General features: G+C 39.4%; 1 protein-coding gene and 1 long non-coding RNA gene across 2 annotated transcripts in view; one reads left to right on the top strand and one right to left on the bottom strand.

Moving 5' to 3' along the window:
• Window positions 1-2,477, bottom strand: part of LOC109199025 (uncharacterized) — a 12,028-nt gene extending 9,551 nt beyond the window's left edge. Inside the window, exon 1 of the long non-coding RNA XR_002059532.2 lies at window positions 2,183-2,477. This is a non-coding gene — a long non-coding RNA (uncharacterized LOC109199025). The remainder of the gene's footprint in view (window positions 1-2,182) is intronic.
• Window positions 2,478-33,547: 31,070 nt separating this feature from the next.
• On the top strand, window positions 33,548-40,416 carry LOC109199014 (sterile alpha motif domain-containing protein 3-like). The gene is made up of 7 exons (XM_019354347.1): window positions 33,548-33,594; window positions 33,763-33,921; window positions 34,080-34,167; window positions 34,982-35,188; window positions 35,452-35,623; window positions 39,932-40,011; window positions 40,120-40,416. Coding segments are annotated over exons 2-7 (846 nt in total). The 5' UTR covers window positions 33,548-33,594; window positions 33,763-33,919.
• The last annotated feature ends 31,673 nt before the right edge of the window (window positions 40,417-72,089 follow it).

Below are 72,089 nucleotides of genomic sequence, written 5' to 3'. Positions count from 1 at the left end.
AATTGTTTGACACCCTAAAGGTAGGATTTTGGGTTCGTCACATTTCATTGAGGGATTTATGATAGGCCGTAAACATGCCTGAAGCACCTAAAGAATGAGGTAGTTCTTCCAGTGTTAAATGCGATTGTTTTGGTTTCCCCAATCACTGATGTGGGCACAGTAAAGATAATTGTAAATGCCTTTGAGAGAGTTTACATTGTTTAAATGGGTCTATTGCCCAACAATAGTAAAGAGTACAGTACACTGCATAGATAGAGAGGAAAGATCTATCAGTGTTAGATTTGTATTGTCTATGGTCATTTATGCTTAGAAATATCTACCCATATATGCTTAGAGGTGTATAATCGATTGTGTAGTGATAGGATGTGTGATCTTTAGTAGGCTGTAAAAGGCTTTGTGTGCATTCCAGAGCTCTCTGACTTTCACACCCACATTTTAGGAGCATGGGAGAGGTCGTACCTCACATGCATACCTATGTAAGATGTCATATGTTAATGAACCTATGCATATTCATGTACCTGTGGAAAAGTAGAGGGATATTTTGCTGCAATTTTTGCTGCTATTTTATAATCATCATTACCATTCCATTAATTATTAATATTGATATTGCATTTAGATGTTTAAACATATTGGCACCCAATTAAGCTTTTATTACAGGTGCAGTTATAACCACTTTAAACTGCTGAGTTGAATTTATAATCTTAAATGTTTATATGCAGACTCCATTGTAAAAGAAAGGCCTAACGCGGAGTATACTCTGTGCCAGAATAAGACAGGAAACTGCAGGTTTGCAGGGCAGGCTTTCTGCAGAAGTGAAACCGAAAGTAGAGTCTGAGTGGAAGTATTTTGAGCAGGTTATGAACAATCAGGTTATTTGTATTATCTTTTATGCATTTATATCTTTTGATTAAGCTTTTAGTAGAGGTTCTTGATTAAAACATTTATTCAGTAGATTACATATACATAGTTTCAGTTCGGTTATTACATATATGAGAGTGGCTTCTGTCTCTCTGTCTGGTGAGAGGTCAGGAGCTAGGCGGCGAGGTGAAATGGGGTTCAACTGTGGTTAGCACCCTATTTGGTTAGCACATACACACACATACAGTTAGAGAGGTTCATTTGTAGGTGAAAGCAACTGGGGTCAAGCGAAGGAACGGCGTTTGTTCAGTTCTCTCCCGTGCACGTGAAACATAAAGAACTTTGCCTACTTCGTGTCTTGCTTGCTGTGTAATTACATTGTCTTCAACGTTCCAGCGAATAGGTTCAAGCTACAAACCTATCAATCAGTCTGTTGTAAAATTTAGCTCAGAAGTGTTTGATATATGTTGGCAGTACATGGCCACGTCTGGGTTTTACCCCAGACTTTGAAAGCACTAATATTGAAGTTAGTTTATGCTTGTGGTATTCATTTACCTATAGGTTCTTATATAGTCACTGTCCTTTATGGTAAACCTCTGGACAGGGCAAAGCAAAAGGCACAAAGGAGTGTGTGTGATGGTTAGAATATCCAGAAACCTAAAGTATGTATCAGCAGCAGAATGGACTTGAAAATAAGTGCCCATGTTTGTTTCAGTTCTATGAAGCTTTGAATATTTTGGATTAGTAGTACTGCTGTGTTTGTTGCATCATATTGCTGTAATTGTTTATATGCTTTATATATTCTGAGGTAAGTTGATCTATAGTGTTACATCATATTCTATAAGGATGTTATGTGTTTGTATACTTTCTGCCCAGTTTGACCCATTTAGCAGAAGTCAGCCTGTTTAGGCTGTGATATCTATTCTGTATGACTTAAAGCAGTTATGACATGGTCTGATTTTCTCACCCAGTAAGCTAATATTTAATATATCAGTCTACTTTTCATTTTATCAGAAACAGTTATCACAGTTCTAACATTTTCTTGATACACATATACATAAGCATTGAGCCAAATTCGGTAATGCCAACAAAATGAAATAACAATATATAATACATCTATATATACACACTGTCAAAGATACTTGTCTTTGAGTGAATATTTAAGGTGATAGGAAATATAAATAAATGCAATCTTTACTGAAGCTCAGTATTTGACAAAGTTCAAGTTCACTGCTGTAATAACTAATAATGACTAATATAAAAATAACTTTAATATTTGCAATATTATAATTATATTACCAAAGTGAGATGACTTTACTCTCACCATAAGAAGAAGTACGCCGCCTTCACGGATTCTTTTTGATGGTAGCGATCAGGCGGAGACTTTTACTTCCAAAATCAGTCTTTATTTGCGCTGGAAGAAAATAAAATACAGATGCATCTGGAGTCCTATTCTAAAGGCTGATTTCCTTCCCCCCGGCTTGTACCTGTGGCTTCCTGTCCTGTCCTGGGGGTTGGCTGTTCTCCTGCCCTGCATCCTTTTGTTTATATTCCAAGACTATTTTTCTATATGTCTCCAAAAGTTGAATCTGTTCATCTGGACGTAGCGTTTTGTGGGAGAAACATTTCGTCACTCATCCAAGTGACTTCTTCAGTCTCTGCTGACTGCAGGTTTCCCCAACCCTTATAAACAGTACATTTGCATAATGACTGAAACCAGCCCACTGAAGGAACAATGGGCTGTGAGGTCAGTTCCTTAATCATAATTATGCAAATTCTCATGACCATTGATCAACAATCAAGGGTTGGGGAAACCTGCAGTCAGCAGAGACTGAAGAAGTCACTTGGATGAGTGACGAAACGTTTCTCCCACAAGTCAAAGGAGTTTGCAAAGAAAAGCGTCTGGACTTGTTTAAGTTGCTTGAAGACGTTTCACCTCTCATCCGAGAAGCTTCTTCAGTTCTAAGGTCAAATGGCCGAGAGTAATAAGATTTAAACCCAGTGGAATCCACAACTTAAAGAAGTCCAGACGCGTTTCTTTGCAAACTCCTTTGACTACGATGACCTGGATGACTGAGAACCTTCACAGACATGTTTCTCCCACAAAACGCTACGTCCAGATGAACAGATTCAACTTTTGGAGATTTACTTTCCTGGATGATTGAGAATGCATCAAGACGATATTTAGTGTGAATGCTTGTAAAAGCATTCACAGTATTGTTGTTGTAATCTTTATTAGTGTGAATGCTTGTAAAAGCATTCACAGTATTGTTGTTGTAATCTTTATTATTAGTGTGAATGCTTGTAAAAGCATTCACAGTATTGTTCTTCTAATCTTTATTAGTGTGAATGCTTGTAAAAGCATTCACAGTATTGTTCTTCTAATCTTTATTCTATTTTATTATAGATTCCGTACGTTTTTTGTACTGTATCTCCTTCAAAACCGTTCAACTTAGAAAAACCATTCAAACACCGTTAGATTCCTCTTCTTTAGGACATGACTGCTTCTACTTTTCTCATTTTTAACATTTATATTTTTAAAATTATTTAACTTTTTTCAACAAAAATTTCCCATGTATTTCAATGGGGAGACCCTTCAAATTCTTCTTCAACTCACTCCTCTTTAAACTGTATCTACTTCCACATACGTTGACATAGGACCACCATTCAAACTTTAAAACGAAGCCAAGACATTCAACTATTCAACTTCTATTCATCTTTTCAATATCTATTATACTTTATCTTCAGTTCCAGTTTAAGTTTCATGATGTTTTTTCACCCGTTTCAGAGTTTATAATGGGTGTGTATGGGACGGAATGTTGGGGCTAGAGTGAGACAGCTCAACTGCCAGAGTGAGAGGAGCAAAAAAATTAATCCTAAAATCTTTTTTAAAACTGCTGCTGTGTCCGCAGCGTTTGCTCTACAGGTCTGATTTTACCCTCAAAACGTAGCCATCGCTGTCCTCTTTCATCCAATGTGTTTACTATTGTACTAGGTGTTATGGTTCTTTCATAAATGTCACCAAAGCACAGCCTCCTCCCTCCAACTCCTCCATAGACTCTAATGTTAAAATGGCTCAGAAGGTTCGTTTGAAAATCAGAAGAGCATGGTGTCTTTACACTGTCACCACGTCCATATAATAAACTCCACAGGCATGAAAACTGAGAATTAGGTAGACTGGACATTGCTGCCGCTCACGGTGAAAGAATTTCGTCAATAGGACCTGTACTTTTAATTTGGGAAGGATTTGTTTCGGCCTGACTTTTCTGTTCATTTTAAGCAGCAAAAGTGAGGTGCATGTCTGTGTGCGTGTGTACTGAGCCATTGGGTGCAGTCACTATAGCAACCAGGCTCACACCTGCCTGCCTAACGAGCTCTGTCTCTCACTGTGCCAAGATTCATCTTAAACACTTCTCTTTCAACTGCTGCTGTGTCCACAGTGTTTGCTCTACAGCCATCATTTTACCCTCAAAACGAAGCCATCGTTGTTCTCTTTCCAACAGCAAGTCTTTCAAAGCTCAGAGATGTAAACCTTTAAAACTGTGTGGATCCAAGTGGAGGGATTACACTTTAGTCATTCAGTGATTCAAAGAATATGACCTTTTAATATTCATTCAGATGTTTTCTGACTCTAAATTTTCTGTTCTCATTTCTTAGGTTTTCGAAATTTTAATTTAAAAACTTTTCAGCTATTTTCCAACTTCTTCTGTGTGAACATCAGCTTTCAAAAGTTCTGCACTTTTGTTTTCAGGTTAAAAACTCTGCATTTTCCAGCTCATTCAACATTATTATTTTTTAACTTAAAATTCAGCAATTAATTCATTTCAGTGCATACATTCAGATTCAAGCATTCACACTGCAGTTTCTTCAGAAAATGCACTTTCTAGTTATTATTAGTGTGAATGCTTGTAAAAGCATTCACAGTATTGTTCTTCTAATCTTTATTCTATTTTATTATAGATTCCGTACGTTTTTTGTACTGTATCTCCTTCAAAACCGTTCAACTTAGAAAAACCATTCAAACACCGTTAGATTCCTCTTCTTTTGGACACGACTGCTTCTATTTTTCTCATTCATAACATTTATATTTTTAAAATTATTCAACTTTTTTCAACAAAAATTTCCCATGTATTTCAATGGGGAGACCCTTCAAATCCTCATTCAACTTACTCATTTTCAAACTGTATCTACTTCAACATACGTTGACATAGAGCTACCATTCAAACTTTAAAACGAAGACAAGACATTCAACTATTCAACTTGTATTTATCTTTTCAATATCTGTTATACTTTTTCTTCAGTTCCAGTTTAAGTTTCATGATGTTTTTTCAGCCGTTTCAGCGTTTATAATGGGTGTGTATGGGACGGAATGTTGGGGCTAGAGTGAGACAGCTCAACTGCTAGAGTGAGAGGAGCGAAAAAATTAATCTTAAAATATTTTTTAAAACTGCTGCTGTGTCCGCAGCGTTTGCTCTACAGGTATGATTTTACCCTCAAAACGTAGCCATCGCTGTCCTCTTTCATCCAATGTGTTTACTATTGTGCTAGGTGTTATGGTTCTTTCATAAATGTCACCAAAGCACAGACTCCTCCCTCCAACTCCTCCATAGACTCCAATGTTAAAGTGGCTCAGAAAGTTCCTTTGAAAATCAGAAGAGCATGGTGTCTTTACACTGTCACCACGTCCATATAATAAACTCCACAGGCATGAAAACTGAGAATTAGGTAGACTGGACATTGCTGTCGCTCACGGTGAAAGAATTTTGTCAATAGGACCTGTACTTTTCATTTGGGAGCAATTTGTTTCGGCCTGACTTTTCTGTTCATTTTAAGCAGCAAAAGTGAGGTGCATGTCTGCGTGTGTATGGGGCCATTGGGTGCAGTCACTATAGCAACCAGGCTCACACCTGCCTGCCTAACGAGCTCTGTCCCTCACTCTGCCAAGATTCATCTTAAACACTTCTCTTTCAACTGCTGCTGTGTCCACAGTGTTTGCCCTACAGCCATCATTTTACCCTCAAAACGTCGCCATCGATGTTCTCTTTCCAACAGCATGTCTTTCAAAGCTCAGAAATATAAACTTTTTAAACTGTGTGGATCCAAGTGGAGGGATCACATTTCAGTCATTCAGTGATTCAAAGAATATGAACTTTTAATATTCATTCAGATGTTTTCTGACTCTAAATAGTCTTTTCTCATTTTTTAGGTTTTTCTAATTTACATTTAAAACATTTTCAGCTGTTTTCTAACTACTTCTCTGTGGATGTCAGCTTTTAGCAGTTCAGCTTTTTTGTTTTCAGGTGCAAATTTCTGTATTTTTCATCTCATTCAACATTTTTAACTTAAAATTCAGCAATTAATTCATTTCAGCGCATATATTCAGATTCAAGCATTCACACTGCAGTTTCTTCAGAAAATGCACTTTCTAGTTAGTGTGAATGCTTGTAAAAGCATTCACAGTATTGTTCTTCTAATCTTTATTATTAGTGTGAATGCTTGTAAAAGCATTCACAGTATTGTTGTTGTAATCTTTATTATTATTATTATTATTATTATTTCCTATTCCGTACGTTTTTCGCCGACTATCTCCTTCAAAACCGTTCAACTTAGAAAAACCATTCAAACACTGTTAGATTCCTCTTCTTTTGGAATGGTGTGCTTCTATTTTTCTCATTTTTAACATTTATATTTTTAATTTTATTCAACTTTTTTCAACAAAAATTTCCCATGTATTTCAATGGGGAGACCCTTCAAATCCTCATTCAACTTACTCATTTTCAAACTGTATCTACTTCAACATACGTTGACATAGAGCCACCATTCAAACTTTAAAACGAAGACAAGACATTCAACTATTCAACTTGTATTTATCTTTTCAATATCTGTTATACTTTTTCTTCAGTTCCAGTTTAAGTTTCATGATGTTTTTTCAGCCGTTTCAGCGTTTATAATGGGTGTGTATGGGACGGAATGTTGGGGCTAGAGTGAGACAGCTCAACTGCTAGAGTGAGAGGAGCAAAAAAATTAATCTTGAAATCTTTTTTAAAACTGCTGCTGTGTCCGCAGCGTTTGCTCTACAGGTATGATTTTACCCTCAAAACGTAGCCATCGCTGTCCTCTTTCACCCAATGTGTTTACTATTGTGCTAGGTGTTATGGTTCTTTCATAAATGTCACCAAATCACAGCCTCCTCCCTCCAACTCCTCCATAGACTCCAATGTTAAAATGGCTCAGAAAGTTCCTTTGAAAATCAGAAGAGCAGGCTGTCTTTACACTGTCACCACGTCCATATAATAAACTCCACAGGCATGAAAACTGAGAATTAGGTAGACTGGACATTGCTGCCGCTCACGGTGAAAGAATTTTGTGAATACGACTTATACTTTTCATTTGGGAGCGATTTGTTTCGGCCTGACTTTTCTGTTCATTTTAAGCAGCAAAAGTGAGGTGCATGTCTGCGTGTGTATGGGGCCATTGGGTGCAGTCACTATAGCAACCAGGCTCACACCTGCCTGCTTAACGAGCGCTCTCTCTCACTGTGCCAAGATTCATTTTAAACACTTCTCTTTCAACTGCTGCTGTGTCCACAGTGTTTGCCCTACAGCCATCATTTTACCCTCAAAACGTCGCCATCGATGTTCTCTTTCCAACAGCATGTCTTTTAAAGCTCAGAAATATAAACTTTTTAAACTGTGTGGATCCAAGTGGAGGGATCACATTTCAGTCATTCAGTGATTCAAAGAATATGAACTTTTAATATTCATTCAGATGTTTTCTGACTCTAAATTTTCTTTTCTCATTACTTAGGTTTTTCTAATTTACATTTAAAACATTGTCAGCTCTTTTCCAACTTCTTCTGTGTGGATTTCAGCTTTTAGCAGTTCAGCACTTTTGTTTTCAGGTGCAAATTTCTGTATTTTTCATCTCATTCAAAATTTCTAACTTAAATTCAGCAATTAATTCATTTCAGTGCATACATTCAGATTCAAGCATTCACACTGCAGTTTCTTCAGAAAATGCACTTTCTAGTTATTATATTTTATTATATATTCCGTACGTTTTTTGTAGTCTATCTCCTTCAAAACCGTTCAACTTAGAAAAACCATTCAAACACCGTTAGATTCCACTTCTTTAGGACATGACTGCTTCTATTTTTCTCATTTATAACATTTATATTTTTAATTTTATTCAACTTTTTTCAACAAAAATTTCCCATGTATTTCAATGGGGAGACCCTTCAAATCCTCATTCAACTCACTCCTCTTTAAACTGTATCTACTTCAACATACGTTGACATAGAGCCACCATTCAAACTTTAAAACGAAGACAAGACATTCAACTATTCAACTTGTATTTATCTTTTCAATATCTGTTATACTTTTTCTTCAGTTCCAGTTTAAGTTTCATGATGTTTTTTCAGCCGTTTCAGAGTTTATAATGGGTGTGTATGGGACGGAATGTTGGGGCTAGAGTGAGAAAGCTGAACTGCTAGAGTGAGAGGAGCGAAAAAATTAATCTTAAAATCTTTTTTAAAACTGCTGCTGTGTCCACAGCGTTTGATCTACAGGTATGATTTTACCCTCAAAACGTAGCCATCGCTGTCCTCTTTCATCCAATGTGTTTACTATTGTACTAGGTGTTATGGTTCTTTCATAAATGTCACCAAAGCACAGCCTCCTCCCTCCAACTCCTCCATAGACTCCAATGTTAAAGTGGCTCAGAAAGTTCCTTTGAAAATCAGAAGAGCAGGCTGTCTTTACACTGTCACCACATCCATATAATAAACTCCACAGGCATGAAAACTGAGAATTAGGTAGACTAGACATTGCTGCCGCTCACGGTGAAAGAATTTTGTCAATACGACATGTACTTTTCATTTGGGAAGGATTTGTTTCGGCCTGACTTTTCTGTTCATTTTAAGCAGCAAAAGTGAGGTGCATGTCTGTGTGCGTGTGTATGGAGCCCCTGGCTCAGTCACTATAGCAACCAGGCTCACACCTGCCTGCCTAACGAGCTCTCTCTCACTCTGCCAAGATTCATCTTGAACACTTCTCTTTCAACAGCTGCTGTGTCCAAAGTGTTTGCTCTACAGCCATCATTTTACCCTCAAAACGAAGCCATCGTTCTTCTCTTTCCAACAGCGTGTCTTTCAAAGCTCAGATATGTAAAGTTTTTAAACTGTGTGGATCCAAGTGGAGGGATCACATTTTAGTCATTCAGTCATTCAAAGAATATGAACTTTTAATATTCATTCAGATGTTTTCTGACTCTAAATAGTCTTTTGTCATTTCTTATGTTTTTCTAATTTACATTTAAAACATTTTCAGCTCTTTTCCAACTTCTTCTCTGTGGTTGTCAGCTTTTAGCAGTTCAGCTTTTTTGTTTTCAGGTACAAATTTCTGTATTTTTCATCTCATTCAACATTTTTAACTTAAAATTCAGCAATTAATTCATTTCAGTGCATACATTCAGATTCAAGCATTCACACTGCAGTTTCTTCAGAAAATGCATTTTCTAGTTATTATTATTATTTCCTATTCCGTACGTTTTTCGCCGACTATCTCCTTCAAAACCGTTCAACTTAGAAAAACCATTCAAACACCGTTAGATTCCTCTTCTTTTGGAATGGTGTGCTTCTATTTTTCTCATTTTTAACATTTATATTTTTAATTTTATTCAACTTTTTTCAACAAAAATTTCCCATGTATTTCAATGGGGAGACCCTTCAAATCCTCATTCAACTTACTCATTTTCAAACTGTATCTACTTCAACATACGTTGACATAGAGCCACCATTCAAACTTTAAAACGAAGACAAGACATTCAACTATTCAACTTGTATTTATCTTTTCAATATCTGTTATACTTTTTCTTCAGTTCCAGTTTAAGTTTCATGATGTTTTTTCAGCCGTTTCAGAGTTTATAATGGGTGTGTATGGGACGGAATGTTGGGGCTAGAGTGAGACAGCTGAACTGCTAGAGTGAGAGGAGCAAAAAAATTAATCTGAAAATCTTTTTTAAAACTGCTGCTGTGTCCACGGTGTTTGCTCTACAGGTATGATTTTACCCTCAAAACGTAGCCATCGCTGTCCTCTTTCATCCAATGTGTTTACTATTGTACTAGGTGTTATGGTTCTTTCATAAATGTCACAAATGCACAGCCTCCTCCCTCCAACTCCTCCATAGACTCTAATGTTAAAATGGATCAGAAGGTTCGTTTGAAAACCAGAAGTACAGGCTGTCTTTCCACTGTCACCACGTCCATATAATAAACTCCACAAGCATGAAAACTGAGAATTCGGTAGACTGGACATTGCTGTCGCTCACGGTGAAAGAATTTTGTCAATAGGACCTGTACTTTTCATTTGGGAGCAATTTGTTTCGACCTGACTTTTCTGTTCATTTTAAGCAGCAAAAGTGAGGTGCATGTCTGTGCGCGTGTGTATGGAGCCAGTGGGTGCAGTCACTATAGCAACCAGGCTCACACCTGCCTGCCTGCCTAACGAGCTCTCTCTCACTCTGCCAATATTCATCTTAAACACTTCTCTTTCAACTGCTGCTGTGTCCACAGTGTTTGCTCTACAGCCATCATTTTACCCTCAAAACGAAGCCATCGTTGTTCTCTTTCCAACAGCATGTCTTTCAAAGCTCAGAGATGTAAACCTTTAAAAGTGTGTGGATCCAAGTGGAGGGATTACACTTTAGTCATTCAGTGATTCAAAGAATATGAACTTTTAATATTCATTCAGATGTTTTCTGACTCTAAATTTTCTGTTCTCATTTCTTAGGTTTCCCAAATTTTAATTTAAAAACTTTTCAGCTATTTTCCAACTTCTTTTGTGTGAACATCAGCTTTCAAAAGTTCTGCACTTTTGTTTTCAGGTTAAAAACTCTGTATTTTCCAGCTCATTCAACATTTTTATTTTTCACTTAAAATTCAGCAATTAATTCATTTCAGTGCATACATTCAGATTCAAGCATTCACACTGCAGTTTCTTCAGAAAATGCACTTTCTAGTTATTATTATATTTTATTATATATTCCGTACGTTTTTTGTACTGTATCTCCTTCAAAACCGTTCAACTTAGAAAAACCATTCAAACACCGTTAGATTCCTCTTCTTTTGGACATGACTGCTTCTATTTTTCTCATTTTTAACATTTATATTTTTAATTTTATTCAACTTTTTTCAACAAAAATTTCCCATGTATTTCAATGGGGAGACCCTTCAAATCCTCATTCAACTTACTCATTTTCAAACTGTATCTACTTCAACATAGGTTGACATAGAGCCACCATTCAAACTTTAAAACGAAGACAAGACATTCAACTATTCAACTTGTATTTATCTTTTCAATATCTGTTATACTTTTTCTTCAGTTCCAGTTTAAGTTTCATGATGTTTTTTCAGCCGTTTCAGAGTTTATAATGGGTGTGTATGGGACGGAATGTTGGGGCTAGAGTGAGAAGGCTCAACTGCTAGAGTGAGAGGAGCGAAAAAATTAATCTGAAAATATTTTTTAAAACTGCTGCTGTGTCCACGGTGTTTGGTCTACAGGTATGATTTTACCCTCAAAACGTAGCCATCGCTGTCCTCTTTCATCCAATGTGTTTACTATTGTACTAGGTGTTATGGTTCTTTCATAAATGTCACCAAAGCACAGCCTCCTCCCTCCAACTCCTCCATAGACTCTAATGTTAAAAAGGCTCAGAAGGTTCGTTTGAAAATCAGAAGAGCATGGTGTTTTTACACTGTCACCACGTCCATATAATAAACTCCACAGGCATGAAAACTGAGAATTAGGTAGACTGGACATTGCTGCCGCTCACGGTGAAGGAATTTCGTCAATAGGACCTGTACTTTTCATTTGGGAGCGATTTGTTTCGGCCTGACTTTTCTGTTCATTTTAAGCAGCAAAAGTGAGGTGCATGTCTGTGTGCGTGTGTATGGAGCCCCTGGCTCAGTCACTATAGCAACCAGGCTCACACCTGCCTGCCTAACGAGCTCTCTCTCACTCTGCCAAGATTCATCTTGAACACTTCTCTTTCAACAGCTGCTGTGTCCACAGTATTTGCCCTACAGCCATCATTTTACCCTCAAAATGAAGCCATCGTTCTTCTCTTTCCAACAGCGTGTCTTTCAAAGCTCAGAGATGTAAACCTTTAAAACTGTGTGGATCCAAGTGGAGTGATCATATTTTAGTCATTCAGTGATTCAAAGAATATGAACTTTTAATATTCATTCAGATGTTTTCTGACTCTAAATAGTCTTTTCTCATTACTCAGGTTTTTCTAATTTACATTTAAAACATTTTTAGCTATTTTCCAACTTCTTCTCTGTGCTTGTCAGCTTTTAGCAGTTCAGCACTTTTGTTTTCAGGTTAAAATTTCTGTATTTTTCATCTCATTCAACATTTTTAACTTAAAATTCAGCAATTAATTCTTTTCAGTGCATATATTCAGATTCAAGCATTCACACTGCAGTTTCTTCAGAAAATGCACTTTCTAGTTATTATATCATATTCCGTACGTTTTTGTCCATCTATCTCCTTCAAAACCGTTCAACTTAGAAAAACCATTCAAACACCGTTAGATTCCTCTTCTTTAGGACATGACTGCTTCTATTTTTCTCATTTATAACATTTATATTTTTAAAATTATTCAACTTTTTTCAACAAAAATTTCCCATGTATTTCAATGGGGAGACCCTTCAAATCCTCATTCAACTTACTCATTTTCAAACTGTATCTACTTCAACATACGTTGACATAGAGCTACCATTCAAACTTTAAAACGAAGACAAGACATTCAACTATTCAACTTGTATTTATCTTTTCAATATCTGTTATACTTTTTCTTCAGTTCCAGTTTAAGTTTCATGATGTTTTTTCAGCCGTTTCAGAGTTTATAATGGGTGTGTATGGGACGGAATGTTGGGGCTAGAGTGAGACAGCTGAACTGCTAGAGTGAGAGGAGCGAAAAAATTAATCTTAAAATATTTTTTAAAACTGCTGCTGTGTCCGCAGCGTTTGCTCTACAGGTATGATTTTACCCTCAAAACGTAGCCATCGCTGTCCTCTTTCATCCAATGTGTTTACTATTGTACTAGGTGTTATGGTTCTTTCATAAATGTCACCAAAGCACAGACTCCTCCCTCCAACTCCTCCATAGACTCCAATGTTAAAGTGGCTCAGAAAGTTCCTTTGAAAATCAGAAGAGCATGGTGTCTTTACACTGTCACCACGTCCATATAATAATCTCCACAGGCATGAAAACTGAGAATTAGGTAGACTGGACATTGCTGTCGCTCACGGTGAAAGAATTTTGTCAATAGGACCTGTACTTTTCATTTGGGAGCGATTTGTTTCGACCTGACTTTTCTGTTCATTTTAAGCAGCAAAAGTGAGGTGCATGTCTGTGTGCGTGTGTATGGAGCCCCTGGCTCAGTCACTATAGCAACCAGGCTCACACCTGCCTGCCTAACGAGCTCTCTCTCACTCTGCCAAGATTCATCTTGAATACTTCTCTTTCAACAGCTACTGTGTCCACAGTATTTGCTCTACAGCCATCATTTTACCCTCAAAGTGAAGCCATCGTTCTTCTCTTTCCAACAGCGTGTCTTTCAAAGCTCAGAGATGTAAACCTTTAAAACTGTGTGGATCCAAGTGGAGGGATCATATTTTAGTCATTCAGTGATTCAAAGAATATGAACTTTTAATATTCATTCAGATGTTTTCTGACTCTGAATTTTCTGTTCTCATTTCTTAGGTTTTCCAAATTTTAATTTAAAAACTTTTCAGCTATTTTCCAACTTCTTCTGTGTGAACATCAACTTTCAAAAGTTCTGCACTTTTGTTTTCAGGTTACAAACTCTGTATTTTCAGGCTCATTCAACATTTTTATTTTTAACTTAAAATTCAGCAATTAATTCATTTCAGTGCATACATTCAGATTCAAGCATTCACACTGCAGTTTCTTCAGAAAATGCACTTTCTAGTTATTGTGTGGATGCCCTAAAGGGCTTCCACACTATTGTGTTCCTGTTTCTCTTTATTCTTTATCTTTATTCTTCTAGTTGCTCCGTTTTTTGGCACTTAACTACTCCTCCAGTTTTCAGCCGATTTTCTCCGTTCAAACTCTAAACTGTTCTGCTCTTTCTGCTAATGACTGCTATGACTTTTGGTGTTTATTAATGTTATACTTTTTAAAATATTACACTTTTTTCCTTTAATTTGTCCCATTGAAATGAATGGGAAACTTCCACAATTCTGTGCAATTAACTCAGAGTGAGCACTGGTCCTTTCTGAAACTTCTCTTCATGTCCGAACAACTTCTTGCTGCTCACTCAATTTTCACTCAACCCCTATAAACTATACATCAAAACGTAGGTATTTTTGCTGGCTTTCAGAAAATGTCACTATCTTTATTGTGAGATTTACCGTTTTTTCGCAATTTGCCTCGAAGTGACACATGGTCTGGATACTCCCCATTCAAAGTCTATGGGGAGGTTTTGAAATTCAGAGCTGAAATTCTGTAACAGGAGGCATTTTTCAAATCGCCATATCTCCTTAACAAAGCAAAGTTAGGACATGAGGCTTGTGCCAATATATCTTCAGACACTGCTGACACTCACAGTGGAAGCAGTTTTTACAATTATCTTACCGTTAAGCAATGAATTACGTTTGTTTGAGGGGTGGAAATCTGTCCTCCTCTCAGTCTTCAAACTCTGGAAATGAAGCCGTTTCTTCTCTCGTCATATCTCCGCGACAGAGGTAGAAAGAGCTATGAAAATCGCAGTGAAAGTACACCAAAGTCCGCTGATTCACCCAGTACAAGAATTATGCTTCTATCCCACCTAGTTTTTGAGTTACACGACGTTTTGTAACTCCAAAAAACGGCGTTTTTCACCTCTCACCGCGATCTATTTTCTGACTGCCCAAGTATCTGTCTTTCAGACCGCCGCCCCCTTTCCAGGTGGCGCAATCAGTAATGACACGGCTCTGCAGCTCAAAGGTCGTGGGTTCAATCCCACCTTGGTCCACGTTTTTTTTTTCACTACAAATTTATACACTATCACAGACCTGTAATTTATATTGCTAATCTATTACAATTCTGCAAAGTTTTATGATTTTAGCAGCTTTTCTAATATGGACCTCAGATTCTTGTTAACGCTCCATGGCAGAAACAAGTACACAGCCTGATGAAGCAGACTGAGGCAGTACCTCTGATTGGTGAATTTGAGCAGAACCAGGTTGTTCTTTCATTTCATTTCTTTATTTATTTCACACATGGTTCAACAGTGTTTCTTTTTCTACATAAAAAAGAAACACTGCCTCTTTTCAGCAGAAATTCTGCTCATTCACCTCATCTCTTGTGTTGGAGTGCCCTCTCGTGGCGCCTTTTGGGTAGTGCCTTAGTAAACGTGAACACTGCAAAGAAGTGGTATCAGACTGGTTTGTAGTGGAGGAATTTGTTGCCAGTTTCTTTCATCTTTAATCCGTATTCATGTTGTAATGTAGTAACTTTTGTGGCACAAATACCACAATATGGCAGAAACACTATGTTTTGGCACAAATAGTTTGATTTGGTATACTTTACCTTCTTCACCCCTTTTCAGCAAAATTTTCATTTTTTTCACCCCTTTTCAGCACAAATTCCATTTTGGGGGGCTGTTTTCAGAAAAAAAAAACTCTTTTCAGCAGAAACTCTGCTGACTCATCTCTTTTCAGCGCACGTTTCTGCTCCTTTGCCTCTTTTCTACAGAAATTCTTCTGATTCACCTCTTTTCTGCAAAATTTTCAGCCTTTTCACCTCTTATCAGCACAATTCTCAGCAGCTTCTGCTCATTTCAGCAGAATTGTCAGTCTGTCCACCTCTTCTCTGTGAGAATGTGTTTGGGTCAGTGAGATGAGTAGCTGCTTTGAGCCTGATAGGGCCAGGTTCGAATCCTGCTCAGGGCAACATTTTGTTTTCACCACCATACAACTTTTTGCAGTACCTCTGATTGGTGAAAATGAGCAGAACCAGGTTGTTCTTTCATTTCATTTCTTTATTTATTTCACACATGGTTCAACAGTGTTTCTTTTTCTACATACAGAACCTTTGCCTCTTTTCAGCAGAAATTCTGCTCATTCACCTCATCTCTTGTGTTGGAGTGCCCTCTTGTGGTGCCTTTTGGGTAGTGCCTTAGTAAACGTGAACACTGCAAAGAAGTGGTATCAGACTGGTTTGTAGTGGAGGAAATTGTTGCCAGTTTCTTTCATCTTTAATCCGTATTCATGTTGTAATGTAGTAACTTTTGTGGCACAAATACCACAATATGGCAGAAACACTATGTTTTGGCACAAATACTTTGATTTGGTATACTTTACCTTCTTCACCCCTTTTTAGCAAAATTTTCATTTTTTTCACCCCTTTTCAGCACAAATTCCATTTTTTGGGGCTGTTTTCAGAAAAAAAAACTCTTTTCAGCAGAAACTCTGCTGATTCATCTCTTTTCAGCTCACGTTTCTGCTCCTTTGCCTCTTTTCTGCAGAAATTCTTTTGATTCACCTGTTTTCTGCAAAATTTTCAGCCTTTTCACCTCTTCTCAGCACAATTCTCAGCAGCTTCTGCTCATTTTAGCAGAATTGTCGGTCTCTCCTCCTCTTTTTTGAGAGAATGAGTTTAGCTCAGTGAGATGAGTAGCTGCCTTGAGACCAGGAGGGCCAGGTTCGAATCCTGCTCAGGGCAATGGTTTTTTTCTTCACCACCATACAACTTTTTGCAACTTTTCATCTTTTTCAGCTTTTCAGCAGACAGCTTCAGCGTTAAGGCATCCACACAGCATTTTCGCAGGAAATGCAAATTTTTCTAGTTATTATTATTATATATTCCGTACGTTTTTGTGCATCTATCTCCTTCAAAACCGTTCAACTTAGAAAAACCATTCAAACACCATTAGATTCCTCTTCTTTTGGACATGACTGCTTCTATTTTTCTCATTTGTAACATTTATATTTTTAAAATTATTCAACTTTTTTCAACAAAATTTTCCCATGTATTTCAATGGGGAGACCCTTCAAATTCTCCTTCAACTTAGTCCTCTTACAACTGTATCTACTTTCATATACATTGACGTAGAGCCACCATTCAAACTTTAAAACGAAGACAAGACATTCAACTATTCAACTTGTATTTATCTTTTCAATATCTATTATACTTTTTCTTCAGTTCCAGTTTAAGTTTCATGATGTTTTTTCAGCCGTTTCAGAGTTTATAATGGGTGTGTATGGGACGGAATGTTGGGGCTAGAGTGAGACAGCTCAACTGCTAGAGTGAGAGGAGCGAAAAAATTAATCTTAAAATCTTTTTTAAAACTGCTGCTGTGTCCACGGTGTTTGGTCTACAGGTATGATTTTACCCTCAAAACGTAGCCATCGCTGTCCTCTTTCATCCAATGTGTTTACTATTGTACTAGGTGTTATGGTTCTTTCATAAATGTCACCAAAGCACAGCCTCCTCCCTCCAACTCCTCCATAGACTCTAATGTTAAAATGGCTCAGAAGGTTCGTTTGAAAACCAGAAGTACAGGCTGTCTTTACACTGTCACCACGTCCATATAATAAACTCCACAACATGAAAACTGAGAATTAGGTAGACTGGACATTGCTGTCGCTCACGGTGAAAGAATTTTGTCAATAGGACCTGTACTTTTCATTTGGGAGCGATTTGTTTCGACCTGACTTTTCTGTTCATTTTAAGCAGCAAAAGTGAGGTGCATGTCTGTGCGCGTGTGTATGGAGCCAGTGGGTGCAGTCACTATAGCAACCAGGCTCACACCTGCCTGCCTGCCTAACGAGCTCTCTCTCACTCTGCCAATATTCATCTTAAACACTTCTCTTTCAACTGCTGCTGTGTCCACAGTGTTTGCTCTACAGCCATCATTTTACCCTCAAAACGAAGCCATCGTTGTTCTCTTTCCAACAGCATGTCTTTCAAAGCTCAGAGATGTAAACCTTTAAAAGTGTGTGGATCCAAGTGGAGGGATTACACTTTAGTCATTCAGTGATTCAAAGAATATGAACTTTTAATATTCATTCAGATGTTTTCTGACTCTAAATTTTCTGTTCTCATTTCTTAGGTTTTCCAAATTTTAATTTAAAAACTTTTCAGCTATTTTCCAACTTCTTTTGTGTGAACATCAGCTTTCAAAAGTTCTGCACTTTTGTTTTCAGGTTAAAAACTCTGTATTTTCCAGCTCATTCAACATTTTTATTTTTCACTTAAAATTCAGCAATTAATTCATTTCAGTGCATACATTCAGATTCAAGCATTCACACTGCAGTTTCTTCAGAAAATGCACTTTCTAGTTTGCTATATGTATTCTTACCCCCTAGCAACCGCCATTTCATAATGTTGCAAGCAATCACGAACTCTACAGTCTGTCTAACTCCAATGTATACCAAGCAATCTATAATTCTCAACAGAGATAAACTCAACATAAACTGAACCCACATTAAAGTTAGCTCGGTGCTTACCTTTAGATGAGCCCACAAACCGAGAGAAACTCCGCGATGAAGCTGGAAGTCTTTCAAAACAGGAAACAGATCAGGGAGCAGAGACTCACGTGGTTCACGCTGATCTCAGCTACAATCCAGGAGACAAGGGTGTACAGATCGATGCAGATATCGATCCAAACGTTGGTAGTGGTATATGCTCCTGTAACTTCACTACTTTACTCCCGTTTCATGAAAAGCAGCTCTCTCTGCTCGACTCCTCTCCTGCACACACACTTTGCTCGACCCCCTTTTCCCGGCTCTGCTGTGATTTGTTGCTGCGCGGTCACGTGACTCAGCGTCACAAGGTAACCACGTGGGTTGTTGAGCGTTTCTCAATATGCGTACTTGTGCTTACTTGCGTTCTCGTGTACTCGTGATACGTCATCAGTCGGAGACCAAGTACTGTTCCAATTCGAAGTTTTTTTTGTTGTTGTTTTTTTGTTTGTTTGTTTTTTACACCAAACCTTTATTTAAACATCAGTACAATACAAAATGTAATTAAACAGTACCACAATAATGGTGTTGTACTTACAAAAGAATTGTATGCATAAATAAACAAATACAAGAACAGTATTCAGATACAACAAATAAATATGCTAGGGGGAAGGTAACTGATCAAGCCAAAGAATAAAGTGATTGAAAGATCTTGATTTTTTCACAAACACCAATAGATTTTTCAGCTTTTGGGTTAGTGGAGTTCTTAATTGAGTTAAGATACTGTACAAGTTCAAAGGAGAATACATAAAAAGAGGGATGTCTTCCTAAACATTTGGACTTGTGAATATGAAATTTAGCCATTAAAATTAACAAATTAGTCATATATCTGTTATCAAAGTTGAATTGTTTTTGGTTTTTGTGCAGACCAAACAAAACATATTTCCAAAACAGTACAAATCCTTTAAATATATTTTCTGAAATAAAAACACATAAACTCTGCCAAAAATCTTGTACAAGGTTACAAAACCAAAAAAGATGTATAGTAGATTCCTTGGAAGTTTTACAAAAGCTACAGCTTGTATCAATGTCTAATTTGAATTTGCTTTGAAGATAATCTTTAGAAGGATAAATTCTGTGTATTAATTTATAAGAAATATCTTTAATTTTGTTGGTAATTAAAAACTGATTAGGGAGTTTCCAAACTTCGTTCCACATAATACCATCTGACAGCCGGTTCCAGAAAAAAATGACATATGGTAGCGTGGTTATGGTACTCTGAAATAAAGCTCTGATCGATTTATTGTTGTTTTTAGATTGCTTACAAAAGCAAATCTTACCAACAAAAGTTTGTATGGGAGATGCCAACGGCCTGTGGAATGAAGTGATACTAGGTTGATTCTTAAACAGCATACAAACCCCTGATGGTATTGAACCAAATACTTTTGTATAATCATGACGATTTATAGCTAAATTGAAATGCAAACAAAATTCTTCACAGGAGAAAAGCGTACCATTTGAATCAAATAACTGATTGACTAAAACAATGTTATTCCTAAACCAACTATCTAAGAAGAGAGATTTTCTTTTAAATAAAACATCCTTGTTATTCCAGATATAATAACTGTGTGGACTAAAGTTATGCTTGTAAATAAGAGTCCATGCTAAAAAAGCTTGACGATGAAAAGCAGAGATTTTTAAAAGGATTTTATCAATATCAAAATTACAAGAAAGGAAAAATTCAGTGCCACCTAACTTAGAAAACATGAACACAGGTATAGTATTCCAAATGGAAGTAGGCTTAGTAATTAGATTCTTTAACCAATTTATTTTGAATGTGTTATTTAAAGTGTTAAAATCTAATACATTAAGTCCTCCATTGACATAGGAGTTCATAAGAACTGTTTTTTAATGTAGTGTGTCCTATTTTTCCCGATAAAGTTGAAAAGTAACTTATCAACCTCTTTTATGAGTTTTTTATCAAGGTGCAATGCCAATGCAGCGTATGTAAGACGAGAGATGCCTTCTGCTTTAGTTATTAATACTCTGCCTTTTAACGACAAATCTCTTAAGAGCCACTGATTAAATCTGTGTTTGAGTTTCTCTAGAATAGGATAGAAATTTTGAGTGATTCTTCTTTCCTGATTTTTGGTTATTATGATACCTAAATAACAAACTTCTTGTTTTATTGGAATGTTACACAAAGCTGTTTTCGAACATTCTTTTATCGCCATAAGTTCACATTTAGGAATATTCAAGTACAATCCAGAAGCTTTGGAAAATGTGGAGATTGTTTCAATAGCAATAGAGATTTGATATTCATCTTTTAGGAATAATGTAGTGTCATCCGCTAACTGTGTTATGAGTAAATCTTTGCCAATTAGCGATATACCTTTTACATTGCTTGATTTCATATGGTTAGACAATAGTTGGGCAATTAACAAAAACAGGTATGGAGAAATGGGACAGCCTTGTCTTATCCCTCTTTGTATGTTAAATCTGGGTGAAGTACCGTTTGTTAATTTAATGCTGCTGTTACTGTTATGGTATAATGTTTTAATCGCTGTAGAGAAGTAAGAGCCAAAACCATACTTATCCAGAACTTGAAATATAAATTCATGCTCCACCGTATCGAAGGCCTTGTAGAAGTCTAAAAATAATATGAAACCATTGCAATTTATGAGGTCAGAATAATCCAGAATGTCTAAAACCAGTCTGATATTGTTAGTTATGTGTCTTTTGGGCATAAAGCCAGATTGCGTTTCATCAATAATAGAGTCAAGAACCATCTTAAGTCTGTTAGCTATAATTAGAGCAAATACTTTATAATCATTATTTAGCAAACTAATTGGTCTCCAATTATCAATCATTAATAGGTCCTTATTAGGCTTCGGAATCAACGTAGTCAAACCTTGATTCATCGTAGTGGGAAGCTGTTGGTTTCCTATACTTTCTGCAAATACCTCAAGAAGAAAGGGAGATAACTCTTCAGAAAGAGTTTTATATAATTCAGCAGTAAGACCATCCGTACCTGGAGATTTATTATTTTTCAATAGCCCAATTGCATCTTTGACTTCTTCTAATGAGATGGGTTGATCACATAATATAGAATCTTCTTGGCTGATAGATTTAACATTCAGCGATTCTAAGAGATGATTTGCAGCTTCCTGAGAAAATGTAGAGCTATAAAGTTCCTTATAGAAATGACTACAATATTTAGAGATTAATCTGTAATCCTCTGTTATAACCCCATTTATCATTAATTTGCTAATATTATTTATGCTTGAGTGTTTCTTTTCTAAGCTGAAGAAATAATGGGAATTACGCTCACCTTCATCAAGCCATTTAGATCTTGATCTGATAAAAGCTCCTTTTGCTTTGTCTGTGTATAAACGATCTAATTTATCTTGTAATTTAGCAAGGTTCAATTTATCCTCTTCAGTTAAAGTATCAATTTGTTTATTAGATAACTGTGTGATTTGAGAGATTATATTTTCTTCCTCTAATCTTTTGGACTTTGCATTAAGGCTGCCAACCTTCCTTAGATATTTGCCAATTTCAAATTTTAATAATTCCCAGTTTTTTCCATACTTTAAATCTTCTTGAGCTATAGACCAAAATTTTGAGATCAGTTCTTTAAGCTCCTTTTTCACCTCGTCTTTTTGTAATAATGAGCTATTGAGTTTCCAGTATGTAAATTTAACAACAGAAGAATTAGATAGAGAAATTAAATTTATTTTAATATATGTGGCTTTATGATCTGTTGCTGGAGAAGGCCAGGCACCTACATCTATGCTATTGCTGTCAAAGCTCTCTGAAACTAACCAAAAGTCTATCCTTGAATGTCTCGAGTTAGAATTGTTGCACCAAGTAAACATTTTGGACTGAGGATATTTGAATCTCCAAATGTCTGTGAGTTTCAGGCGTACCATAACAGCCTTCAATGTGGTATTAATTCTGTTCGAATGTCCTGGAGGAAATTTATCTGATTCAGCATCCATAATACAGTTAAAGTCTCCACCTAGTAATAATATTGCATTTGGAAATCTATTTAACCAGCTAGAATTTTTTTTTCAATTGTCAAAAATAAATGATCATTTTCTAGCTTCGTGTTAAACCCGTATATGTTAGTTACAATTAAGACTAAATCATTATATTTTATGACTTGGCATATGTAATGACCTGCAGAATCAAATTCTGTATGTAAAACATCCCCATTATATCTGTTTTTTAGGATTGATACCCCTGCTGATCGTTCAGTTCCATGAGATAACCATATGGAATTTCCCCATTGAGATCGCCAAAAACCAACATCGTTGATGGTAGAGTGAGATTCTTGTAAAAACACAAAGTCAGATTTAAGTTGCTTTGCATAAAGAAAAGTGGCTTTACGTTTTAAGTTGTTACGAAGACCCCTAGCATTAATAGAAACAAAAAACAAAGAACACAAATTGACAAAGAAAAGATATGTATTAAAATGTAAATCGAAGTTAAACTTTTTAACCTAACACTGAGATCAGCACTAGAATATGAAAATGTTCACAGTATAGAGTATATATATAAATAAACTTTAGACGCCTAATAATAGCGTAACAAAAAAAATGTTTTACTTATTTAACAGTAAGTTTGCTTTTTGCTAACATCAAAGAACAATTTAGACAGCCGAACATTAATATCTACAAATATCAGGCACATCAATATAAAGAACACCTTGTAAACAAACCTGAGAAGAACTGAGGGTCAGGGAGTATCGAATAGATTATGTGTGAATTTCAGCACCATTTACAAAGCCTCGACCTCCAACAAAGTAAGCAGATTTCCCTTCTTCACGCGCCTTCTTTATAATGGGCCACAGCTTCAGTCTGTTTTCTTTGTCCTCTCTCGTCAGGTCTTCAGTGAACCGCAGATGATTATTTTGAAGGAAAGTATTGTTCTTGGCAGCTTTCCACACTGCATCACGAATTCTCCTTGAGATGAACCGGATGATGATCCCTCTGGGTCTCGGGTCATTTTGTTTTGGTTTCCCCACTCAATGAGCGATGTCTAAGACCTCTGGAAGCTTTTCCTTTTCTGCAGGCAGAACCGTTTGGCATATCTCAATCGCCTTTGCACGCACATCTTCTTTCTCCAACTCTGGTACCCCATACAGTCTCAGATTCCAACGGCGGTTGTAGCGTTCAACTTCAGAGATGCGTTCATCACATTTCTGTGTGAGCATTTCATTTTTCTCAACCCTCTTCTCAATGACCATAATCTTATCACTTATGTCCTTTAAAACCGTACGAACTGTTCCTACCATTTCTTCAATGGCGTCACTTCTGGTGTTGATCAGATTAATCAAAGTGTTGACCGCATCAGCTTTCAGGGAGTCACCATCAGAGTGACTGGTAGACAGTGTTGGTTTTTTAGCCACTGGAGGCTTGGAAGGCGTAACTGGTAGAGGTGGGAATTCTTCTTCAACCATCTGCTGACACTCCATTTCTTTCATGTAGCTATGGTCGCTAGCTAGCATGCTAGTTCCATGTGGTTTGCCCGAGTTACTCAGCCTTTTCTGAGCAGATTTCGCCATGTTGTTGTTATAGAATTTGGTTTCAGATTTAGCAGGTTTAGTGCGCTGATCTTCAAAAAAGTCTTGAAAGTTTAAAAGACGTCAAATAGGTGTTGTAAAAATGCTTTATATCTTTCTAGTGCTGAGAGCTGGAAAAAACACTCCTCTTCACGCCGCCATCTTGCTCGGCCCCCTTCCAATTCGAAGTACGCATCAAGCCGAGAACGCGAAAAAGTCCCGGATGTGTTCTCGCTCCGCCCGTTTTATCGAGCATGCATCGGTGTGGACTTGGTACAGCTAAATATCCCAGAATGCATTTCATCCAGAACAGCGGACTCCCGGCACATCGTTTTCAACCCCCCCCCGCCCGCGGTCTTTTCAATACTCAGGTTAAAGAAACCCCAGCAGCTGTCTATCGTATTGTGTGTCCACTAAAATAAAAATAAAAGCGTTCTAACATCTCACCTGCTTGTTTTTATTAAGGTATGTACACGTACACTATTTTTATTATTAGAGGTTTCACTACTGAGGTTAAACATGATATATAAGTCACTTAGATCACTTCCAAATGTTAATGTTAGGTTTATTTGAGTGTTGTATTTGTTCCTGAGTAAACCGGTTTGGCTCTGATTAAAGTTAAGCTTCATAACATGTTGCTCACAGTTACGTTACGAGGGGACGGCAGTAAAAACTCCGGACCTGTGACATCATCACGTACGCTGGTGTTCCAATTGTACAAATCACGAGTCCGTGCTCGCGTTCTCAGCGAGTCCGTACTCCCGTGCGTTCTCGGCCAGTACGTACTCGCCGAGAACGCGAGTACGTACTCGTGTACTTGAGAATTGAGAAACGGCCAAGGACTCAGGAAAAGAGAGGAGCGGGTGCTGAGAATTGAACAGCCTTACACTCGTCTCTCTGTAACAACGTGACACCGGATGTCCGCCTGTTGAAACTACATTGTGCAGAAGATGGACTACAAACATCTCACAATGTGTTCTAACCCTGTTGTTTTAAGGAGGTCATATAAACGAGAACAGCCTGTTAAAAATATCCTTTCATTACAAAGTTTGAATTTTATAGAAGAAGGAACCTTTAGGTCAGATTTACTAACATCTGCAGCAGCTCAAAGACGTCTTTTGATGTTAAAAAGCTGCTGGATTTACTGAAGAGACTCAGTGTCAGTTTGTGACTGAAGTTATGACATATGTGTTTGTAAGAGTTTTACTTCCAGGAGAAGAAATTTAAATGAGTGACACAAATGTAAATTACAAAGTCTGTGACGCACAATTTACTGCAAATTGCACAAAATCTACCACAGAAAAAATCCTGTCTTGTTCCTGCTGTGGTTGTGATAGTGAGGACAGTTTATTGTTTTAGGGGGAGATGTTATCAAAACAAGTTTCTGATCTGCTCAAAGTTGTTATTTCAGTTCCAAAAGTTTGGCTCTGTCCTAAAGTTCTCCAGTCAGTCCTTATACTGATGATTTTGAGGTGAGCCCCACTTATTTTTCCTAATAATACAGTTTATGTGAAACCAAACAGAAATGAATTACGCTTCTTATTTTATTGTAGTGCACACAGCTAACTCTCTCTACTGAATATGTTAAAAATAAAAGTGTGACTGTGTTACATGCCTGAATGTTGCTCATGGTCTGATGGGAAATAATGTTTTCTGTTCTTTAGCACATCAAACAGTCAGCTGTTCACAGAGTTCAGGTTTAATGGATGAAACAGTTTGTACTGATGCATCTCTCCTCTGGATAAATCTGTACCCGAGTCCTGATCCTCAGAACACTTTGCACAGTGCTCAGTGATTTCTATCAGAACAGATATTTCTTGTATTAAAAGCATTTTGATTCTCCTTCATCCTCCTCTTATTTATCCCAATTTAACTGCTGTTTTCAGAGAGAAACACTTGCATGAATCAAGAGCGTACTCTGTATTGTTGAGCCACTAATTGGTGCTGCTCTCAGCAGAAAGCTGATTTTTACTGAAGTGGCTTCTTCATAGAGAGATTAAAGCACACTGTTAGTAGATCATCCTGCAATTGTGACATCACAATAATTTGCCTCGCTTTATAAATCTGTCACTTCTATAACATATAAAATTAAATACATAATACAATAAGGACTTTGTGAATGACTTTGTTGACATCTCAGCTGAATACATGCCAAAATATGATTGTGTTCTTATTGTTGGGGATTTTAATATTCATGTGTGTTGTCCTGATATGCCCATGACAAAGGGCTTTTTTAAGCCTTGTTGATTCTTTTAATCTGGTGCAATGTGTGACTGGTCCTACACATGATCGTGGACACACACTTGACCTTGTTTTATCTCATGTTTTTCTTTTTTTTGATGTAGAGTTTTTATGCAGCCAGTCTGAGGAACTGAGCTCATGGTTTTATTCCACCTGCCAGACATCTTTGGACTGTTTGGGACATGGCTCCATTAAAATCCAGGCAGTGTTTAAACTAAATCTGAGCCCTGGCTGAACGACACAACCCGAGCTGTCAGACACGAATGCCGTCGAGCTGAGCACACGTGGAAAAAGGACAAATATAAGTGTCATTTCAGATACTAAACTAATGATAGCGTCAATATCAAAAACCTGTAAAAGATGCCAAAAGAAAACACTTATCTGACATTATCCTGTCAAACTGTCACAACTCGCATGTTTTATTTAAAACTATTAACTCTGTTCTTAGTGCACCACATACTGACTGTATTGAGCCCTTCTTTGCAACCTGTGAAAGTTTTTTTTTACACTTTTTTAATTGAGAAGGTCTCCTCCTCCAGGGCTCAAATCTCTCCTTGTGCTCAGACCATCGGTCTCTGCTTCCTGCTCTGCTGTCTTTGAGGGGTTTGAGCCATTGACTTTGTCCTCTTTAAAGGAGACTGTTGATCGTTTTAAGCCTTTGGGGTCTCCAAACGATGCTGTCCCTCCTCGACTCTTATAAGAGGTGTTACCTACAGTTGGACCTTTGGTTCCCCAGCTGGTAAACCATAGTTTGATGTCAGGTGTAGTCCCTAAAGATTGTAAACATGCTGTAGTCAAACCCCTGATTAAAAAAAACTGTTCTTGATCCTACGATTCTTGCAAATTACAGGCCTATCTCCAAACTACCTTTTCTTTCCAAAGTTCTTGAAAAGAGAGTTCACAGTCAATGAGTGACCTTCCTGGAAAAGCTAAATGTTTTACAGGTTTTCCAATCTATTTTTAAAACCTTTCATAGCACTTAATAAGCCCTTTTAAAAGTTATTAATGACATATTTTTAGCTACTGACGCTGGGACTGTGTTGTTCCTGTGCTTTTAGATTTGACAGTTGCGTTTGATACTGTGAATCATGCATTTTACTCTCTCGTTTGGAGCACTGGGTGGGCACAGCACTGGAGTGGTTCAGGTCCTACTAGGCGGGACAAACTTTTTGCTTCAGTCTCTGACCGTGTTTCGTCCTCCACTCCTCTCTTGTGTGGTGTCCCACAGAGCTCAGTTCTAGGCTCCCCCCTCTTTTCTTTGTATCTGCTCTCTCTTGGATCTATACTGAGAAAACACAGCTTCTTCTATGCTGATGACTGTCAGATCTATGTCCCTCTAAAGAAAAAAGGCACATATTTCATACAGCCATTACTTCAGTGTCTTGATGACATTAAGGCTTTGATGTCTCTTAACCTTGTAAGATTCAGTGACAAAAAGACTGAGGTGATGGTTTTTGGCAGCCCCACTGAGACATCAAATGTATATTTAGATACCTTGGCCCAGTATGTTAAGCCAACTGTCACAAACCTGCTGGTCAAAGTGGACTGTGATCTGAAACTTGACAGTTAGATCAAAACAGTGGTAAAATCAAGCTTCTTTCAGCTCAGGCAGCGAGCTAAGATAAAGCCAATTCTTTGACAAAGGCACTTTTACACAGTTATCCACGCCTTTGTTAGCACTCGGTTGGATTACTGTAATGCACTTTATATAGGGGTCAGTTCATCTACAGAGCGTCCAATATGCTGCGGCTCGAAAGTTGGAGCACATTTCCCCTATTTTAGCTTCACTTCACCTGCTGCCCATTTCTTTTTAGGATTCCTGCTCTCTGTTATGGATCTCTGTGACTACAATAAAATTCCCTCCTTCCATCAATGAACTGTACTGAAGTAAAACGTCATCCTAAGGACTCCAGTACACCAAAGGACACCACTAATAAACAATGATTACACCCTGTTCTTCTTGCAGCAACAAGCTTTTCTGCAGGTAACAATTTCCCATGTTACCCGCAGCTGCAATTGAGCGGTAAGAATGTATTTGTCTCTATTCAAATGATGATTCAGTGAGTTTGAATTATTCTGCAGCAGGAGAATGACCCCAAGCATACACCCTGGCCCCAAAAACCATACCCAGAAGCCCATCTTTGAAGTGAACGGTGGTCTATTTGTGTCTACACTGAAAAACTTAACTCTGGGATGAACAAAATCCAATGTGAAACAAAAACTAAACAAAAGACACATGCTACACCTAACTCCCTAACTGAATTAAACAGGAGAATATTAAGGCAGCTCACCCCTTCTGCTTCAGTGCCTATTTACAATTTACTATTTACAAGTGAAAATGTGTCTACACACTATGTACAAAGCTCTGTAGGTCTCAAGAATCACACACACGAATATCACAAAGTTTGGAGGCCAAGGATGGCTCTGCTGCTGCTGTCAGTTGCTTCTGCCAACAACTGCTGGTGAGGGATGTTTTAAAAACAGCCACATGATGAGGGGACCAATAACCCACCGCCAGCTCTCCAATCAGGAAGGACCTGTAGATACTTAAAGACATAGCACAGAAACAAACTCTAGATGGCCAGGGCCGTAACAGTTATTGCCAATAACCTTCAACTATTAAAATACATTTTGCTAAAGTGACTTTAATGTCTCCTGTATTAGATCAAAATAAGCGACAACATATAACCACTGTTGTGATACCCTTTCTCTCACCTGGGTTTGTTGGTTTTGTCAAGTCAATTAATACAAAGAAGGACTGGCTTTGTTGAGCTTCCTCAGTTAAAACCCTAACACAAGTACACACTTAGCCTTAAGCTCACCATCTGCAAACTTAACATGTGAAGTTCAAGATTACAGAAAACAAACTGAAGCAGAATTAAGAGAAACTCTATATTTATTTCTTTATCAGTACCTGTGAGAAGACTGTTCATACTGTGTTGTTCTCTCTGCAAATGGTTCTATCAGTAAATCTCAGAGAGAGACACATTTTCCATCAGATCTTCTACTGAGCTACTGCTAAGGATACTGTTACTGTGCCACGTGCATATCTTTGGAAATAATGAATTAGGTGGCAAAATTTGAGAATTAAAATCAGTTATTAAATAAAAAAAGATAGAAAACAAGTTGAAAACCAAATTATGTGTCGGTGTGGCCATATTCATCAGCATGAACAAAAGACCAATTCAGGTTCTGTCACGACCGGGCAGCCAACACAAGGAAGAGGACTCAAATGCAGACACCACACAGAGGCTCGGAGGAACAGTGTAAAACAAGATTTTATTTTGGCAAAATCACTAAATATGAACTAAAGGTGAGAGGCAAATGAATCTATTCTCTGGAATTGCTCAAACCCATACACACTAACACGCGATGCAACAAACTCAGGGGACTAAAAAACTGAAAATTAACCAACACTATGGCAAGCAAGAGACTCATAGTTACAAGATTCAATATCCAAGTGGGACACAAGAGCTGAACTATGAAGTACTAAAATATCCATCCACCTATTCGCTTCACTTATCCTTTTCAGGGTCGTGGAGGGTGCTGGAGCCTATCCCAGCTGTCATAGGGCGAGAGGCGGGGTACACCCTGGACAGGTCACCAGTTAGCAGGGCTAACACACAGAGACAGACAACCATTCACACCTATGGGCAAATTAGATTAATCAATCAACCTTTGGACTGTGGGAGGAAGCCGGATACCCGGAGGGAACCCACGCAAACACAGGTGGAACATGCAAACTCCACACAGAAAGACCTGATGGTGGAATTGAACTCCGGACCTTCTTGCTGTTCGGCAACAGTTCTAACCACCGCGCTGCCCCTAAACTATACTATAGTACTAAACTATATTAGAGCAACCTCAGTAATTCACTAAATAGTCACAAAACATGAAATCATGAGACAACAGTCAGACTACGTGTGTTGTAGCAGAGTAGTTGGGCTCCTCCCTGTTGCTGCGAAGCCAAGGGTGGTCTGCTTGTCTCCACCCCAGGGAAAAGGATAACATCTCCTGGGTCTAGGTGCTGTTTCCCCCTCTGGGGGCGAGGGTACCTGGACCTGGGGTATATAGTATGTTTGGGAAGTGTGACACTGTGTGTAGAGTGTCCATTTGTGTCTGTCTCCACATTGGGTGAGTGCCCAGTATTTGTTTATGTGTGCATGAGGGTGGGAATGCACGTTTGTGTCTGTACGTCTGTGTCTATATGTCAGGTCAGGTCTTAGACTCCACCTCTCTGGGAACATCTCAGGCCCCCCGAGATATGGAGGCCCATCTCCTCTCGCCACACTCCCTGCCGGTGGCTGATTCCCTCAGGCACCGGTGTGTTGGTGGTTCTTGGTGTCTGCGCGATGAATAATGCGATATTGATTCATTAAATCCTGAATCGATTTCTAAATATAAATGTATTTTGACAGAAACGCAGGGCGCTCACAAAACTATTTCAATGACCACCAAACAGCTAAAACAATAAATGAGAGCAGGTGAACCGATTCCACACAAAGACGTTAACACAAAGCGCGGACCCGATGCATCAGTGAGATGACGTCTTTCTCAACTGACAGCACGAACATGGACACGCCGTCGGGACAGAAAGTCAACATCTCACTGATTCTGAGCTGCAGCTTTTGTTCCTCTCCGACCAAAGGAAAGCTTCATTTTTGCTGTTTAATAATTTTTTTTAAATTATGCCAAATTGAAAAACGCTGAGCTTGCTGTTTTTCTGTGTTTTATCCTCAGTTACTTTGAAACAGTTACTGAGTCAAAATTGAATTTAATCAAAGCGATTATAGAAATCAGTGACGATACTCAGCCCTAGTGAGTAGCCTAAGCCCAACAGAAGTGGATGTAGCTGTGGGTAATGAGAAAAGATGAAAAGGTTGATAACACATTATATGCAGTAAATGCACTGCCCAAGTGTCCCCTCTCCCCACTGCCTGTCAATAAAGAACTTTGTGTTGACAAGACTGTTAGGTAATCATTTACAAATCTATAATATCTGTATGGACAGCGTTAACTGATGAGGTTGAAAAATTCAATACTTAGATTTAAAAGTTTACTCTTCGGCCACCACGCTTCTGCCATCTGCTGTTTTATTTTTATTTTTTTCAAAAGAATTAGCCACAGTCAAAGCTGCGCTATGAATTCTGGGATATGTTGGGCCGCGAATGATACACCTGACTCTTCCTTCAAGTCCGGGGAAATGAAGGGTGCATTTGGAATTGGAACAGCCTTCATCACGTCGCTGTGGTGTAATCAGCCTTCAAATGGGGTCTCAAAATTGTACCAAAAAAACTCTGTACCTCCCTCCATCCAACCACACACTTCTTCACGTTTGCCATCAGCCCTGCCTGCCTCAGGGAATCCAGAACCGTGACCAACCACTGCACATTCTCCACCGAGGTATCACTATGAATGACGACATCATCCAGGTAGGAAACAGCAAATGCAGTGTGAGGACGCAGTATCGCCACAGAAGGTGCTGAAAATTGGCCGGGGCTTCAAACAAGCCAAACGGAAGTGTGACGAATTGGTACGAACCATACAGAGTGGAGAAGGCCGTTTTTGTCTTTGGACTCTGCACAGTCAGAAATAGGGGTACGGAAGGGGTACATTACTGTGCCCCAAGGTACAAAAATGACATTAAGACAGTCTAAGGACAAATATTGGACCTCGGGGTAACTGTCTGTACCTTTTTTAGCGTCTGAAAGGTACATACATGTTCCTTAATTGTGAAAAGTACTTATTTGTACCCATTCTTTCAAAAGATAAAGTACAGGTTGATTAAGCTCTTTTTGATTAGAGGTTTTTTTAAAAAAATTCTTTTTGACAGTAATTTATTTGCAACTGTATTGATTTAAGCATATATTTTAGTGTTTTTATTTTATTTTTTATTATTTTCATTGCTGTTGTTGTTTTTGTATTCCCTGAACCCCCCTTATTTTTAAGCTGCTTTAAGAACAATGAATTTATTTGAAAGAAAAAAAGTAAAAATGCATTTAAACATTTTTTTTAAGAGTGATTTTAAGTATAACTATTTGGATGAATTGCAAAAAAGCACCCTTATTGAACTCTGAGTGCGAGTTGAGCCCATCCTCACAACATCAAACAAAAAGTAGAAGAAGAAACTCAACGAATAGCTGGTGGATTCTAGAACTTTCTGTAAATGCAGCAGGTGCCATTTTTGTTTTATCAACGGACGGAGATGGATTACGAACTTGCAAGTCCTGGTGTGCTCTGTTCACTTTCAACCGAGGAACTCTTAACAAAAATACAAGAGTGGGGCTTAGATGTCACCGAAGCTGAAGCTCAGCGTTTCAGAGGTAAGTTTTATTTAAAGAAAAATGTAGCGTAATTACTAATTATTGGTTTAGCCTAGCTTAACGTATATTAGCAATTTAGCTAGTTTCGGCACTCTCTTAGCTCAAATTATGTCTTTTTACAAACGTTTTTACAAACGTTTCATGTGTAAAGTTGAGGTCACAGTTCTGAAAAATGAAAAATGTGTACACATAGTATTTGTATAAGTTTGAACTTATATATGTGGTTCGGCCACAGTCTATGGGTTCGGTAACCCCTGCGCAGCGGAACGGCGCGAAATTTGATTCCCTGGTAGCTGAATGCAGTTTACCGTTAGTGTATTAATGGTTTAATAAAATCACGTTTTTACATCCATTCCAAGGCCATCAACACACATGGGCGGCTGAATATAACGTTTAAAGGAAATATCTTGACGCCGCATTTGTTTAAAATATAACAAGGGTGTCGCAGCTGGGGTTTGATAGTAGCGTTTTAAGCAATGTGGGAACTTTTTCAGCATGTAATCTGAGCTTGTAATACAGTCCTGCGGGTGTTATCGCTATAAGTAATCGGTCTGAAAGAACAGACGGCAGAAACTGTCGGAAATCTGGAGAAAGGAGTCACCTTAGTAGTGAATATTAACAAATTACAGCATTCTAGTCTTTTTTTTTCTTCCAAACTTGAAAGGGCACAAAAGCATGCTCAGACTCTGCTCTCCTGTGTCCAGTAGTCCCAAACAAACATCTAAATTTAAAAATGAAAACTTTGCATATCGAGAGGATTCACTCTAAAAATTTGGTTTATTTTATTTAATTTACTGATTTTTTTAATGAATATTTCTTTGAACTGAAAGAAGTTGTACAAAAGGTTTTAATGTGTGTGATATACGGTTTTTACCCATGTAAAAATGTGGTGATAAATATCCTTACATGGAATTTAGAGTTTGTACTACCATTTATCTTGCAGACAATGAGGTTGATGGTGACACAGTTGACTGCGGTCTTACTGAGACTATGGTTGCATACCTTTTCCAAGGATCCTTCAAAAAGCAGGTTAAATTCAACCAATTTGTGTCAAGGATAAAGGAATCTTCAGTGACGCTGACTCTGTCTCTCCAGAAGACTGGCAACCATCTACTTCGTCAACTTCAATAAGGTATTTTCTTATTTATAATGAAGTTAGTATGTCTGAAGCATACATGTTGGCCGTTATGCACTTTTAGGATTTAGTTAATATGATCATTGTTTCTATCATATGTATTGTTACTGTAGTGTTTTATACTTCAATTCATGCAATAAATCAAACACTTAACTGTTTTCACAGCAATGAAAATACTTTGAGACTGCCAGCCTCTTTTGAAATTCCAAGATTTCCCCAAAATCTGCAACTAAAACTGGACAACAAAGAACCGTGCCATAAAAATCCAAGGGACAGACACACAATAATCAGAGTTCTATATGAAGCTGTGGCACAGTATACTATGTAAGTTAATCAGGGTAATGTTAGCTTGTTGCTTTAGAAAAAGCTGAATCTGTCATATTGAAAATAAACGCTACATTACTAAGAAACAATAACTGACACTTGATAAAGTTTGTTTGTCAGCAGTTGCTCTAACACTTATGTTTCTTCTGATATTACAGGTATCCCACAAATTCTGAATATGTGCAAGCTGTGAAGACGCTGGTAATGAAGTATCCTTTCCTCAAGGATCGTGAGGGAAATGGTTATGTAAGTTAAATTTAAAATTTGCACAAGGTTCCTTCAAGATTACAAAGTAAAAGTGAAGCTTTATTCGATCTTGTTTTGTTAGTAAGACAATCTGTAGCCTCTCAGTAGGTTTGTATGAAGTATGTTTACTGATTCTTTGTTGGGTGTATTTTGTGTAGATTGTTTTTACAGTAACTTATGTTTCTGTTCAACAAGCACACATGGCATATGTCTTTGAGACGTAAATTCAAATCAGAGCGGGCACCACTAGTCGACAGTGAGGCAGTGAGGCGTTGTAAGGAGAAGTTTGGTTCTACGAGGAGAGGGCAGCCTAATAAATGTCAACGAACAAGTCAGAGAAATGTTTGTCAGGTTGGTGTGAGGGACATCTTGAGCTATAAAATGTTCTTGCATCTGTTATTACATCTAAAACTAAGGATTAGGGATGCAACTGTACCCCTTTTTTCAAACTGAAACAATACCAATACTTGGATTAGAGCACTTGCTAATACAAAGTACCAGTGCTAATACTTCTACCTCACAAAAAATTATTAATTGGAAGGCGCTAAAAGAGGGTGAACTAGATTAAAAAAAATAAAAAAATTTTTTTTAAATATGACTCCAAAACTAAAATTTCAAGTTAACAATTAAGATTTTATGTGAAATTATTTCAGAGTTTCCATATTTTAAATATTGGTTCATGGTATCGGTTAACTTTAACCGATACAAGTTCTTTGTGATGCACAGATCGTGTCAGCTCTAATTGTATATTTAGTCTTATGTTGGGTTTCTAATCTGTTTTGACTTTCTCTTCTCACTCTTGCTTTCTTTCAAGGGACCATGCGTCCAAGGAGAGGATTTATTATCCATAGATGCCCACTTAAAGGTCTTACAGTGCCAATATCAGAAGATGCAACCAGATACCATGGTGGTTCATAACCGTATGCAGCAAACGTTTGCTTGGCGGCAAAAAGAAATTGCAGATGGTATGCCTGTGGAGGATGTGTTGAAGAAGTACCCCTTCTTAGGGATGCCTACTGGTGTAAGTCAGAAAGCTGAATTGAACTTGGAAATAGCTGTCACATTTAACATGTTTATAGTAGTAAATTTTATTTGCCCTTGACCTTGCTTTCTTCATCTGTCCCTCTTTCCTTTTTTTGTATGTTCATGTAACTTCTTACAGTATTGTTGTTAAATTCTATAAAAAAATAATTATGCAGCACCATACATAATTAATATCAACTTTAGATTATTTCATTTTCATACACTGTTATTTTGTACTGAAAATGAATTTTTTACTTGTAGCTGTGCAACGAACTCGGGTGGATCCAACCAACAACGGGTAATGTAAGCCAGCAATTTCGTGAAGGGCTCTCATGTGTTGCAGCAAAGGTGATTGACCTTACACGAGGGAAAACCCCACTCTACCAGCTCTACCTTGATGCAAGAGAGGAGGCTCTCACTGATGACCTACCAGGTATTTGCTTTTTTTTTTAACTTCAAGGCTTCCATTTTATATAATTTTTATAGGTAACTGGAAATGCCAGATAAAATACCATTTGATACCATTTCTCACAATATTCTCCTGAACCGGTTAGCTTCCATTGGTATTAGTCACACCCCCCTTGCCTGGTTTACCTCCTATCTCTCAGACCGCACTCAGTTTATCCAATTTAAATCCCATTCTTCTACTCTCTTTCCTGTTTCTGCTGGTGTGCCCCAGGGTTCAGTATTAGGGCCTCTTCTATTCATTATCTATATGCTCCCTCTTGGTTATATATTCCGAAAATATAATATAAATTTTCACTGTTATGCCGATGACACCCAGCTCTACCTTTCTTCTAAACCCAATTCATCCCTCCCACCTATATGGGCAGAAATCTGTGCCATCAGAAACTGAATTTGAATAAGTTAAATTTGAATTTGAATTACTCGGATTGAATCTGAATTGTAACTTGAATGAAAGCTTTTGAAAACTGAATTTGAATTAGTCTAATTTGAAATTGAATTTATGGTTTGAAAATGAATTGATTTGCTTTGAAACTGCATTTTATCCTTTAAAAATTCAGCTCTCGAATAATTTCACATTCACTTCTCACCATTCAGTTTCAGTTCTACAATTCAATTTCAGTTCCAAAATTCAGTTTTTTGGGACTTACATCCGGTTCCGGTTCAAGCGCCGATTAATAGAACTACAGACTGATAGCGTTACTGATGGAATCTACAGCGTCTTGAGCTGAATTAAGACTTCAGAAGTCATTCGTCATGTCGAATGACCAGCGGATAAACTCTCAGGTTGGTAATAAATGTATTACATGTATAAGAACAAGCGTCATGTTAACAATTGATAGCCGTACAGTAACTTTTATGCTTATTGTAGCTGCTAGCTAAAAACGCTAATTTAGCCTAGTTTGCCCTGGATTCAGCTTTGACAAACAAATATGATCGACTGTTTCTAGTAGAATTCCAAAGTTGTCATCTTGTACCCTCTCAGAGCCCTGTATGCTTGCAGAGACCCCTACAGTAAGGAAACATGCAAAACGCTGTCCAAACCTTTGTATTTGAGCTTTATTTATGTCTTACACAGCATCCCAACTCTTCAGCGAACTTAATAACTTTAGCTAAAGTGAATAGTTAGTCTTATTCATTAGTGCAGCGTTACTGGATCACCTCTGTTTGAAATGATATAATATGATATACAACTATCACTGAAACAGCAAACTTTGTAAATAAACAACACTTCTCATTCTCTAAACGTTTGGCCACAGCTGTAAATTACACTATCAGTGCTTGTTCACTCTTGACAATAATTACATTTCTAAATTCTCTTTGTGCATTTACAGGTAAACAATATCTAATATTTTATCTAAATGACTGCTTTGTCTTTGAAAAGGTGAAGAGCCTGAGGCCGGTGACACTCCAGTTCTACTCTAAGTACATCCTTACGGTGGCTCACAGGACAAGGCGACATTCCTGTTCTGCCAGAAGAGAAGAGAAACTTCAGAGTCTTCATGAAGTTCAACCAAAACCTGTCATATGGAATATGACAGGGGTCTCAAACTCCATTCCTCGAAGGCCGGTGTCATGCAACTTTTCCATGCCCTTGATAACTGGAGTTTGAGACCCCTGCCGTATGGTGTTTATGCAGTTTTCTACCCCACAGTTACAGCATGTCTGACTGCCTGTTCAGCATATGCAAAAATATATGATGAGTTTAAGCATGTGATGACTAAGGCCTTCCATTATGGTGTTTGTCATCACATGTCACAGACATCTGGATGATCATTTGGAATAAACAAAAAAACAAAAAACTTGTTACTTCATCTTTTATCTTTATTATTATTATTGTTCTTATTTTACATTTTTCATTGTTAGGCATTAGGTTTATTTGTAGTAGTCCTTTCCAGCTTCTTTCCCTCTTCCATGTTACTGTGTCAGCTTGTCAGCATCTATTTGGGGTTGGGAGTGGAACAGGAAGTAAGGAACAGAAAGTGCCATTTAAACCAGGAGAGGTTCTTATATTTCAGAAGAAGGGATTAATTCAAAAGAAATGACCTCAATGCCATATTTTATTTAGGAACCCTAGAGAGCACTTTGCAAAATAACACATTCTTATAATTTCACCCTCAGATGAGCCAAGCTACGACTGTCAGGGAAGGTGATGTAGGTACAGAGCATGTGAGAGTGGTTAAGTTGATGTCTCTTGTCTAGATGAAGGCACAGGAGGGATCAATGGCATGGCGTAGAGATTCAGTATCTTCAGTCTTCAGTGGACACTCCATTTCTGGCACAAAACACCTGTAAAAGATGGTCGATTTAGGAGGTGACCCGACAACTTCAGCCTGTCAAACATAGCAATGGAGCAGTATGTTTAAAAAAAAAAAAAAAAATCTAATTAAGCATGCACTCAGTACCCTAAGAATTATTATGATAGTTAAACACAGTGATAGTTGTATATCATATTATATCACTTCAAACAGAGGTGATCCAGTAACGCTGCACTAATGAATAAGATTAACTGTTCACTTTAGCTAAAGTTATTAAGTTCGCTAAAGAGTTGGGATGCTGTGTAAGACATAAATAAAGCTCAAATACAAAGGTTTGGACAGCGTTTTGCATGTTTCCTTACTGTAGGGGTCTCTGCAAGCATACAGGGCTCTGAGAGGGTACAAGATGACAACTTTGGAATTCTACTAGAAACAGTCGATCATATTTGTTTGTCAAAGCTGAATCCAGGGCAAACTAGGCTAAATTAGCGTTTTTAGCTAGCAGCTACAATAAGCATAAAAGTTACTGTACGGCTATCAATTGTTAACATGACGCTTGTTCTTATACATGTAATACATTTATTACCAACCTGAGAGTTTATCCGCTGGTCATTCGACATGACGAATGACTTCTGAAGTCTTAATTCAGCTCAAGACGCTGTAGATTCCGTCAGTAACGCTATCAGTCTGTAGTTCTATTAATCTGCGCTTGAACCGGAACCGGATGTAAGTCCCAAAAAACTGAATTTTGGAACTGAAATTGAATTGTAGAACTGAAACTGAATGGTGAGAAGTGAATGTGAAATTATTCGAGAGCTGAATTTTTAAAGGATAAAATGCAGTTTCAAAGCAAATCAATTCATTTTCAAACCATAAATTCAATTTCAAATTAGACTAATTCAAATTCAGTTTTCAAAAGCTTTCATTCAAGTTACAATTCAGATTCAATCCGAGTAATTCAAATTCAAATTTAACTTATTCAAATTCAGTTTCTGATGGCACAGATTTCTGCCCATACACCTACCTCCCTTTCAGACTGTCTTATTGAGATTAGATCCTGGTTCTCCTCCAATTTCCTCAAACTTAACAGTAATAAAACTGAAGTTTTACTTGTTGGTACACCATCTATCTTAACCAAATCCCACAGTTTCTCCATTAACATTGAAAACTCTCCCACCCTTCCCTCCCCTCAGGTTAAGAGTCTGGGTGTCATACTTGATAATACTCTTTCATTCCAGTCTCACATTAATTACATAACCCGGTCTGCTTACTTCCATTTACGTAATATTAACCGACTCCGTCCCTTCCTTACCCCCCATGCTGCTGCCATCCTTGTCCATAGTCTTATTACATCCCGTATTGATTACTGTAATTCCCTCCTATTTGGTCTCCCTAAACGGTCCCTCCATAAACTCCAACTTCTTCAAAATTCTGCAGCTCGGGTCATAACCCGTACTCCGTTAAGTGCTCATATTACCCCAGTTCTTCAGCAGCTTCACTGGTTGCCCATAGAAGCCAGGATAAATTTTAAAATCTTACTTCTTACATACAAGTGTATCCATAAATCTGCTCCTTCATATTTGTGTGACCTGCTCCATATCATCACTGTTTCCCGCTCTCTCAGATCATCATCTGCTATTCAACTTACTGTTCCGTCCTCACACCTTATTACTATGGGGAACAGAGCTTTCAGTCGCTCTGCTCCCCGGCTCTGGAACTCTCTTCCTCCTGCACTAAGAAATATTGACTCCCTCTCCGTATTTAAGTCACAGCTCAAAACACATCTGTTTAAACTGGCTTATTCGCTTTAATGCTGATTTTATCTGTTATCACGCTGTTTTGTCATTTTAACTTATTTTATGTATTTTATGACTACTGTTCCATTTATTAATTGTATTTTTGTAAGGTGACCTTGGGTTTCTGAAAGGCGCCCTCAAATAAAATGTATTATTATTATTATTATTATTAAAATGCATGGGTGATATTGTGGGGTTTTTTTGTTTTGTTTTTTTTGGCAGATCTTGACACAAGGGCTGCACTTTTATTCCTGCCATACGTCTTCAAGGAGAAACTGGATCTCTTTGTCATACTTGGAGAGGTGTGTGTATTAAAATATTTAGTCTATATAAAAGGAAAACAAATGTATCTTTTGTTAAGAGACTAAGATATTGCTTTCCTCTACCTTCTCTTTTGACTTTTGACAAAGGTTCATCCTAAAACCCCCTATCCAAATGTTCAGCTACTTCATGAAGACTGGAAACCAGTGTTCTCCAGAAGCGCTCCAAACATTGTGAAGTTGGATGGCAGTGAAGTGTGCAGAACCTCGTGTATTTTTGAAGGAATCATCTCTTCTTTCTGCTTGTATTTTGTCTTCAACCTTGCTTACCCAAAACATCTGAAGAACACCCTGATTTTTCTCCAAAAGTACATTGTGAAAATAGATGAGGGTGAGGACCGGCCTCTGCCAATCACAGTCACCAGACAAATAAATCTTCTGTATTGACCACCATGCCTCAGCCATATCAGTGCTCCAAATGTGGCAGAAGAACCTTTAGTTTGATAAAGCTTATTCAGCACCAGTGTTGGGACTAACGCGTTATTAAGTAACGCGTTACAGTAACTACGTTATTATTGTGGTAACGAGCACGGTAACTAGTTATTATGCCAAAACCAGGAACGCGTTACTCGTTACTGGGATTTAGATAGGCTCGTTACTCATTACTTCGTGTGGTGGATATCGCGGAGCTTCCACAGATTCAGTAACATTAGTAAGTGGTGGAAGCCAGCAGGTGGATGAAGGAAAAGGGAGGCAAGAGGAGAGACCCGAAGCGGCCGCCGGTCCGTGTGTCAGGTGAACTGAACTTCAGGTAAGAAGTTATGACCTGCAGTCTATCGGAGTCAGATATAAACCAAGTTTAGGTGGAGTTTATTTTCGGTATGCTGACATTTTCGTACTGCGTGCTAGCTAGCATGACGGAGTTTCTATACAGCTGGGTGGGTGCTATGTTACTGATGCTGAACTTTATTTTGTTCATACGGTTAATTATTAGAGTTGCCAACCGTCCCCTAAAAAACAGAATCGTCTGGTATTCAGAGAAAATATTACGCGTTTCGTGTTGAGGTGAAAAGGAACACAGTTTGTCCCGGACTTCAGCTACAATGAAAAAGACACAAAGCTGAAGCTGCACAGCTGCCTCTTCTTCTCTCATTCTCTCCTCTCCTGTTTCTACTTCAATCACGAAACTGATCAATGATCAGCTGATCGGCTTTTCTCTCTTGTTTATTTATCGCCCACTTTGCGCCAGAAAGAGGAAACCAGCGGATGTCCCGTTAAACAACAGCAGCACGTTTAAGCTTGATCAGCTGTTGTTAGAATTTATTTAATATTAATTTCTAGTATCAGCTGATGTTTGCTGGAGCCACAGCTGTAAAAGCTGCTGGTCATGATATCGGTTTGGTTATCTGGTGAGAGGGAAACATGAAGATGAAACCAGGAGATGTCCTTACTGAATCATCAGAGCTGAACAGGTGATGTAGAAACAGGTTTACCTTTTAGGTGACATGGATGAGTTGAAGGGAAGTTATGAACTGTTTCTGAGAGACAAATAACACCAGGATCCTTTTCTAAGTAGCTGACAGCTGGTAACTGTGCAGGGGCGGGTCTAGCAAAGTGTTGCCAGGGGGCCAGGTAGGGCATTAACAGGGGAAGGGGGGGGGGGGGGGGGGGGGGCACAAAGAAATACTTTTCTTTCTTATTCTCATTTAAAATGTCTCGCTTTTAAAAAAATAATTATCTGAGTCTTACAACAAACGATTGATAGATTGATACACATATACCATCAGAACAGTGTACATCACTGTCACAACAGTGTTTATTTTCATTCAAAGGCTTTATGATTTTTCCTATAATGGTGGGCCGGTCTCTAGTCAAAATGCCCGGGACGATTTTTTTGTCCCAGTCCAGCTCTGTATGCAGCTCATCTGCAGTCTGGTGTTACCTACATCTTCCTATTCAGAAGGCAGAATTTCCAAGTTCTGAGTACAATCAAAAGCACCACGACTGCAGTTTTTGTGTTGGATGTAAAAAGCAGGCTAGAATCATGGCGGCGGTCAACGACGGTCCAGGCGTGGGATTTCTCTCGTGGAAATGTGCACATTATTTTTTCCTTTCTGTTGGTAGGTGGCACAGTGCACTTGTGGCAAGTAAGCAAGCTAGAAGACTGGCAATCTTGCTGGGTATCCAGTTACGGAAGCAACACATTAACAAGAGAATTCTGAGTAAAACCAAAGTTACTTTCCCTAGTAACTAGTTACTTTGAAAGTAACGAGTAACTTGAAGTAACTGAGTTACTTTTTTAGAGAAGTAACTAGTAATGTAACTAAGTTACTAATTTAAAGTAACTTACCCAACACTGTTCAGCACATAGGACTTATTCATTCCCATGATGCCAATTTTGATATAACTTGTGGACTCAGTGACTGCTGTTCTTCTGTTACACCAAAATGTCATTATTTAATCCACTATGCAAGACTGATTGAAATGTTCGGCCCTCTACGTTTGTTATGGTGTATGAGATTTGAAAGTAAGCACCAGTATTTCAAAATGTTGTCCCGCAATTGTAGAAATTTTATGAACATTGCTACAACTTTGAGCAACAGACATCAGTTCAGACAGTGCTGGGAGTTTTCTAACAAAAGTTTACTTGGTGAATTTGAAAATGTTTTTGGAAAAAGTGTGACTACACCATTTTTGTCATTACCACTGGAACTGCAACAAGCACTGACAGTCTATTGTGGCTTTTCTGAAGTTGATAGTGCTAAGACCTAAGAAAGCTTTCCAGCGTGTGTCAGAAGTAATTGTGAACAGTGTCAAATACTGTGTAAGAGATGTGTTTGTCATTGATGTACTGCATTCAGAGAAGATTCCTCTGTTCTGGCAAATTAAGTACATATTTAATATTGACACAATGTGGGTCTTTTGTGGAAAAATTCTCATTCCTCTGTTATATGACAACCATTTTCATTCATACAGTGTTAGAGTTGATAGTGAATGGACGTTGCTAAAACCTGGACAGGAAATTGATGTTGCAGCTTATGACACATACTCTGTTGATAACAGTCTGTATTTAAGAAGGTAATAAATGTGACAAGTATTTTTGACTTTGTATCTTCAATTTTTCAAATCTTGAGAGGAAAAATATAGGAAATCTGTGTGTAGATACTGAACCTTTAGAAAGACATTTTTGTACTCCTTTTAAGGGTTCTTTTTTGTACTTTATACTAAGGGTACAACTTTGTCCTTTAAAGTACAGGTTTGACGTGTAAAAGGTACAAATTACAAGGGTACAAATCAGTACCCACAGTTTAGGGTACAGAACGATACCTTAGAGGGTACCACCCCAGTGACAAGCCATTGTACCCCTATAGGTACATTTCTGTACTTTAATTTCTGAGTGTGTGCAGACAAGGGAATCTGCCAATAAGCTGTGTTTCAAAGTGGTGCTCCATGAGAGTCGTGCACACGGGCAGGGGGGAGAACACATCTGCAAAGCGCGGTTGCAATGCAGGAACATCTGCTTTATTGGAATGTGTGAGATGTTAATAACAATGCATCTTAAACACACGCTCTAAAAACGTCATGCCCACAGCACATTTTTGAGAAAAATCTAATGTTTTTGTCCTTGACGATCATTTCAGTTTTTAATGAGCTGCAGGAACCCTGTTCTGTGTGAGTGGAGAACAGCCAAGTCGCCTCCTCTGATAAACCTCCACATGTACCACTGAAAACAGTTAAATTAGTTTGAATCTGAAATCATGGCTCAAACTACTTGTTCTGAGACCATTTCTTCATTTTTCACAGCAAACTGTTTAATAAGACAAACGTTACACAGAGTTCATCAAATATAACTAACGCTTTAACATTATCAGGATTTCATAATACAAACTTCAAATCAACAGGAAAACAGCTGCAAACATGTGGATCAAAATGAATTCATTAAAAAACAACACGTGGACTTCAAGGATACAGTAAATACACTAAAGTGAAAGGAGGAGCCAAAATTTGAAGGAATTTGAATTAAGTAAAAGTCACCTGTGATCTCTAAAATGGTCCTGATGTGTGCTGCTGTTTTTAACTTTCAACATTTCTTTGCTGCCACTGTGAATACGAATGTGTTCTTTGCCCAATTAAATAAAGGTTACACTGACTCACTGCTTCATCTTCTGGTACAAACTGGTATTATATGGAAGTACAGCCCAAAACCAGTTTAGCTTGAGTTTCTTTTTTCTGGACATAAAGTCACAGCAGGTGTTGTTTCAAAGCTGGTGGACAGATTTAGTTCATTTTGGAAGTTTTAAGAGCAACTGCTGTGAAAATATTTGCAGTTTTGGGAGAAAATGATTTAAGAGCAGATTTTACCACAGCAAAAGATTAAATATGAATGAAGGATCGAAATTTAACTTAGGTAACACATAAAATGAATACAACTACTAAACACTACTGTGTCCTAAGGGAACAAAGGTTAAAATGTAACAGGGATAACATTTTAGAGAATTAAAATCCCTCAAAGGAAAAAACATAAACTTGATATACATATCTATACATGCAGCTTCCTAAATGTAACATTCAGGATTATTCACTGCAGGTCCAGAAATCAAGGCAAGGCAAGGCAAGGCAAATTTATTTATATAGCACAATTCAACAACAAGGTGATTCAAAGTGCTTTACAGAGACATTAAAAACAAAATAGATAAAAAGCATGATTTAAAATTGATTAAGACAAGCAAACAAACAAACAAACAAACAAACAAACAAAACAGTATATAAAATCAAAAATCAAAACAGTAGATAAAATCAGAACAGTAGATAAAATCAGTAGTTAGAATGTAAATTTTGAAATTTAAGCTTAAAAGTGTGGATTTGGTGCTTTATTCAAAAGCAGCTGAGAACAGGTGAGTCTTCAACCTGGATTTAAATAAACTAAGTGTTTCAGCTGATCTGAGGCTTTCTGGGAGTTTGTTCCAGATATAAGGAGCATAAAAGCTGAATGCAGCTGAATGCTCGCACTCTGGGGCCTCTGGAGGTCTGGAGCCTGGATCTCCTCCATGCCTGCTTCATGCCCTGGGGGACGGGGCTATGGGCCTCCACACCCTCTAGCAGACCGTTACATGGGGAAACCTTTTGTATACAAGCGCATTGATCCACACAGGTGTACACACGGGTGTTCACTGTTCGTAGACAAACTACACCTTTCGTAGCTGCTACTTCAAAGCACATTGTGCGCTGTCTGTCCTGTGTGCTGCACAACAACTTTCAATATTTAGTATTTACTGCTGTTCACACTTAGCTAGATTAACGTGATGGTGTTGTGTTTAGTATGTTGCTTTGGTTTTTTTTTTTTTTGCTTGTCTTCTCCTTTTTCTCTCAACAGGTGATCCAGGAGATGGTTTTTTTTTTTTTTTTTTTTTCTCCCTCTTTGTCTTTGTAAGTGCCCTTTCTCACTGTCCCTTTTCCCTTCTGTTTTTCTTTTCCTTCCTCTCTTTCTTTCTCCCTTTCCTATCCCCCAGTCATGTCTGTCCCATCTGTAACAACTGAAAATAAAATAAATAAAAATAACTAAGTTTGATCAAATGGACCAATACGGCAATGCCATGATGATCCATTTGGCAAAATAAATCCATTTGGTATCCTTGTTGGTCTTCAGACAACAATTCTGACGGCTAAAGAACCAAATGGGACAGACAAAAAAAAAAAAAAAAAAAAAAAAAAAAAAAAGCTGAATGCAGCTTCTCCGTGTCTGGTCCTGATTCTGGGAACTGATAAAAGACCGGATCCAGATGACCTGAGAGATCTGGAAGGTTCATACTGGGTCAGGAGGTCACTGATGTATTTTGGTCCTAAACCATTCAGGGCTTTATAGACCAGCATCAGAACTTTAAAGTCTATCCTCTGACGGACAGGCAGCCAGTGTAAAGACCTCAGAGCTGGACTGATGTGGTCCACTTTTTTGGTCTTAGTGAGGACTCGAGCAGCAGAGTTCTGAATGAGCTGTAGTTGTCTGACTGATTTTTTAGGTAGACCTGTAAAGATGCTGTTACAGTAATCAAGCCTACTAAAGATGAATGCATGGACTAGTTTTTCCAGGTCCTGTTGAGACATCAGATCTTTTATCCTTGAAATATTCTTGAGGTGATAGTAAGCTGATTTTGTTATTGTCTTAATGTGTTTTTCTAAGTTTAGGTCTGCATCCATCACTACACCCAAATTTCTCGCCTGGTTTGTGGTTTTTAGGTGTATAGATTGAAGTTCTCTGGTGACCTGTAATCGTTTTTCTTTGGCTCCAAAGACTATTACTTCAGTTTTGTTTTTGTTTAGCTGGAGAAAATTGTGGCACAACCAGTCATTAATTTCCTCAATGCATTTACCAAGAGCCTGTACAGGGCCTCGGTCTCCTGGTGACATTGTTATATATATTTGTGTGTCATCTGCATAGCTATGATAGTTTATTTTGTTGTTATTTATAATCTGTGCCAGTGGGAGCATGTAAATGTTGAACAGAAGGGGTCCCAAGATGGAACCTTGGGGAACTCCGCATGTGATACTTGTCTGCTCAGATGTGAAGTTACCTATTGATACAAAGTATTTCCTGTTTTCTAAGTATGTTTTGAACCAGTTTAGTACAGTTCCTGAAAGACCTGCCCAGTTCTCCAGTCGTTTGAGTAATATGTTGTGGTCAACTGTGTCAAATGCTGCACTGAGATCCAGTAAAACTAAGACTGACATTTTTCCACTGTCTGTATTCAGACATATGTCATTAAACACTTTGGTCAGAGCGGTTTCAGTGCTGTGGTTCTTTCTAAAACCTGACTGGAAGGCATCATAGCAGTTATTTTGTGTTAAGAAGTAATTGAGCTGTTGAGAAACTGCTTTTTCAATGATCTTACTTAAGAATGGGAGATTTGAGATCGGCCTGTAGTTATTCATTTGTGTCTTGTCAAGATTGTCCTTTTTCAGTATAGGTTTTATTACAGCAGTTTTTAGTGGTTCTGGAAACACACCTGATATTAAAGAAAAGTTTACGATCTGTAACAGGTCTGACTGCAAAGTCTTTGAGACCTTTTTGAAAAAACTTGTTGGCAGGACATCTAAACAGCAAGAGGAGGAGTTCAGTTGACCTAAGATGTCCTCCAGGTCTTTGCTGTTAATAGGGTGAAACTGGTTCATGGTATTTAAACAGTTTTTCGGTGGACACAGTACATATCCTGGATCTGCTGTTGATGTACCAATTGCTTGTCTAATCTTTTGGATTTTTTCTGTGAAGAATTTGGCAAAGTCATTGCAGGCCATGTTCGAATGAAATTCAGCTGCCACTGACACAGGAGGGTTTGTTAGCCTGTCAACTGTAGAAAATAAGACCCGAGCGTTATGACTGTTTTTGCTGATGATGTCAGAGAAGTAGGACCTCCTTGCACTCCTCAGTTGTAAATTATAATTGTGAAGTTTCTCTTTATAGATGTCATAATGAGCCTGGAGGTCTGTTTTTCTCCATCTGCGCTCAGCTTTCCTACACTCTCTTTTTTCATTTTTCACCAGTGTGGAGTTTCTCCATGGAGACTTCTTCCTTCCAGAGATAACCTTCACCTTAATGGGAGCAATAGTGTCCATTACATTTAACATTTTAGCATTGAAGCTAGTGACGAGCTCATTGACTGAACCTCTGGACAGGTCAGGTGTTAATGGGAAGACCTGGTTAAAGATCTCACTACTGTGTTCAGTTATACACCGTTTTGTGATCACTGCTTTTGATATATTTGTGTGGGCTGAGATTTTACTTTCAAAGAAAACACAGTAATGATCAGACAGGCCCACATCAGACACAGTAACGTTTGAAATGCTCAGGCCCTTGGAGATCAGTAGGTCAAGAGTGTGTCCTCTATTATGTGTGGCCTCTGTTACATGCTGAGTCAGCCCAAAGTTGCCCAGAGTGTTACTCAGGTCTTTTGTCCCTTTGTCCTGAGGGTTGTCCACATGGATGTTAAAATCCCCAACAATAATTACACAGTCGAAATCAACACAGATCACAGACAGCAGTTCACTGAGCTCATTAAAAAAGTCTGTGCAGTATTTGGGAGGCCTGTAAACATTAAGGCACACAACTTTAGATGGGGCCTTCAGCTGTAAAGCCACATATTCAAAAGACTGAAAACTTCCAGGAGATAGCTGCTTACATTGAAATGATTCATTAAATAAGACAGCAACCCCTCCTCCTCTCCTGCTCACCCTGGCCTCACTGATAAAACTGTAGTTAGGAGGGGTCGACTCGATGAGAACAGCTCCACTGTTACTTTGGTCCAACCAAGTTTCAGTTAAAAACATAAAATCAAGGCTGTGCTCGGTGATTAAATCATTAATTAAAAATGTTTTCCCAGCTAAAGATCTAATGTTTAATAAAGCCAACTTAAGTGTTTTAGAGGTATTATTTGCCCCCTCGTGTTTGGGAGCAGTCTGTGGCACACAAGGTATGTTTACTGTATTTAAAGATCTTTTAGAGTGCAGCTCTCTGTGTTTTGACCAGGCCACATGTCTTCTTCTGTCACCTAAAAGTACAGAAATTTTAAAACCTTCTAGTAAACAGGGTCCCAGCTTCTCCTGGGAAAAGTCACCACTGCCATAATCCTCACAGCCTGGACCCTCCACACATCACACATCAGACTGCGGAGACAGAGCATGAAGGTGGTAAGGAGGAACTAAGGGGGGCGAGGCTGGGCAATGTAACTTCGATTGCTCTGTTGAGGGCGGGGCTCGATGGCGAACCTTTGGCTGCTCTGGTGGGGGGTTTATGGGGGACAAAAAGGGATTGGGCCGGGGGGTAGATCTGAGCCCAGCATTGACCCGCTCCATCATCTCCTCAGTGAATTTCAGGTGTGGGGAGGAGGGAGAGAGGGAGGGGGAGGAGGGTGAAGGCCTATCAGGGGTTTGGGGGACTGGGGGAGGTCGTGGTCCCTGGTCCTGGTCGTTGGTGTTGTTGAGAGAGTTGGAGGCAAGTAGGGACCCCTCTTCTTGCCTCAGACACCTCTCCTTTCTGAGGCTCTTCCCGGGTGGGGGCAGATGGAGCTCCTCCTCAAGGTTTCTGCTGGGCTTTGTCTGTTCTCGGAGTACTGTTTGTTCCTCTTTATGAGATAACTCCTCGTTTATCTCAGCCTTGGCACCAAGCACAGATGGATGACGTATGGAATAAAACAAGTTGGAGGTGAACAGTTTCACCCCCGACTTGTTAAAATTAAATCCATTTGCTTTAAACAGATGCCTGCGTTCCCAAAAAATATTAAAGTTGTTGATAAAATGCACTGAGTGGTCAATACATGCTGATATAAGCCATTTATTCAGTGCAAACAACCTGCTGAATCTCTCATCTCCTCCTCTGACGGGCGGTACAGGTCCACTGATGAATACAGCTGCATTCAGAGAGTTTACAGTATTTAATAATCCAGTAATCAGAGCTACCTCATCAGATCCAAGTGTGACATCAGCTGACACTCTTTACAGGAGATTCCATCTGAACTCTGTGGAGCCTGATCTCAAGGTTTTTAAGTCTGACCCTGAAACCAGAAGAGGATCTTTCTCTCTCTTCAGATTCATTGTGATCCAGTGATTTCAGTCCTGCATGATCGGGCTGATGTTTGCACAGAGCAGATAATGAAGTGAATGTTTTTGCACACTGGTAACAGTGAAACAGTTTATTTACAGCGTGGAATCGTTTGTGTTCGGAGTATGAACTGAGATTCCTGAAGCTCTTGTCACACTGGTCACAGCTGAAGTTCACTTCCATGTGTGTACGTTCATGTTTGTTACGATGACCTGATTGTGAGAAGCTTTTGTCACAGTGTCTGCACTTGTATGGTGTCTCTTCTGTGTGGATTCCCTTATGCTTTTTCATTGAGCTCATGTGCAGTGTTGAAGGATGACCCACACTGGTCACAGATGTGCTTTTTGACCCCACTGTGGAAGAGTTCATGTATTTTTAATGTACTTGGTGTGTGGAAGCCTCTCCCACATTCTTTGCAGTAGTTCATTTTGTCTCCAGTGTGGCTACGTTGATGTGGTTTTTTGGTCCCGTTGATGATTGGAAGTTTTTTCACAAAGGTCACAGAGAAACTCTTTCCCACCACCACAGTGACGACAGGGTTGAGAACTGCATCCATGTGCTTTGCTCCACTTCTAAACAAAGACTGTAAATCAGGGAATTCCTTCAACAATTTTATCCTGAACGTTGCCTGAAATAAAGAGCATCCCTGCCAACGTCTAATTACATTTAAATGTTTACATTACAACACTCAGCTTACTGAGAGAAAATGAGTCTTCAATTTTCCAAATAGTTCATTCAGTATAACTCCATAAGTTTACTGATCAGACTTGTTCCAAACAATCAGGTTAAAAATACAGGATAAAAAACTAAATGCATCCTCACAGTAACTGCACTTGTAGAGTTACTTTCTGGTGTGGATCTGTTGGTGTTTATTCAGCTGATGTGGATATTGAAAAGACTTTTCACACAAGTCACAGCTGTAAGGTTTAACTCCACTGTGGAAGAGTTGGTGTCTTTTTAAGTCTCCAGCCTGGGTAAAATCCTTCCCACACTCATCACAGCTGTAGGTTTTCTCTCCCTTTCTTCTGTGAGGTTTGTCGGCCTCCTGAGAGCGCTGACTTCTCGCTCCATGTTGGACCTGCAGTGACAGAGATACAAACAGAGGCAGTGAGTGAAATGCAGTCGTGGAACAAACTGAAACTCCCTCCATTGGTGGAATCAAACATGTCAACAAAAACACATTGTTGGTGTGTTTCCACCACCTTCTGGTGACAGTATCACATTACAATGATGTGCTACAATGAGAGTTGTAATGAAAATGACATTATTGAAGAAATATTGATCAGTAGAGAAAATCTTTTACTCATAAAAAATTGTGAGTTCAACTGATGATATTGTTGTTTCAATGTGTGTAGAGAAAATATGATCTTTGTATTTTCTTATAACTTCTGTGGTTTTTGGTTGTGAATGTAGATTCTGTATATATGGAGGAGCCCAGGATGGAAAAGATAAAGCTGCTGTTAATGGGTTTTTAAAAACCAACCAGCTGTACACACAGTTTCAATAACAGTGTAACTGTGATGTTTTTCTCACCTTTTGTGTTGAAGTCATTGTTTCCTCTGTAGTGGCTGAGCTGAGTCCAAATGGCTGAAATTGTTCCTCTGCTGCACCACCAGACTCTTCTCCTCCTGTTTCTCAGCTGGGACACAAAAAGTATATATATGTATTTTATCCCTGACAAAAAGAAGCAGATCAAATAAACATGACTAAACTCCTCAGTGACAACAATACCTATGAAGCTTTAAGGTGAAACCCCAGAAGCAACTACAAAAAGAAAGTCATCAGTTGCCTACAAGAACTTGAAAGGGAAAAACCCCTGACCCCCTGCATATCACCGCCTTTACCCAGGGGATGCTACACCCTGTATATATGGACTTCCATAGATCCACAAAGACGGAGTCCCGATCAGTCTCAATGGTAGCAGTATAAACTCAGCCACCTACAACATTTCAAGCTCCTCATTACCATCCTAGCTCCCCTAGAATGGCAATGAGGTTTTTAAAAAACATTTTGAAACTCACTTTGTTAATGTGGAATTCTAAAATTATTTTACAAATGGAGAATTTATTCTACAATTCATCATCTAAGCATCTAAGAATCCTGTATTTCGATGTGTGTGGCTATTGTGGTTCTACATATGGTGGTACAAATAGAGGACATAGAGGAAGTGGCACACATCACGAGGGGGTACATGTTAAAGGTGTTAACAACACACAGTGTGGTTGGCTAGGTTAACTCACAAGCAGAATTTAGCTGTGCCTGACTACAATAGAGACTTTCTTCTTTAGATGTTTCTGAAACAAGAAGGTGTAGTAAACAGATTTGTTTCAGAAAAAGGGGTAAAGTAATTAAAACGACATACATAAGCACAGAATGTTTTAATCCTACTAACACATACACACACATGCAATGAAGCTCATGAATACCAGATGGTATTTTAAGCCTGTGTTTCTGATTTTATCACCTTGTTCGGCTCACTTAGTGAGATGAGAAACAAGAAGGTGTAGTAAACAGAGATTTGTTTCAGAAAAAGGGGAAAGTAGTTAAAACGGTTTTAAACCATGATAAAACCATGGTGAAACCGTGCGTTTTAGACCAACAACGTGTTTAAGTCTCGATAAAAGAAGGCTGTGATCAACTGTGTCAAAGGCAGCAGTCAAATCTAAAAGGACTAAAACAACAGAGCAACTTGAGTCGACAGTTAAAAGAAGAGCATTAAAAACTTGTAAAAGTGCAGTCTCAGTACTGTGAAGAGATTTAAAACCAGACTGGAACACTTCACAAATGCCATAAGTGTCTAAAAAGGTCTGAAGTTGCTTGAAAACAACCTTTTCCAAAGTTTTGGACTTAAGAGAGTTTAGAAATTGGCCTGAAATTAGAAAGTACATTTGGATCAAGAATTGTCTTCTTAGTAATGGGTTGCACAACAGCATGTTTGAAAACAGCTGGTACACAACCTGTTGACAATGAAGTATTTAAAAAAAATAAAATACTAGGCCCAATGGCATGAAGAGTTTCTTTAAGGAGGCGAGAAGGAAGAATATCTTGTGGGGAATTAGACGGTCTTAAGTGATCAATTACTTTCTTCAGTCCAGAAAAGGTCAAAGGCTCAAACTGCTGAAAAACAGCCGAGCATTTACAAATTGGATCTAGGTCTAACACTGCCTGGGAATACAGTGTTCGTAAGGTTGAGATTTTTTTAATGAAGTGATTCAAAACGTTTTCACAAAGTGCAAAGGAAGCCTCCATAGGAACAGTGGCACAGGGGTTAATCACAAAATTAAAAATATTAAAAATAACTCGGGGCTTATGAAAGTTGGTAGAAATTACACCGGATAGGAAAGCAGATTTTGCAGCTTTAACAGTTTTCTGATATTTTGTTAAGCAGTCATGCAGGATGCCCAAAGACACCTGGAGCTTGTTTTCTTTCCATTTTCTCTCTGCACGTCGACATTCATGTCTGAGAGCGCGGGTGGTTTCATTCAGCCAAGGTTGATGTGAAGATTTGGTGGGTTTGGTCCTTAGTGGAGCAACAGAGTCAAGGATAGTAGAGCATATTGAGTTTAAAATGATTAGCTAGGTCATCAGCTGATAGTTTAGCACCGGGGTTGGGATCACAGAGGACCGAGTTACTAAAAGCGGAGGAAAAGCGAGCAGCAGTTACTGAATTTATCATGCGCATCTGATGCACAGGTCGCTCGCTGTCCAACTCCACGTTACGCAGTGTGCATAACTGGAAAATTATCAGATATCCCACAGTCCTTGATTTCTGTAATAAAGACATGAAGACCATATGCCAGCACCAGATCAAGTGTATGACCTTTCTTATGAGTTGGATCACTCACCCACTGAGTGAGATTAAAAGTGTCAATAAGGGCAAGGAAATCTTTTACTAGTCGTCCAGTCTCACAGAATACTTGGATGTTAAAATCACCAGCAATTCAAACACGGCCATATCCTAACATAAGATTCCCCAGTAAGTCAGCAAAATTGAGATTAAAATCCTTAACGCATTTCGGTGGACGATGAACCACCGCGCAGACAGCTGATGGAGCGCAGTTCATTTCCAAAAGCTGCCCCTCAAAGCTGGCATATGAAACAGGTGGCAGTTGCCGACAGTGAAAATCGCTTTTAAATACTGAAACTAGCCCTCCACCTCTACCATTGGTCTGGGGAGAGCTGAAAAAATGAACAATCGGGGGGAAGAAGTTCAGAGAAAGAAGAAAACTCACCGCATCCAAGCCAAGTTTCCATCAGGAATATCAAATCCAGTCCCGACGAGATATAAAAGTCATCTAGGATGAAAGTCAGCCGATCAGCTGATCATTGATCAGTTTCATGATTGAAGTAGCAACAGCAGATCCTCACAGATGCTGTCTTTACAAAAGATAACAATAAAAACTAGGCCATTGTTTATTGGCAGACTAAGACTGTGATGATAAAATGCTTGATTTTCGACATAGTGTTTTTAGTGATGACATTTCTGGCAATATGACGTTTTTGTTTATTTGCCGAACATATCTCCAAAAATGCACATCATTGTTGAGAAACTGCACAGCACACTGGTTTTGCATGCATGAGGTCGGGTCCAGGATCCAAGACTACGACAGAAAAGCCAATCAGCTGATCATTGATCAGTTTCATGATTGAAGTAGCAACAGGAGAGGGAGGGGGAGAGAAGAAGAGGCAGTCGCTCCATATATCGGTTGTTAAGCTTACTGTGGGAATGCTTTCTTGATTTCTCTGGGACAGCTTCCTTGGGGATGAAATGCTGGTTTCGTAGCGATGCTCCAAATGCTCCACCAGACCTCCGACAGCTCTCTTTCGCCACAGCCGCTCTATCACGTGATAGAGCTGCTCCGACGTGCTATGGTTATGAGCTGGGTTACGCTATGTCGCAAGTTTTTGTGAAGTGCTTTTGTGATATTTAAAAGATCGGATTCAATCTTGTATTTTTTTTCGGTAACTGATCGAGTAATTTAGGTGAGTATCGGGCCAATACTTAATATCGGATCTGTCCGTCTCAAATCTCAACTGCAGGGGCAGAATAATCCCCTAGTCAGTGGAAAAACATATCTCAGGGCAGTCTACCCCTGAGACTGAAGTAAGAAGAGGAGAAAGAACGCAGAGAATCACCCAACACGGAAGACACTGAGTGTTAAAGTAGAGAATGTCAAAAGCTCCTACAACAGAGGTTCTAGTTTTAGTACAGAGAGAAGAAAGAGACACAGGTGAAGATGGTTTTGTGGGAGAGCAAAAAACACTTAGCCAGATTAGTGTGTTTAGTATGGGACTGACACTTGTTGAGCATATTTTAACCCTTTAAAGCCGGTCGGAGCGACATGCTCCATTTTGGGTAACTATTTTTAAATCCCGGTAGCACTGCAACCATGTAAGCTAGCGCAATAATTTTTTTGCATATGAAACCGGAGGAGTTTTACTTACATCTTATGCTATCAGCTTGTCCTAGGTCACAGTTTCCTTCCACATATAGCTTTGCAAAAACTGCATAAAAAGCTCTTGCAGCAACAAAAACATAATATTCCAGAAAGACGCTTTGCCGATCTGATCAGCTGTTCATAACACTTCCTACGTCCATCAGCGTGAACTATCGCATGTCCGCCATGACCTGCCCGAAACTGGAAGTGATGTCATTTTGCGGATATGTAGTTTTTTTTACCATCGGGGCCGTGTGAGCCTATACTTGTGTTTTTAAAAGTTATCTTTGACTTTATGAATTTCTGTGTCGTTTCTGGGATGCTTAGGACTCATATTGCACTGCTGGAAATAGTTTATTTTGATGCATATGCTGTTATTTTGCAAATTTGGATTATATTTATTTTAGTTTTTCCTGCAGTTTATGAAAATTGGTGTATTTAAAAAACTAAAACTATGAAGACACTTAAAATAAATTGCCTGTGGTGGGAAACTATTTTGTGCAGCTTTTTTGTATTTACAGTTTTGAGAGAAAAGCCCTTTTAAATTTCTCTAACTAGAAATATATGTTATAAAAACAAAAACGATTTTCAATTTTTTTTGTACTTTATTGCACTTTTTTTGCAATTTATGTAATTACTATGCACTTAATGCATACATATTATTAAAATTTGGGGTGTAATGGTTGTATTGATGTATATCAACTTGAAATGCTCCCAAAAATGGCACTACAGCATGTAAAAATATAATATAAGCTCTGGCGGACTTGATTCAATGGTAGGTCTTAAAGGGTTAATGGAACAGACGCGGACTACATTGAAGTGGGAACGCCAGCTGAATAGTGTGAGTGTAGCCTGAGGCTATGTCAACACTAAGGCGTTTTTGTTTGAAAATGCATTGTTTTCTCTCAATTTTGGCATCCGGTCCACACTGAGACGGCGTTTTCGCTGATGGAAAGCGCAGTGGTTTGAAAACGCTCTTGAAAACAAATACATCTGAAAATGGTGGTTTTGCGTTGCAGTGTGGACAGCAAAAACAGAAACTTTCTAAAACAATGACGCATGTTAACCTTATGATGCAGTCATGTGACCAATTAAACTAAGATAGCGGAGGGCATTACACAGCAGTTGTTTTGTTTGCTCTCAATTTTGACAGTCCTGTTAAAGATTAATATCAGTCTGTACATGCTCCAGATTTCTTGAAATTATTTAACTCTCAATCAGTTTTGCAACTTTTTACTTTTGTGTTACTCACAGCAACAAGTCCACCTCATTGTTTGTCCATTTAAAAAACTCTGTGCTTTTCCTCAACATTTTGTTGCCACATTTCAAAGAGCCCGTGTTCTGGGAATCCATCCTACCTAACATACAATCCTACCTGTTGTTTCTGCGCATGCGCAAAACCATCCTACCTTTGTTAATCTGAGCTACAAGCATACTTTAACAGCTAAAATTCAGTGGCAAACCATCCTACCATTGTCAATAACAGCTAGAAACACACTCTGACACTTAATTTTACCCATCAAACAATGATACCTTTGTGAATGTTACCTACAAGCATACTTTAACGGGTAAAATTAAGTAGTCAAAGGAGTTTGCAAAGAAAAGCGTCTGGACTTCTTTAAGTTGCTTGAAGACGTTTCACCTCTCATCCGAGAAGCTTCTTCAGTTCTAAGGTCAAATGGCCGAGAGTCCCAGATTTAAACCCAGTGGGAGTATCCCCCAAAGAGGGACAAAGGACCCCCTGGTGATCCTCTAATCACATGCGCCAAGGTGTGAAAGCGGGTGTGGGACCTAATCAGCCAGGGTTTCGGGTGAGCCCATTGTGAAACCTGGCCCCACCTTGTCATGTGAATTCCTGAGGTCAGATGGCCCAGGATGTGAGTGGGCATTAAGGCGTCTGGGGAGGGAACTCAAAACTGGATTATAGATGGCAGACAGTTGGTGTCGTAAACCACCACCTCTGTTCAAAGATGGTCGCTCACAGTGGACATAGATGGCCTCTTTCACTCCTCTTTCAAACCATCTGTCCTCTCTGTCCAATATGTGAACATTGGCATCCTCGAAAGAGTGACCTTTATCCTTAAGATGCAGATGGACTGCTGAGTCTTGTCCTGTGGAGGTGGCTCTTCTATGTTGTGCCATGCGCTTGTGAAGTGGCTGTTTGGTCTCTCCAATGTAGAGGTCTGGGCATTTCTCGCTGCACTGTACAGCATACACCACGTTGTTAAGTCTGTGTTTTGGAGTTTTGTCTTTCGGGTGAACCAGTTTCTGTCTGAGTGTGTTGCTGGGTCTGAAGTACACTGGGATGTCGTGCTTGGAGAAAACTCTCCTGAGTTTCTCTGATACACCGGCTACATAGGGGATGACAACGTTGTTGCGTCTGTCTTTCTTATCCTCCCTCGCTGGTGTCTGATCTTCTTTTCTGTGCCTCTTTGCTGACTTTATGAACGCCCAGTTAGGATAACCACATGTTTTCAGTGCTTCCTTTACATGTGTGTGTTCCTTCTTTTTCCCTTCAGGCTTAGAGGGAACATGTTCTGCCCGGTGGTGTAGGGTCCTAATTACTCCAAGTTTGTGTTCCAGAGGGTGATGGGAGTCAAAGAGGAGGTACTGGTCCGTGTGTGTGGGCTTCCGGTAAACTTCAATGTTGAGGTTGCCATTCTCTTCAATGTGCACAGTGCAGTCCAGGAAAGGCAAGCAGTTGTCCTTTGTGTCTTCCCTGGTGAACTTGATGTTTTTATCCACGGCGTTAATGTGCGCAGTGAAGGATTCCACTTCTTGTGTCTTGATTTTGACCCAGGTGTCGTCTACATATCTGTACCAGTGGCTGGGTAGTCCTCCTTTGAAAGAGCCAAGAGCCTTTCTTCTTCTCTCTTCTTTCAAAGGAGGAGTACCCAGCCACTGGTACAGATATGTAGACGACACCTGGGTCAAAATCAAGACACAAGAAGTGGAATCCTTCACTGCGCACATTAACGCCGTGGATAAAAACATCAAGTTCACCAGGGAAGACACAAAGGACAACTGCTTGCCTTTCCTGGACTGCACTGTGCACATTGAAGAGAATGGCAACCTCAACATTGAAGTTTACCGGAAGCCCACACACACGGACCAGTACCTCCTCTTTGACTCCCATCACCCTCTGGAACACAAACTTGGAGTAATTAGGACCCTACACCACCGGGCAGAACATGTTCCCTCTAAGCCTGAAGGGAAAAAGAAGGAACACACACATGTAAAGGAAGCACTGAAAACATGTGGTTATCCTAACTGGGCGTTCATAAAGTCAGCAAAGAGGCACAGAAAAGAAGATCAGACACCAGCGAGGGAGGATAAGAAAGACAGACGCAACAACGTTGTCATCCCCTATGTAGCCGGTGTATCAGAGAAACTCAGGAGAGTTTTCTCCAAGCACGACATCCCAGTGTACTTCAGACCCAGCAACACACTCAGACAGAAACTGGTTCACCCGAAAGACAAAACTCCAAAACACAGACTTAACAACGTGGTGTATGCTGTACAGTGCAGCGAGAAATGCCCAGACCTCTACATTGGAGAGACCAAACAGCCACTTCACAAGCGCATGGCACAACATAGAAGAGCCACCTCCACAGGACAAGACTCAGCAGTCCATCTGCATCTTAAGGATAAAGGTCACTCTTTCGAGGATGCCAATGTTCACATATTGGACAGAGAGGACAGATGGTTTGAAAGAGGAGTGAAAGAGGCCATCTATGTCCACTGTGAGCGACCATCTTTGAACAGAGGTGGTGGTTTACGACACCAACTGTCTGCCATCTATAATCCAGTTTTGAGTTCCCTCCCCAGACGCCTTAACGCCCACTCACATCCTGGGCCATCTGACCTCAGGAATTCACATGACAAGGTGGGGCCAGGTTTCACAATGGGCTCACCCGAAACCCTGGCTGATTAGGTCCCACACCCGTTTTCACACCTTGGCGCATGTGATTAGAGGATCACCAGGGGGTCCTTTGTCCCTCTTTGGGGGGATACTCCCACTGGGTTTAAATCTGGGACTCTCGGCCATTTGACCTTAGAACTGAAGAAGCTTCTCGGATGAGAGGTGAAACGTCTTCAAGCAACTTAAAGAAGTCCAGACGCTTTTCTTTGCAAACTCCTTTGACTACGATGACCTGGATGACTGAGAACCTTCACAGACGTAAAATTAAGTAGCAAACTGTCCTGGCTTTTTGAATACGAGTTACAACAGGGGTGGGCAATCCCAGTCCACGAGGGCTGGTGTCCCTGCAGGTTTTAGATGTGTTCTCAAACCAACACAGCTGATATAAATGGCTAAATTAGCTCCTGAACATGTCCTGAAGTTCTCCAGAGGCCTGGTAACTAACTAATCATGTGATTCAGGTGTGTTGACCCAAGGTGAGATCTAAAACCTGCAGGGACACCGGCCCTTGTGGACTGGGATTGCCCACCCCTGAGCTACAAGCATACTCTGATGGGCAAAGTTAAATGGCAAAGTGTCATACCTACTTAAATTTGTGCTGGAATTACTCTGTGACAGTAGATATGTGCATAAACTACTTACGGTAGGACGTTTTGCCAAAGTAGGATGGTTTGTCAGAATACCAGAATGTAAATAAGCAGCAGACCGAAATGAGGCAGGTCGAATCTTCTTGCGTTTCATGCATGCACTGTACTGGCACGTAAGCGTTTTCGGCCGTTTCAATCTGGATGCGCAACACTGTGAAAACGACTGAAGATGCTAGTGTGGACACGGAATGTTTTCAGAAGAGAACGCCGTTTTCCAATCTATCCGGGCTAATGTGGACGCAGCCTCATTCTTCTCTCAACGTCTTCACAATAGCAGCAGAAGACCTCATCCTGGAGCTGTTGAAGTACGATTCTTTTTGATGGTAGCAATCAGGTGGAGACTTTTACTTCAAAAATCAGACGTCTTCATTTGCGCTGGGAGCAGGCACGATATTGGCCCATTTTTGGGGGTGCTTCAGCCAGAGCGATGGCGGCTGAGATGCAGCGGAGCGGAGGTGTGAGTGTCTGGCTTAAAACAGGACATGTTAGCTGCATTTAACCTTCAGTTACTCTTTATATAGTTAGGTAGGACTCAGACCATGTTTCTTTTTAGCAGAAAAACATCACACCCAGGTAACCTGCAGTGTTAAAAAAGTCTTTTCCGACGATGTTTGCAACTCAACAATCCGTCCTACTCTACAGTAAAATTAGCCACATCTGACATATATTGTACAAAAGGCCCCGTAGTTGTGAGTTTTATTCTGTTCAGTTGTTCACCTGTAGTTTCTTAGAGTGGCCAGTAGAGGTCACCCCACCGCTTTGTATGAAAGAGACTATGGGCAGGGAGAAACATAGGCAAGGCACCTGAGCTTTTCTGCTCCAGATTACCAGCAGAGAATTGGTCATTCTGTGAGACGTGTGCGTTAATGAGCAACGTAAGTTTGTGATGTGTGAGAATGTGATGATAAGATGTGTTTGGGACTGTAACTGAGGTTAGGGGGGAAATGACTTTGTTTCTGTCTGTGCTGCTAGCGAGTGCTAAGCGGAGCTAAGCTAAGCTAAGCTAAGCTAAGCTAGGCTAGCTCTCCTGCCGTGTGATTGGGGATAACTGTGTGCTGGGTTAGCTCAGTGGGTTTATATGTGAGACGTGGGTAATATATGGCTTATGGTAGCAAAGGGGATGTTAGTTTATTTCCCACCTGTGTTTCTGTTGATGTACTCTTGAGTTACCATTGTGAACATTTCAGTGATGTACTATTTTCTTTCTGTTCATTTCAGAGACCACACACACACACACGCTCATATCCACACCGATGCACCCCCTACACTCCTAACTGCGCACCTAAAGTTGTATGTAACACCTGCTCCTCTGACGAGCCTGTTACCTTTGACCGTGTGAAGGCAATACAAGCGTCTAAACCATCCTTGGTGTCCTCATTGTCTCCTTCCTGAATATCCATCCGGGCCTAGAGTAGTGTTCTGGCCGACACTCCGGGGAGTGGTGGCTGCAAACCTGAATCAACACCTTACAGTCCTCCCATTCCGGGTTATCTACCCAACATATATAGCCTATTTAAAATCTAAAACTTAAGATTGTCCGTAGCCTACTGTTGTTACCGCTGTCTTGTTTGCAATGGATACTGAGAGAGGACTTTTTGTTAGTGATCTTAATAGACTTTTTTCATATTAATGTAAATTTTCATCTAATTGAATACAATCTATTTGTGTATGATTGTCAGTCCAAAGAGGGAGAGAGGAAAGAGGGGAATGTGAGGAGAAAGTACAAGGTCAGGAAGAACCAGGTAAGAAAACAGACAACTGACAGGCAAAACAGAAACTGTTAAACTGACAAAGAGACAAAACCTGATTTTACTCATACAATCTGGCAGTTGTGTTCTCCTTATCCGGTCGTAAAGTCTGACGTCACTAGCCGTGTCTGGGTCTAAACTCCGCTGCAGGTCCATATATCAAATGATCACTATGGCATTACTGAGAGTTAAAAAACTGTCTAAAGTCTTTCATCTTTAATGAAATGATCAGCGTTCTGCTCTACCAGGTGTAACAATTGAGTTTAACATCCAGGCATCCATGAAAACGGAATTTATGACATTTAACGGAGTTAGAAGTTAGCACGAAGTTAGCTCGCTAGCTTCCATCTAAATACAATATAGAATGTCCTGACTGCGGGGTTTTGGAAACAAATTAAAACGTACAGCTCTGCTATCACTTCCAACATAAATGAAGACAGAAAACTAAACAGCAGTGACGTTTGTAGGGTTACTGAAGTTTGGCTAGCTGGTATATAATGATGTGCTATGTGACTGCTAGTGACACAGCTATGTTAGCATAATATAAACAAGCTAACTTTTTTTCCACTCGATAAAAGTTAACATGAGGTTTCTCGGTGGTCAGGAACAAATGTAATCGCATGGCAGGATGCTGTAAAAGGACCAAACTTCAGTCAGGAGAACAACTGAGATAATCCATCCACAATACGAGGTTAGTCATTCATATACTGCTGCATGGGCTGTGCTGTAGTTACATCCTAAGGTTTTAAAAACTGAGCTTAAATAAATGATAAGCGGTAAATAAAAGCCGAGGGAGGTCAACAGTGATCACTGACTGTTTTAGGAGCTTTTTGAGATAAAATAGAAGAAAAAACAAAACATTAAACATGTTAACCCTTTAAAACCGGTCGGAGCGGGCACGCTCCGTTTTGCGTAACTATTTTTAAATCCCGGTAGCTCTGCAACCATGTAAGCTAGAGCAATAATTTTTTTTTCATATGAAACCGGAGGAGTTCTACTTACATCTTATGCCATCAGCTTGTCCTAGGTCACGGTTTCCTTCCACATATAGCTTTGCAAAAACTGCATAAAAAGCTCTTGCAGCAACAAAAACATAATATTCCAGAAACACGCTTTGCCGATCCGATCAGCTGTTCATAACACTTCCTACTTTGGAATAGGGCTTTGGAGCGTGATGTCACGGGAGGTGGCCCAGATAGCAAGGAAACATTGAAACAATGTTGAGTCAATATCAGGCGACGTCATTGAAGCAACGTTGAAGTGTGACGTTGACCCAACGTCACTCTTGCACCCATTTTTAACGTTGAAACAACGTCAGGTTTTGATGTTGAATCAATGTTGAAACCTGACATTGATTCTACGTTATATTTTCTAACACTGTTGACATTGAAACAATGTCAGATTCTGATATTGAAACACTGTTGAGCTATGGTATTGATTTTCCACCTCTTTCGTACAGTTGCTTTTGATTGAAAAAAAAACAAAAAAACAAAAAAGGTCAATAGACATGTATCATTTGCAAAATACTTTATTAAAAGACAAAGTTTCCTATTTACATTTCTATGTTTCACGTCACTTTTTATTATTTACTCCGGGATGGGGATGGATGATGTGCGTCCTGCGCGCCACCCGTACGATATGGAGCATATCTGAGCCATTTCTGGACTGCTTGAGCAAAGACCAACTCAGACATAGAGTTCGCCCCTACCTGCTGCGCCAGGCCATCTAGGACAAAAATAGACACACACACAAAAAAACAAAGACAAAAAAAGGGAATTAGAGCACATGAATAAGCTCTTGTTAATTGTCTTCAGCAGGGAGAAAGTATGTAAACTCCTAGGCTGATAAACATGAAAGTCACCAGGCGGAAATCAGCAAACTGCCGCATTTGATTCCCAAAGAGCTATAAGCTGAAAATGTGATATGTCTTAGCATGGTGTGCCGTGTATCCTTTTAAAAAAAAAAAAAGAAAACATGGGGTCCTCGGGCTGTACAAAGTGTACAACCCGAGGACAAAACAAGCCGAAGACCAAAGACTCCATCTCCAGATTAACCGGACATGAAAGTGTTGTTATTAAGAAAGACAAAGTAATATAGCAAAAAACAGACATAGGAAATGTGAAACGCACCCAGCACATCAATTGATCCCTTTATTGTTCACTTTAGGCTCATAAAACTAAAATAAATGTTAAAACTTACCAAATATGCATCTGCACAGCGCTGTCTCTTTAAATGCCCTTTTTTGCTTTGTCTGGTCCTTGGTTTTTTTTCCCCTGCCCAGTTGAGTACAGAGGCCAGCTCCTTTGTAATGGCATAAACCATTACACGGCGGACTCGCACCTCCAGTGTGGTCCAGCAGCACCAATCAACGCAAAGCGTCTCACCTATAGACACATTTTATGAGATGGAATTAGCGTGTCTCATGTCTTAAATGTGTATGCAAGTGCTTGTGTGTTTACTTCATGTAATTGATGATAGAAACATGTCATTTAGTTTTCCCTAAAGCCTGATTTTCAAGTCATACAAAGAATAAACCAAAGTATTGGCAGTACAATGTATTTCTATTCCCTTTTGTTGGATATTCATTTGTTAGTTCTTGTAACTGCTAAAAGTGTTTACTAGTTTTTGCCTGTCACATATATTTGTTATACCATGTAAACTGTGAAATTCCAAGATTTTCAAACTTGCCTTGTAATAGTGGCCTCAGAGTCTCTGGAATCTACAGAAAAAAAAAATCACAACAAGATGACATTCAGGAGTATAAATTGGGTTTTTTTTTTTAGATAAGAGTACAATGACATTGTGATGCAGCTTTAAAGCTTCTTTAAAAGCATACCATCTATAGGGAAGACATCAGACTGCATGCTGGCGAGATCGCAAAGCTGTGTCGGTTTGTGCCGGAGTGGCGAAAGGTGCCGGAAGCTGGGTGGGGCATTATGATGGTTGCTATCAGTGGGCTGGGGGGCAGACTGCGGAGTGATGAGGGCTGTTTAGAAAAAGATAATTTTTTAAGTATTTAAGAATACAGACAACTTGTCAAAAAAGTTTCCTCGTGTCAGACACAGATATGTACACAGACACTAGACAGTATTTTATTACCTGGTATTTTCACTCGAGGGGCCTGGGGAAACCGTTTTTTTGTAGGCTGCTCATTCTCTGAGTCCGTATATGTGTACAGGGGATTTGGTCTAAAGAAAAGAAATTAAAAACGGTCTTAAGTAATTGTAAATATGCTTTTGGCATATTGTTTCCTAAAGTTAGTTTGATTTCTAACAACACACACAGGAAACAGAGACGTGCAAGAAGGTACAGTATACAATGAATTTTTGAAGTGCACAAGTGTACACTGCTTTGCATTTTTAAAAAGTTTACAAACTTCCACTTTTTGGACTATATTATGTGGTGATATTGCAGTATGCAAGCACCACAGATATGTATAAAAGACAAGATCATAAATTCTTAACAATCAAAGATATGTTTGTGAATAAAAAGGTTTTACTTGTGCTTTCTTTTAAGACTGGTCTGGGTTTCTTCTTCGGACTGAAGGTCAGACGTATCACAGCGTTCACGTGGATATCTCTGAAGACTGCGTTCTGCTTCGTGAAATGTGCCTGGAAATACAAACACAATGTACCGCCAGACATACATTACGTGTGGACAAAAGGTGCAAACGCATAGAAAAATCAGCGGTTTCAAAAATACGCTGGTACGTGTGGACGTAGCCTCATTATTCAAGGCACAAACGGAAAGTCATGTACGCTTGCAACGTACAGTCACGTGGGCATGCTGCGTGAGCATTCAAACTGAGTCTAAAGTTTTCGTGTGCGAATTGAAGCGAGTGCTCTCCAATCATCAAAAGTAACAAAGTCATTGAACACGTTTATACAGTTAACTTTACGTTTATCAATCATATATCACAGATTTAGAATTTTTTGTAGTACTAAGCAACTACAGAGCGAAAGTCTGGGTCAAGCCCCGAGGCGACGGCAAGAACAAAGGAAACCTCGAAGCGTTAAAGCTAGCTTTGTAAGGGAATATAACGAAGAAATTATGAAACAAAAATGTTTTCTTTGTTGATATACTTTGTTCGCAGTGCAATTTATTTGTTGCCGGATTGTAAGAAGTAGACACAATTTCGGGCTCCCACATTTTGTGGGAGCAACGTAAATAACAGTAAAAAAAAACTCGTTAATGTACAACATTAACGAGTTTTTTTTACTGTTAATCAAATGCAAACATGGAAATAACGAGTAGGAAAAAAAAATCATTCATTCTTACCTTATACTAATGTGCAGTGCATGAACTGATGCCTTCTCCGGTCAATTCCGCTGAGAGTAAATCAAATGTCCCGCTCTACTGTAGAAGACAATGAATACCTGGGGGATGTACCAATGTGAGAGGGGTGCTGCGGAATAGTCCAAGTGATCGCTGCTTTAATTTCCCGGTCAACTATACATAAATTGCACATAGACACGATTTTTTAAAGCTGGTGAACTAGACCAAGTCATTGATAACAAATGAACAATAAATCTACTTTCTCTGGTACTTTATACCCGATCAGTTGCAATGCAATTTAATGCTCAACTACAAATCGATGGTTTTTGATGGTGACCAGAGCCGAATGATCGTCAACTATAAATAGACGTTTTCTCGACGTTGTTGTTGTCACCTGGTCGACTATAAATAGATCAAATATCAATGACAAAAAAACAACGGTGAATCAACATCGTTACAACGTCTCTATAGTAAGACCGTCGGTTTACCACAGTATTTCAATGTTGTTACAACATTGGCATTTCAACCCCGACCATATACGACGGTTCGGATGAAAAATCAACATAGATTCAATGTCGTCTTGCTATCTGGGGGGCCACGCCCCCTTCCGCCATGACAGTAGGCCAGACACAGGATACAGCTTCAGCTATGGTTCGTACGTGTTGTGTTGTCAGGTGCAACGTTAGATCACACGAGCGCGAACGCAAGAAGCTGGATAATGGGCTCTCTTTTCATCGTTTTCCATCCTGGAGGCAACGTGAGGGATCCCATGTATCCGATATTACTAAACAAAGACATCAGGCATGCATTGCAGCGGTGAGACGAGCGGATCGAGTTCTGTGCAATCCCCAGCTTTTTGTTGGTTTGCTCTCTGCATTTTCTTTCCGGTGAGTTCCAAATTAATTCATATCACTCTTAAAAGGCTTTTAGTGTTATTTTCAATGCACTGAGGTCATAGATAATGAGATAAAACATGCTAATGTGTGATGCTGCAGAACCACGTCATGTCGACTGAGTAGCTTATGATTTAGCATTATTGCGGGCAAACCAGCATATGAAATGGATGTAACAAATCCAGACTGGGCACCAACACTGCTCATGGGCCTCTAAAAACATACTAAATTGCTCTCATTGTACACTAATCCGCACATAACTTCCAGATGAATCACACACCTGTCATTGGAATATTGGTGTACATTTACCTTATGTGTATGCACTAATTTTATCTTACAGGCTTTTGTTATGCAGCTGCAGAGTCTGAAGGTGTGCCGCGTGCAGAAGTGATCGATGAAGATCTGACAGAAGACCAACAACAAAATCACCATGTCATAGAGGCAGTGGACAGCAGTTGTGTTGGACAAGTGGAAGATATGAGGAACCAGCTGCAAATGTGGACAGTGGCGATCGGACAGACAGCATCACGGAAGCTAAAGGGCAGACGAAGGATTGTGTGTGCAATGAACAGGGCAGAGCAGAAATAAACACAACTCTGCTTGATAAGATTGTTAAGGTTTGCTGTGTTTTGGTGAATATGTGCCCCAGTGTGGTTGTCAAACCAGCGCCAAATGAAACTTGCTCTTGTTGAGTATTCATAAAGCTGTTGTGTTGCATGTGTAGTTCATTTTAAATAATTGTACTTTGTGTGAAGTAGTTTCAATAAAACAGAAAAGAATAGTATATTTGTTTGTTTGTTTTTTATTCTTGATCTGTTCACATGTACTTAGCAAGTACATAAAAATGAAATGCAAACTATTTACATGGCAACACACAGCTGGCATCAATCTTGAACCACAAAATGAAACATTACAGGCTATTTAGAGCAGCATGTTGTTTGGAGAAGTATTTCCCAACAAGTTCAGGAAGACACACTTTAAGAAAGAAGTCTTGTGCTTCCTTTAAACGTGGTTCCCAGAAATCCACATCAGGGAAGATGCGTGTCACAGCAAGGTCTCTCTGTGTCCACACAACGAGGTCACAGTGGTTGGCGCCGGTAACAAAGATATGCATTTGTACCTGACAGTAGTGTATCCAGTAATGGTGACAAATCCTCCAGCGTTGCAATAGGAATCTGCCTTTTTTGCGATCGCCTCCTTTTGCCTTGTGTTTATGTTTTCATCAAGACCACGTTTTTGGGCAGCTGCTGAGGAGAAGTCAATGTTATGTGTAACCTCGGGCTTTATCTTGGTCATATTTCCGGGCAATACCCAATATGCTGGCTCGTCTGTTACAGTTCTGGTGCCTCTGATATGCACTGTAGCCTCGACTTTAAACAAAAGAGCAGCGACATGGGTGCAGGTCTCTGCAACTCCGGCCATGCATGTGCAGTGAGCAGCCTCAACCCTCCCATTGGTGCTCACAATGACCCATGGCTGTAATGCAGTTTCATTCAGTCGTTGTTAGTGCAGTACCTGAAACACACAAAAACCACTTTTAATAAAAGGTCTGTAATGAACCAAGGCTAATATAGATGGGTTGGCTGTACGTGCAAATCAGAAACTGTAACAAGGAAGTTTTTTTAGAAAGTTATCAAGTTCAAACCGACTTACCTATGTCTTAACGACAACGTACTCGCAGCGTGGAGGCTTAAAGATGGACAAATCTTGCACCCAGCCGTTCATGAATTGGATGTGGGCCTCCAGGGGTTTATAATTCTTAAACTGGTTCGCTGTGTATGCGCGGACTCCACAGACAAGGTATGCGAAGATCGGGATAGGACAAAGGCGGTAGGTCGTCTGGGTTTCCACTCCACTTCCTTATTTCATACGGGTCCACATTACCGATGCACAGAATTTTTTCAAAGTACCGTCTCTTGGCGTCTGGGCACAATCGGTCACAATACAGCCCTTTGTCTTTTGCGCTGATTTTTGCGCTTCGCTAGAGGTTGTTTGGTTTCCCCGATGTATAAATCAGGGACACAAAAAGAGTAACATAGTGTACGCTGTTAAGTGCCAGGAGGATTGCCAGGATTTATACATCGGGGAAACCAAACAACCTCTAGCGAAGCGGATGGCACAACACAGAAGAGCAACCTCATCAGGCCAGGACTCTGCAGTTTATTTACACCTACAGGCCAGTGGACACTCTTTCAACGATGAGGATGTACACATCCTGGACAGGGAAGAACGCTGGTTTGAGCGTGGAGTCAAGGAGGCCATTTACGTGAAAAGGGAAAGACCATCTCTGAATCGAGGAGGGGGCCTAAGGGTACATCTTTCACCGTCTTACAATGCTGTGATTGCAGCCATTCCCCAAATCTCTGTGAATGGTACTCATGGCCATTGATCAGTGTTCTTTGATCAGTGGGTTTTGGTCAGTGATTGTTGATCAATGGTCATGGGAATTTGCATAATTATGATTAAGGAACTGACCTCACAGCCCATTATTCCTTCAGTGGGCTGGTTTCAGTCATTATGCAAATGTACTGTTTATAAGGTTTGGGGAAACCTGCAGTCAGCTGAGACTGAAGAAGTCACCTGGATGGGTGACGAAACGTTTCTCCCACAAAACGCTACGTCCAGATGAACAGATTCAACTTTTGGAGATTTAAGAGAAAATGACACTTTTTCCATTATATAGATCTCTTGTACAGAATGTATCCAGTCTTCCATCGTTGGTGGTTCAGGTTTTAGCCATTTTCTCGTAAGAGGCTTTTTACTTGCGGCCAGTAGGATATACAGGAGTCTTCTGTCGTTGGAATTCAGTTTATCCACTGGTACATTGCACAAAACAATGGTCTCAAAAGCTGAAGGAAAAACAAAAGAAAAAACATTTTGTAAATGATCATGGATTAGAGACCAATACTGGCCATGGCTGGTAGTGGTGCAACGGATCAAAAATCTCACGGTTCGGATCAGATAACGGTTTTAAAGTCACGGATCGGATCAATTTTCGGATCAGCAAAAATAGAAAAAAAAGACAAAAATTCTACTCGCCGTTTACTTATTTAAGAATTTTTGCCTATTAAAAAACATTCAACTGAAGACTCATTCCACGCACTCATATAAAAACAAATTAAATTGCAATATGGACATTATGGACCATGCTGGGCAGCCTCTGCATCCTCTGCACACGGCCATAAACAACCAGAGGAGTCTGTTCAGTGACAGGTTGCTTCTCCCAAAGTCAAGGACCAGCAGACTTAAAAAATCCTTTGTCCCACACGCCAACAAACTGTTTAACTCCTCGCTGGAGGGGAAACGGGGACAGAGGAGAGGGGAACAAGTAGCTGTAGTGCCTTTTCACTGTGCAATAGTTTTTGTTAATATCAAACGGTGTAATAGACTCGCAATACTTAAAATGTGCCATTCCCTTGTATTCTTATTCCTATTTATTCTATTTATCCCTTCTGTATTCTCTGTATTTATAAATGTGTAAACATGGTTTATTTCTGCTCACATTCTGCAACTTCTGTGGGTGCTGTGCTACTGGAAACTGAATTTCAGTTTGAACCCACCCGAGGGATAAATAAAGTTTCATCTAATCTAATGTAATCTATAGGGTAGTCCAGGGCTTTGTATCTACCACTCCGCTGTGATATAACGAACGGTCACGGTCACGTGGCTTTCTGTTGCCCTGGAGCTCCACCCATTTGTAGTTAGAGCAACAGAAGATGCCTGGGACAGTTCAGCCATAACTTTAAGCTTCTCCTGCTCATACATGCTTGGAACGATCTTGTCACTGAAGTGGACGCGCAACGAGATATCATAGCGTGGCTCAAGCACGTTCATCACAGTTTAAACCCCTTGTTTTGCACAACAGATGACGGCCTCCCGTCTGCATCTAAACACCCCATTAGCTTTAGTAATAGCTTTAGCCCGGTCAGACTGGGCAGTAAAGGGCTGCTTAAATGCCGCAAACTCCTCTGCTCCGCTACTTGGACTGCTAGCGCTGACCATAACTACCGCTTGACAGACTGACCACGCGCACCATAGGCATACTTTTTTTTCTTTTTCGAATCTTCGGATCACGTGCGTACCGAACCGTGGAGTGGGATCGGTTCGGATTTCGGATCAACCGTGATCCGTTGCACCACTAATAGCTGGACTGGCCATCGGGCATACCAGGCATTTGCCCGGTGGGCCAATGGTGATTTTTGGTTTTTATGGGCCGATGGGTTTTTTTTCTTCGTTTTTTTCCATAATGGTATAAACACTGAAAGGTTGTGGATTGGCCAGATGAAGGGAGATGTGTAAAAATAACTCAGTTGTTTGGTGGTGGCTTTTGCGGAGCTTCTACAGATTCAGTAACATTAGCAAGTGGTGGAGGCCAGCAGATGCAACACGCTGGCAGATGGATGACGGAAAGGCAGGAGGAACAGAGACCCGAGGCGGTGAACTGAAGTTCAGGTAAGAAGTTATGACCTGCAGTCTATCTGGGTCATATATAAACCAAGTTTAGGTGGAGTTTATTTTCGTTATGCTGACTTTTTACAGTCAGTTACAATAACTCGTACTGCGTACTAGCTAGCATGACGGACTTTCTATACTGCTGGGCGGGTGCTATGATTTTATTGATGTTGAACTTGTTTTATCTTATTCATAAGGTTAGTTATTAGAGTTTCCAACCGTCCCGTAAAAAATAGAATCGTCTCGTATTCAGAGAAAATATTGCGCGTTTCGTATTTAGGTGAAAAGGAACACAGTTTGTCCCGTACTTCAGCTACAATGAAAAAGACACAAAGCTGGAGTTATTCTGTGTCTTTGCTGCACAGCTGCCTCTTCTTCTCTCATTCTCTCCCCCTCCCTCTCCTGTTTCTACTTCAATCATGAAACTGATCAGTGATCAGCTGATCGGCTTTTCTCTCTTTGTTTATCGCTCTGAATCTTACAACAAACGTTTTTATCTGATGTAAACTGTATAGAAATCCATTATTGTACATAGTATTTTTTTAGGGTCCCATTATAATATCTTCAGAAGTACTGTTTATGATGCCAGCATTTCCCCACATTTTCTAGATACTGTACCAGTACTGTGTGTAAAGTGCCATCAAAAAGTCAATTAAGTTTTTCTTTCTTATCTGTCTTTCTATTGTTGCAAAAGCAGTTTCACCCCGGTTCGTATATCCGTCAGGCTACCAGAAAGAACACCGGGACTCAGTAGTCAATTAACAATACCTTTATTAATACACACTTATTGATTATACCTTCTAGAAGGGAGATGTACAGAACCCCGGACTTTCTCTGCAGATCTCAACTCCTTTGTCTGTTACATGCAGTTTTGTATAAGTGACCCCCCTTCTAATCCCTCTACGAGGTGCCATAAAACTAAGCATTATGTTTACATGTTTGTGTGTGTACGAGCACGTGAATGCCTACATGTGCGCATACCTGTGTGTATGTGTGTGCATGTGAGTGAATGTGCATGTGTGTGTGGGTGCGTAACAGTTAAAGCACTGTTTGTGTGTCTCTGTATACGTGATTTCCTGGGGGTCATAAAAGTCCATCTCCCTTCCAGACCACAGTTATCCAGTTACAATATTGAGACCCCCACTCAGGTATCTCC

The sequence above is a fragment of the Oreochromis niloticus genome, linkage group LG3 (genome assembly GCF_001858045.2).
Source record: "Oreochromis niloticus isolate F11D_XX linkage group LG3, O_niloticus_UMD_NMBU, whole genome shotgun sequence".
In the NCBI taxonomy this organism is placed as follows: domain Eukaryota; kingdom Metazoa; phylum Chordata; class Actinopteri; order Cichliformes; family Cichlidae; genus Oreochromis; species Oreochromis niloticus.
This window is presented reverse-complemented; position numbering and strand designations above follow the sequence as displayed.

What these genes read in the sequence shown, in the direction of transcription:
- LOC109199014 (XM_019354347.1), top strand. An exon ending in ATCGTGAGGGAAATGGTTAT is followed by an intron (nt 34,168 to 34,981) that starts GTAAGTTAAATT and finishes CTTTCTTTCAAG; the next exon opens with GGACCATGCGTCCAAGGAGA. An exon ending in TCTCACTGATGACCTACCAG is followed by an intron (nt 35,624 to 39,931) that starts GTATTTGCTTTT and finishes TTTTTTTGGCAG; the next exon opens with ATCTTGACACAAGGGCTGCA.